The sequence below is a fragment of the Amia ocellicauda genome, chromosome 13 (assembly GCF_036373705.1).
Source record: "Amia ocellicauda isolate fAmiCal2 chromosome 13, fAmiCal2.hap1, whole genome shotgun sequence".
NCBI lineage: Eukaryota > Metazoa > Chordata > Actinopteri > Amiiformes > Amiidae > Amia > Amia ocellicauda.
The window spans coordinates 16,057-88,145 of record NC_089862.1 but is presented as its reverse complement, the minus strand read 5'-3'; the positions used below and the strand labels follow the sequence as shown (position 1 = coordinate 88,145).

The 72,089-nt window shown below is 43.2% G+C and overlaps 15 non-coding genes across 15 annotated transcripts; all 15 read left to right on the top strand.

Moving 5' to 3' along the window:
* Nucleotides 1-25,486: 25,486 nt before the first annotated feature.
* trnag-gcc (transfer RNA glycine (anticodon GCC)) lies at nt 25,487-25,557 on the top strand. The gene has a single exon. It is a non-coding gene; the product is annotated as a tRNA-Gly (tRNA).
* A 1,733-nt stretch (nt 25,558-27,290) lies between these two features.
* On the top strand, nt 27,291-27,361 carry trnag-gcc (transfer RNA glycine (anticodon GCC)). The gene has a single exon. It is a non-coding gene; the product is annotated as a tRNA-Gly (tRNA).
* A 938-nt stretch (nt 27,362-28,299) lies between these two features.
* Nucleotides 28,300-28,369, top strand: trnag-gcc (transfer RNA glycine (anticodon GCC)). Its single transcript has one exon. It is a non-coding gene; the product is annotated as a tRNA-Gly (tRNA).
* A 1,278-nt stretch (nt 28,370-29,647) lies between these two features.
* Nucleotides 29,648-29,718, top strand: trnag-gcc (transfer RNA glycine (anticodon GCC)). The gene has a single exon. It is a non-coding gene; the product is annotated as a tRNA-Gly (tRNA).
* A 1,733-nt stretch (nt 29,719-31,451) lies between these two features.
* trnag-gcc (transfer RNA glycine (anticodon GCC)) lies at nt 31,452-31,522 on the top strand. Its single transcript has one exon. It is a non-coding gene; the product is annotated as a tRNA-Gly (tRNA).
* A 938-nt stretch (nt 31,523-32,460) lies between these two features.
* Nucleotides 32,461-32,530, top strand: trnag-gcc (transfer RNA glycine (anticodon GCC)). Its single transcript has one exon. It is a non-coding gene; the product is annotated as a tRNA-Gly (tRNA).
* Nucleotides 32,531-34,557: 2,027 nt separating this feature from the next.
* On the top strand, nt 34,558-34,627 carry trnag-gcc (transfer RNA glycine (anticodon GCC)). The gene has a single exon. It is a non-coding gene; the product is annotated as a tRNA-Gly (tRNA).
* A 938-nt stretch (nt 34,628-35,565) lies between these two features.
* trnag-gcc (transfer RNA glycine (anticodon GCC)) lies at nt 35,566-35,636 on the top strand. Its single transcript has one exon. It is a non-coding gene; the product is annotated as a tRNA-Gly (tRNA).
* Nucleotides 35,637-37,875: 2,239 nt separating this feature from the next.
* trnag-gcc (transfer RNA glycine (anticodon GCC)) lies at nt 37,876-37,946 on the top strand. Its single transcript has one exon. It is a non-coding gene; the product is annotated as a tRNA-Gly (tRNA).
* A 5,072-nt stretch (nt 37,947-43,018) lies between these two features.
* On the top strand, nt 43,019-43,088 carry trnag-gcc (transfer RNA glycine (anticodon GCC)). The gene has a single exon. It is a non-coding gene; the product is annotated as a tRNA-Gly (tRNA).
* A 938-nt stretch (nt 43,089-44,026) lies between these two features.
* On the top strand, nt 44,027-44,097 carry trnag-gcc (transfer RNA glycine (anticodon GCC)). Its single transcript has one exon. It is a non-coding gene; the product is annotated as a tRNA-Gly (tRNA).
* Nucleotides 44,098-46,336: 2,239 nt separating this feature from the next.
* On the top strand, nt 46,337-46,407 carry trnag-gcc (transfer RNA glycine (anticodon GCC)). Its single transcript has one exon. It is a non-coding gene; the product is annotated as a tRNA-Gly (tRNA).
* Nucleotides 46,408-52,177: 5,770 nt separating this feature from the next.
* Nucleotides 52,178-52,247, top strand: trnag-gcc (transfer RNA glycine (anticodon GCC)). Its single transcript has one exon. It is a non-coding gene; the product is annotated as a tRNA-Gly (tRNA).
* Nucleotides 52,248-53,185: 938 nt separating this feature from the next.
* On the top strand, nt 53,186-53,256 carry trnag-gcc (transfer RNA glycine (anticodon GCC)). Its single transcript has one exon. It is a non-coding gene; the product is annotated as a tRNA-Gly (tRNA).
* A 6,099-nt stretch (nt 53,257-59,355) lies between these two features.
* trnag-gcc (transfer RNA glycine (anticodon GCC)) lies at nt 59,356-59,426 on the top strand. The gene has a single exon. It is a non-coding gene; the product is annotated as a tRNA-Gly (tRNA).
* Nucleotides 59,427-72,089: the final 12,663 nt, after the last annotated feature.

Sequence of the window (72,089 nt, the reverse complement as noted above, 5' to 3'; positions counted from 1 at the left end):
GTCTCAAGCAACAAATAGGGGCCCTGAAAGCTGCCTCTCGGTGGGCTGCAAAGCCGACACCTGACAGCATAAAGGAACAGCCGGAACCGGCCAATGCACGGAGTCGCACACCGTCTCCACATTTAGGCCCCGGGTTGCCTCGTCCTGATCGTACCCCTCTCTGTAGTCTTTCTCCACCCAGGGTAAGAAGCTCGTCGCACAGACGAACTTCCTCTCCCGAGAGTCCTGACCGAAATGTTAACATGCGCCAGTTGAGAGAACTGGCTAAAGATTGTGAAACCTTTAACCCAGCAGACAAGGAAGAAAATGTGGAAGCGTATATTAAGGACATTAAGTATGCTTTGCGTTTCTATCCTGAGGCTACGGAGAAGGAAAAGTTTCTCCTAATCCGCAAAACTACCTCTCGCCAAGTCCATTCTTGGATGGAGAGGCAAGGGTCCATGGTCTGCGATAGTTTTCAATGCTTGTGCAGAGCATTAATTAGGGACTATTCCAGGTTCATTGATCCAGTGGCAGCAGTGACTGCCGCACACCAGATCAATCAGGGTAAGCATGAGTCCCCCCGTGATTACTATGAAAAGCTTAGGAAAACCTATTTTGCGGGTCAAGATCGACCCGGGGCTGAGGAAGAGGTGAGCTTTAAAGGGTTGTTTGTTGCTAATTTGTTCCCAACGATTAAGGAAATGATCATATTACATGCAGACGCAACGTATATGAACATAGCTGAAATTCGTAAAATGGCACAGAAAGCTTGGGAAAGCAAGTACAATAGCGCTTCTGATCGTAAAGATTCAAGCACCCAAATACTTGCAAGGCGCTCTGAGAGCCCTATTTCTCCACTGGAGTTAGAGGGGACAGAGATTCAAAGAAGGAAAGAACCTCCCAAGGATGGAACCCATGACACCCAGGCTTACAATGAAAAAAAGAAAGAAAATCCTAAGTGGAGTAAGAGTAAAACAAGGTACAAGAAAAAGTATAAAGGAAAGAAAACTGCTCCTAGCCCAGTTGGGTTAACTCAGTCTCTGAGCAATGTTGCAGTTTCTGAGCTACTGCTACGCTTAGCTCTGCTCCCTTTGCCCCCTCTTCCCAAACTGGAAGTTAGTAGCTAGGGTAAAGGGCCGGACTCGCCACCTGAGGCATGACTAGATCTGGAACCACCCCCTGTCCCCGCCTCCATGTTTTTGATTAGATGTGAGGAACAGCAGGGGGGTTTCTCTGACACATCAGCCCACTGGGACCTCCCAGTGGGGGAAGTTGCCTGCAGGCAAGCTGAACCTTTGGTGATGTTACTGGGTGATCTGACACAGAGAGGCAGAGCCAAGCAAGTTTACATAGAAGTGACCATTGAGAATGTGTGGGAGTGTGAAGCCTTGTTGGACACTGGGGCTGAAATTTGTTTAATGTCTGCCACCACATTTGGCAACCTGAAACAAATTATGGAAACCTCAGACCAACGACTGAAAGTGGAAGCTTGTAGTGTGAACATTACAAGTTACACAGAGACTAAGGCACAGCTCACTCGAAAGGCATTGTTAGAGTTCACCTTTGGGAAGATTAAGTTGGTTCATCCAGTTTATATTTCCAAATTTGAAACAGAGAAGTTGATCATTGGTCAGGATCTATTGAACAGGTTGTGGGCTCAAGTTGAATCACCAAAGCAGGTGGAATTGAATGACAGATATGATACAGCCACTAAGGTACAACTTCCCAATGAGACCATTTTTGTGCATGTCCCTAAAGGGGGCACCAGCTTACCATGTAAGCCAACCATTCGAACCCAGGTCCCTACCAACTATTATAGATATAGTGAAGGTCAGGTGCCTGAATAACACTTGAATTCCCAGTTACCTCCCTCTGTTAATCAACTTCCACCTATTGGTTACCGTCAGTAACCATACTCAATCCTGAGTAATACTAATACCAATTGTTTTTTTGTTTTAATGTACTTGTGTTATAATATGTAACCTGTATATGTCCTAGTATAAAATTGTCAATTTGATTGGAATACATTCTGCTTAAATAATGAACTATTAGGTTGTTTTCTTAGATTTCTCGGGGTCATGAATGGTGAAGTCCACTGTTGAATTCTGTTACATAACTTTGAGATAAATGCTTAACGTAATATTTTGTCTTGAAAGGGATAACATCCTAGTCGACCTCAGTCCCATTCAAGAAAGGGGGTATGTAGCATTATGTTGGGTGTATTTGGATAAGAGCATTTGGGCTCTGAGCTGAAGCACTGATCTAAAGAAGACCTCTCCCCCGCCCAAAGTTATCAGATTTCCTTAGCTCATCAGCTTGGAACTGGTTTGCATCAAAGTGACAGTTTTGGGGAGGATGTCACAGAGAAGAGTCCAAATAGTTTGGAATTCTGCTATGAGATGTCTGGAGAAAGGGGCCTGTAGGTGATAAAAACTCTTTGAAGTGGACGAGAGCCGAAATCCCGACATAGAGCTACGAACCCGGGCCAACCGGCATTTCCAAAAGATGGCATGGATTGACATCAGTCATAAATCAAGCCCCCCTCCAATAGGACACTGGGGGATGAAACCGAAATCCAATCTCAAGAACTCAAGAACCAATCACCTATTGATCTGACAGACTATAAGGAACAGCGCACGGTCTCTCTCTCTCTCTCTCTCACCTGAACCAGAAACTCGCTGCCACAGCTCAACCTGTTGCTCTGTTGCCCGAACCGGAACCAGAAACCAACCAAGTCTTTGCCAGCAACAGAAGAGTTAAACTGGGAGAAGGAGATTGAGCCGTACGAAGAATTCTTTTAAAGGACTTTATTAAATAAAGAACTTTACAGACTGCGCTGCCCGCCTGTGCCCACCTGATCAGTGGAGTTTTACAGCTGGACAATTGACTAAGTCGACTGTATACGAAAGTGTCAGTCATTTAAATAGCTATTTGAGTCTTAAGAAACTTGACCCTTGGAACAAACAGGGCCCTGCTTTCCTCAAAGACTTTGTCTTCAAGTAACTACGGTGGAACCCTGCTTACAAAGAAGATTTTGTGCACAGCCTTGGAGCCTTCAAACCAGTGGAAAATCTGTTTGGAAAAGACTCTACATTCGCGAAACCCCAACTTCCAGGTGCATCGACTGAGTGGAAGTTCTTGGACAAAGCCGAACCGGACTGCCTTTGTTCCAACCACACGGACCTCGTGCCGTGTGCTGTTATCTGAGCCCGAAGCCTGAGAGGCCTCTCTGCGATGGAGTTCAGATAAGTTTAACAGTTTGGAGTTCATGATTCATGACATTTGAGAAATCAATTAGAAATTTTAATCTGTGATTTATAACTCTAGAATGTGTAATATCATTTAGTTTTCTTAAATATAAATGTGTGTTGCATTAAACTGTTTTGTTGATAATTTTAGAAATAAAATCTGTCAACGCCGAGAAATATCTTCTCATTCCTGTTTAACTGTTGAGTCTGAAATTGACACAAGTTATTAGACATTAGATTATTGGTGGCCCTGCCTATCCTTAATCATTGAATAATAATCAGTTAAGGGAAATTGTGGTAACAAATAATGATAGGATCCTACTCAGCACCTAAACGTAAATGAGACTGATATATATATAACGAGAAGTTACCTGACATAAATACTAACCTGGTTAGTTATTTAATGCCTGACTAATAATACTAACGAGAGATTCACCTTCGTCTTACTAACCGGTAATGTAGTCAATGTGTTTATAACCTTTTTTGTTTAAGGATTTGTGTTATCATATGTGATCCCATGGTCTTTGATTTGGTCACGGAAGTGATTTGTCTTTGATTTGTTGATCTAGAGTTGAATTTTAATCAGTTTTTCCGTTTTGTACAATTAGTGTCTGTCTCACTCACTCATCTACCTATAATGATTGGTACTTCAATCTACATCGTCCCATCCGGACGTTCCTGTTTCCCGCGCCTTAGTAATCCTGAGGTCTGGGTCTGATTGGTACTTTTTCCTCGTTCAACCACTTGAAACCCTTGTCACCTGAGCAATGGTCCTACAGTGGTAGAGTTCTTGCCTGACACGTGGGAGTCCTGGGATCGATTTTGGCCAATGCATTTTCCTCGTTCTGCATAGACGACGATGACTACATCGTCCCATCCGGACGTTCCTGATACCCGCGCCTTAGTAATCCCTAGGTCTGGGTCTCATCGGTATTAATTCCTCGTTCATCCACTTGAAACCCTTGTCACCTGAGCATTGGTCCTACAGTGGTAGAGATCTCAGCTGCCACTCGGGAGGTCGTTGTTTGATTCGCGGCCAATGGTTATCCCCGTTCAATATAGAAGAGGATGGCTATTATTGTAACAACCACACATTTTTGTCTATCTCTCTCTCTCACTCACTCACTCATCAATCTATAATGATTGGTACTTCTTTCTACATCATCCCATCTGGACGTTCCTGTTTCCCATGCCTTAGTTATCCCAAGGTCTGGGTCTGATTGGTACTTATGCCTCGTTCAACCACTTGAAACCCTTGTCACCTGAGCATTTGTGCTACAGTCAGAAATAATTCCTTCAGTGAGACTTAATGTTTACAAACATGAGTACAACTTTATAGGAAAAATGACATAACATCTAATGGCCGTTCATCCAATCGGAAGATACAGGTCCGGGTCCATTTACGATCTGTCCTCCCGTGAAGAGGTGATGGATACAAAAAGCAGATGTCCGTCTTTGATGTGCACTAGGAAGATGCCATCCCACGGTAGTCATTTACCTAGTGTCAATCGCTCATTAACAGAAACATTCCTGCCTATCTTGGGAAACGATTAAGTCATAAACAAATTCACAGCAGACATCTGTAGGCTATTTCAGCACTGTGTAATCTTTCATTACTGACAGGAGATTCTAACAAACCAACCTTGTTGACCCTTTACTTGTCCTGCTAAATCTAATCTGCTCAGTCTGTATACAAACTACTTCTAATGCTAGTATTAATATAAAACATTATATAATTATCACAAAACACTTTCTTCAACATCCTATACAGATTCTTCATTCCCTCCTTTTTGGCAATAGAGCGAAGCGAATAGAAGCCAAAATAATCGTGTTTGTCAGTTACAATAATTTCTTCCTCCTGAGGGGCAGGTGGTATAGTGCTGCGTTTTCAGCTCCCATCCATCTCAACCTGCCACCTACAAGGTGTGTATGTATGTACAGTTAGGTATTCAAATAATCAGGGGATAGGAATGTCTTTTTCTTTGCCTGGTCAGGCAAACAATTATATCATAACTATACCTTAATGAATATTGAGCTCTCTTATGGAATTTGCAGTGGCCACCTACAATTTCCTGGAGCTTTACTGTGTATCTCAAATTATATTTCATCCTGCCCCAGGTCATAAAGGTCAATCCCCAGTTACATAATACATACATTGTTTTGCTTCTAAAGGAATACAAAAGTCAGCAATAATGTTATTTTTACAAATTCAGTTATTCACATATATTTCTGTTGCATTTTAATTTATAAATATTGTACATTCCATACATCTCAAGAGAAGTGCAATGGACTTATTCTTACTTCATGACTCTTATTCTATTCATTTGAGTAATTTGACATCTCCACCAAAATTACATTATAAATTAACTACCAATACAAGAATATATGCTACTGCAGATGTCATTTGAGCTGTTTTCACAATGTATTGCAGATTCCTATAATCTGGACAACCTTTAATAGCAGTATTTTAACTTATTTCTCCATTAAGTCGAGCATCACTTCAGCATTGTGGACCTCAACATCGGTCTGTTCAAGATGCCGTGAGGATGTCTTTAAAGCCGCGCCCTCCGCCTACTGTGTCTCAAGGAGAACACCAGCGTCTTCTCCATATGCACCTCTACCACTACGGGTCAGACATCGGTTCCTTCAGGACACGATTCATAATGTGCATATCTGCCATGTGGAATAAATCAGTCATCTGAAGACACAATGTGTGGTTCGCACAACATCAGAGATCCTCCTTATAAAAGGCATCTCTATCACATGGACAGTAGTTGACATTCACACAATCTATAAGATTTCCAGTAAAGGGACAATTCAAAATAATAATCTTGATCCCAATTTATCACAGATTATTTCAGTACAGCACTCAGCTGTCGTCAGCAGCATCATATCTCCTGTGTTACTGAATCAATTTTACTTCCTAGTGTAAATACTCTTTTGTGTGGAGCTGTCAAACTTTCAAAACAATGTGCTTATCTCTTTGCTTTTATCTGACTTAAATATCTGAGACTATTTTAATAATAATTACAGCAGCTCTTTCAACAACATAGTTAATAGTTGTTAGCTAAATGATGGCTGTTATTAATCTTTTCCTCAATTCATTCTTTATAAATGAACCATCATTTGAAATTATTTCCATAGTTTCATTAGGAACAACTCCTATTATTCCTATTTTCATTATTATTATTTATTTCTCTAATATTTCCTTCCAACATTGCCAGTGTCTTAATTTGTATTTTACCCATTAATGGACATTCATTGTCTCCATATATAAATTTACTTCGAAAAAACCTTCATCTTTAAGAATAGATTATATAGTTCCTTTTATAATTCCATCCTTATTCTAATAAACCGTGTAATGACTGCTGTACACATCTTTGCATAAACATAATCATTATATTTCCCAACAGTCAGAACCAAATTGGCACTGCTCTAAAGCCAATTCTATCACCCAATAGACTTATGCAATAAAACTTTTTTTTTTTTTTTTTTTTTTTAACTAGAGCAAATATGTATTATTCGTTAATTTCAAAGCATTGGCTTTGTTATCACATACAATTTTTAGAACTAGTTTTTCACTCAATTCCCATATACAATAATACAATACACCATAGTAGCATTATTCAGTGTGTATCCACTTACATCACATTGAAACATCACATATCATTTCACACTTCAGTCACACATCCAAACAGCACAATTCTTTCAATCCAGTAGTCACTCTATTAAACTATGGAAAGGATAGTTAATGAAATGCCCATAGTCCCACCAGACTCTGTATCCTTCAATTGCCCTTAGATTTAAAAGAGGTTGGAGTTGTATGACTATTCATGTTTCTTTTCAATCTATTTCCATATTGTTTCTTCAGGCCTTTCTCCAACTTTTCCTGAAAGACACAATTATATTATTTTCAGCACCTGACATCAATCAGAAATGCATTGTTAATGCTCTGTCCGTCTATTCCTGGACATCGCCACCCTCCTGTTGTCAATTGGAATCAGCAGAGTTAGTTAGTTTATCACTTTCACAATATTATGGTAAGCATCGTATGCTTCCACCATCCCCCTCCCTCCTGTCCGTCCACACACACTGACATCAGTGGCCATGAGGACGGATTATGGGCCGCAGCACTTAGAGCGGAGGCCAGTGCGAGAGGGGAGACTATGCACTGATGTGTCATGGCATGTGGGTAGGGAACCTGTGGACTAAATGTGAGGGAAATTCATTGTTGCTGGTTCCTGTGAAGACAGATAATAGTAGTTATTTTCCTATTCATCTGTATCAACATCAGTATTAATATCATTATTATATTTCCCAGGACATTACTGTCGGTTGACAATGTTGCTTGGTTTGTAGTAGTACATCTGTATTTAGTTACAAGGCAGCTCTCTTATCTCTTTCAGTGGGGAGCTGACCTCACAGACACTTTCACTGCCCCAACCCCCCCCCTTTTTTTTTTTTTTTTTTTTGTTTGTTTGGGGGGGTGAATCCCTTCCTGATTAATAGGGTATTTCTGTTTGTGAAGCAGTATTTCCATTCAGTTTCAAGACTTTAGATTTTAAACTATATCTCATTCAATGATTTATTTATTTTACATTAAGTTATACTTTAAGTAACTTCCTTATTTTCCCTCATATTCCATTCAATCACCATCAAAACTCTTGTGCTGAAAGTGGCAGCACATTTCTTTCACACATACCAAACTCCCTTTTTACAGCTTCCCAAGCCTCATCAACTTTTAAACCCCTTGTCAACTTCCTCAAACCTTCATCAACATCGCTCAGACCCTCTGAAAACATCACTCTGTATCCTAACAGCTGTTCTTTCTCCTTTTCCTAATTTCTTACTAGACAATTCAAGTTATATTTATTGACATGTATTATTACTATTTATACACATATTTTGCTCCATTATTTGAGTTAATAAATTCAGATATTTTCCTAATAAAATATATTTTTAGAAAATAAGCATTTTAATTTATTTCAATAATGATTCCCAGATACCTCAGGAAAACTAATTTTCAAAACATTTGTTCAGTCAATGATTTCACCAATGAAGAGCCTGCTTGGGCACTAAGACTGTCCACCTGCGCGGCTCATATATGTCTTTATTTTGTCACTTCCTCCTATTGAAGTCCAATCTACACCGGTACAGGTTCAGAAGAACTGTTCCCAAAGCCAGATTGAACTGATCAATAGTTCATTTCTTACCTACACCTTGTATTTAGGGATCTTATATCTGGGGATTTCAAAAACTCTTCATTGTGGAACTCACAGCTACCAAATGACCACACCTTTAATTTCCTGGTGTATCTGGTTATCTATGTATTCATATCTTCACCAAATTTCTCAGATTCCCATTTCAAAAATTAGCTCTAATTCAATTTTCAACATTTCATTTTTTATTTCTGGTTCGTAAAACTCATTCTAATAGTATTTGTATGTTTTATTTTCTCCTTCAAAATTATGCAATACTAATTTTAGCTCACTTATTCAATGCTCATAATTTATATTTCTATAGTATCCTTAAAATTCTTACCCTTTGACTAATTCACTCATCTTAAATCCAAGGTCTAATTTTAACTTTTATTTCAGGTATTTTATGCAATGCACCAATAACCAAATATTTTCTAAAATAAGACTATAATATGTCACTATACTGCTTACATTCTCCTGCTATGGATTTTACATCAGGCTGTCACTCAGGGCTGCACCAGAGTGCTGCTCCTGTGGATTCCAGCCTTTAGTTTTCCTTTAATTTGACTTTACAGAATTTGTCCATAATATGATTTTTAACAAACAAATTCTTGTTCTTCTGAGTCTTAGAGGACACCGTTACTATTTATTTACTTTATTAGTATTATTAATCTATGTATTTAGTGTATATTTTGTATTACTTTAACATTATTCTTATAATAGAATGCATTATTAATTTCTTATTTCTGATGCTTTATGCACTCTGTATACAGTTAAATGTCAAAATCCTCATTAATCTGTTGTTAAAACATCAATAACTGCGTAATTGTAAAAATAATTCTGAAATTATTGGTTACTTCCCTTCTCAGTCTTATTCTGGACTATGCACAATATTAAAAATACAAAGCATACAAAACAGACATTTACCTTACATAACCTTCAGACTATTTTGTTTATATATATGTACATAAACACACAAAACACATACAGATTGAAATCCAAAGATAATTCAGATATTAGATTAGTGGTGTGTATTGTTGACCCTGCAGCATCTCAAACAGCCCTTAGCATTTATTTATTTATTTATTGTTATTATTAAAAATCAGATATAAAATAATCTTTGAATTACACTACTTTGGGGTTTTCTTGATCTATTATGATCAATTTCTTCTCTAAATTCTTATTATTCAGACAAAGAATTATAGAAACTTTGTCGGTTTTATCTTGTCTTTACCATTTTAAGTTTAACATTTTTAAACTTCTCTTATCATTTTAATTTTAACATTTTAAACTTGTAGGAATTCACATACAGACATGTATTTTAAAGCTACTCACCCATATTTTGGTCCCGGGAGTGGAGGCAAGTTCAGATCCTCATTCGTGACGCCAAGTTGTAGAACCGTCTCAGAAATAAGTGGAGAAGTCGCTGAGATGAAGCAAATAGAACTTTAATCGAGCCGGCTCGGAAGCCCCACGTCAGAAATAATTCCTTCAGTGAGACTTAATGTTTACAAACATGAGTACAACTTTATAGGAAAAATGACGTAACATCTTATGGCCGTTCATCTAATCGGAAGATACAGGACTGGGTCCGTTTACGATCTGTCCTCCAGTGAAGAGGTGATGGATACAAAAAGCAGATGTCCGTCTTTGATGTGCACTAGGAAGATGCCATCCCACGGTAGTCATTTACCTAGTGTCAATCGCTCATTAACAGAAACATTCCTGCCTATCTTGAGAAACGATTAAGTCATAAACAAATTCACAGCAGACATCTGTAGGCTATTTCAGCACTGTGTAATCTTTCATTACTGACAGGAGATTCTAACAAACCAACCTTGTTGACCCTTTACTTGTCCTGCTAAATCTAATCTGTTCAATCTGTATACAAACTACTACTAATGCTAGTATTAATATAAAACATTATATAATTATCACAAAACACTTTCTTCAACATCCTATACAGAGTCTTCACTGAGGTCTGGGTCTGATTGGTACTTATTCCTCCTTCTGCATAGAAGATGATGACTGCATCGTGCCATCCAGAGGTTCGACTGTGCCTCATTGGCTCGTGTTGGCTGCATCTTTCTTGTTTAATGGGTTAAAGTTCTGATTGGTAATTATTCCTCCTTCAGCCGGTTCAAACACTTGTCACCTGAGCATTGGTCCTACAGTGGTAGAGATCTCACCTGCCACTCGGGAGGTCGTTGCTTGATTCGCGGCCAATGGTTTTCCCCGTCCTATATAGAAGAGGATGGCTATTATTGCAACAACCAGACATTTGTGTCTGTCTCACTCACTCACTCATCTATCCAATTATCTTTAATGATTGGTACTTCTTTCCCATTCAACCACTTAAAACTACATCGTCCCATCCGGACGTTCCTGTAGCCCGTGCCTTAGTAATCCCGAGATCTAAGTCTCATAGGTACTTATTCCTCTGTAGCGTTATTTTGGGTGTATTTTGATAAGAGCATTTTGGGTCTGAGCTGAAGCACTGATCTAAAGAAGACCTCTCCCCCCCAAAGTTATCAGATTTCCTTAACTCATCAGCTTGGAACTGGTTTGCATCAAAGTGACAGTTTACAGGAGGATGTCACAGAGAAGAGGCCAAATAGTTTGGAATTCTGCTATGAGATGTCTGGAGAAAGGGGCCTGTAGGTGATCAAAACTCTTTGAAGTGGACGAGAGCCGAAATCCCGACATAGAGCTACGATCCCGGGCCAACCGGCATTTCCAAAAGATGGCATGGATTGACATCAGTCATAAATCAAGCCCCCCTCCAATAGGACACTGGGGGATGAAACCGAAATCCAATCTCAAGAACTCAAGAACCAATCACCTATTGATCTGACAGACTATAAGGAACAGCGCACGGTCTCTCTCTCTCTCTCTCTCACCTGAACCAGAAACTCGCTGCAACAGCTCAACATGTAGCTCTGTTGCCCGAACCGGAACCAGAAACCAACCAAGTCTTTGCCGGCAACAGAAGAGTTAAACTGGGAGAAGGAGATTGAGCCGTACGAAGAATTCTTTTAAAGGACTTTATTAAATAAAGAACTTTACAGACTGCGCTGCCCGCCTGTGCCCACCTGATCAGTGGAGTTTTACAGCTGGACAATTGACTAAGTCGACTGTATACGAAAGTGTCAGTCATTTAAATAGCTATTTGAGTCTTAAGAAACTTGACCCTTGGAACAAACACGGCCCTGCTTTCCTCAAAGACTTTGTCTTCAAGTAACTACGGTGGAACCCTGCTTACAAAGAAGATTTTGTGCACAACCTTGGAGCCTTCAAACCAGTGGAAAATCTGTTTGGAAAAGACTCTACATTCGCGAAACCCCAACTTCCAGGTGAGTAGATAGTAGTTTTTTTTGGGCGCGGCCTATTTTGTTATGACGTATGCCCTAAGCTTATTAATATTCCTACGTCATAATTGGGGGGGCGTGATTTTAGGTAGAGTTTTTTCCCTAATTATTCCTATGTCATATCCGTCAGAAAGTGTACACTCATAAAACCCTGAACAACAAATAACCCGTTGTTCTTGTTGGTCAACTGTAGAGTGTGAATGGGTCGGCTCTTCCTGTAGTGTTTGGGGGTCTTTTTTAAATATACATGTAATGGTTTAGTAAATCTAAACCGTTATAAGATCAACAAGTTCTGTTGTCTGTAATGGTCCCAGGTCCTAACAATGCCAGTTTTGAATAGTGTGTTTATCATATTCACACTGTCTCTGTCTCTGTCTGTCTCTCTCTCTCTCTCTCTCTCTCTCTCTCTCTCTCTCTCGCCCAATCATTTTATAATATCAACAAGTTCTGTTGTCTGTAATGGTCCCAGGTCCTAACAATGCATGTTTTGCATAGGGTACTTATGTTATCCACACTGTCTCTGGCTCTGTCTCTCCCCTCAAATTTAATTTAAAATAAAATTAAAAAAGAGTGTGTGTGTGTGTGGGTGTTTGTGTGTATAGGTTCATTGTTTTTGAAAAAAAAAAAAAAAAAGCTGTGGTTATTTTTTATCTCTCACATAATGTGTTCATTCGTTTTACTTAAATACATTCTAGGGTCTTAAAGCTCATAAGGGTTAGACTTAAGATAAGGATATGCTTTTAAGGTATTTTAGCGGTCTCAATCCCTGATGATAAGGAATCATTTAAAAAATAAAAATAACTGATCACTCAATGCTAAATAGATCACAACACTCAATGCTAAATCACTCACACCATGGGGGGTGGCCCTGTTGTGAACTCCTCTGATGTCCCAATGAACCTGGAACTATTACAAATGATAAATGATTTAAATAACCCCCAATTACCACCGATAGAAGGTGAATTAACAGACTTACTGGTGAACCGCTGTGGCGGTTACTGTAACGTCTGTTTCAATCCGCAATGTCGTAAGGGTTTGGCCCCTACCATCCGATGTAAAGATTGCTTAAGGATTTGTCTCTCAGCGTTCTGTTTTTCCGAGCATAAGGAACAGAGGGCCGCTGCTGAGGGGGTTAATAAACGGAGTTATTGTGATCAAACTAAATATTGCCCGCAGTGTTGCCTCCAGTACCGTTTTCATGAGGTTAAACCACACAAATGTCTGGAGCCGAGATGCAGGATCTGTAATGCTGATTTAACCCTGGGGTCCGAGCACCAGTGCTTTATTCAGCCGGTTAAAAAGGAGCCGCCGCACAACCGGTATGTCTTTTTTGATTTTGAATGTCGGCAAGAAAACGGGGTCTACGTTGCTAATTATATACACTGTATTGACATGTTGGATCGTGAGTGGTCAGCTAGCGGTGAGAGTTGTGTCAAGGATTTCTTTACGCGGTATCGCGGTCCAAAATACCTCAATTACACATTTATTGCCCACAATGCTAAGGGTTATGATTCTTACATTTTGATGAAGTATCTGGTGGAAAATGGGGTGACCTCAGGGTAGCAAGATCATGTGTTTCACTGACGAAGCTTTCAACCAACGTTACATACAGTGAGGGAAAAAAGTATTTGATCCCCTGCTGATTTTGTACGTTTGCCCACTGACAAAGAAATGATAAGTCTATAATTTTAATGGTAGGTGTATTTTAACAGTGAGAGATAGAATAATAACAAAAAAATCCAGAAAAACGCATTTCAAAAAGTTATAAATTAATTTGCATGTTAATGAGGGAAATAAGTATTTGATCCCCTATCAATCAGCAAGATTTCTGGCTCCCACTTGTCTTTTATACAGGTAACGAGCTGAGATTAGGAGCACTCTCTTAATGGGAGTGCTCCTAATCTCAGCTCGTTACCTGTATAAAAGACACCTGTCCACAGAAGCAATCAATCAATCAGATTCCAAACTCTCCACCATGGCCAAGACCAAAGAGCTGTCCAAGGATGTCAGGGACAAGATTGTAGACCTACACAAGGCTGGAATGGGCTACAAGACCATCGCCAAGCAGCTTGGTGAGAAGGTGACAACAGTTGGTGCGATTATTCACAAATGGAAGAAACACAAAATAACTGTCAGTCTCCCTCGGTCTGGGGCTCCATGCAAGCTCTCACCTCGTGGAGTTTCAATGATCACAAGAACGGTGAGGAATCAGCCCCGAACTACACGGGAGGATCTTGTTATTGATCTCAAGGCAGCTGGGACCATAGTCACCAAGAAAACAATTGGTAACACACTATGCCGTGAAGGACTGAAATCCTGCAGCGCCCGCAAGGTCCCCCTGCTCAAGAAAGCACATGTACAGGCCCGTCTGAAGTTTGCCAATGAACATCTGAATGATTCAGAGGAGAACTGGGTGAAAGTGTTGTTGGCAGATGAGACCAAAATCGAGCTCTTTGGCATCAACTCAACTCGCCGTGTTTGGAGGATGAGGAATGACCCCAAGAACACCATCCCCACCGTCAAACATGGAGGTGGAAACATAGTGCTTTGGGGGTGTTTTTCTGCTAAGGGGACAGGACAACTGCACTGCATCAATGGGATGATGGACGGGGCCATGTACCGTCAAATCTTGGTTGAGAACCTCCTTCCCTCAGCCAGGGCATTGAAAATGGGTCATGGATGGGTATTCCAGCATGACAATGACCCAAAACACACAGCCAAGGCAACAAAGGAGTGGCTCAAGAAGAAGCACATCAAGGTCCTGGAGTGGTCTAGCCAGTCTCCAGACCTTAATCCCATAGAAAATCTGTGGAGGGAGCTGAAGGTTCGAGTTGCCAAATGTCAGCCTCGAAACCTTAATGACTTGGAGAGGATCTGCAAAGAGGAGTGGGACAAAATCCCTCCTGAGATGTGTGCAAACCTGGTGGCCAACTACAAGAAACGTCTGACCTCTGTGATTGCCAACAAGGGTTTTGCCACCAAGTACTAAGTCGAAGGGGTCAAATACTTATTTCCCTCATTAACATGCAAATCAATTTATAACTTTTTTGAAATGCGTTTTTCTGGATTTTTTTGTTGTTATTCTGTCTCTCACTGTTAAAATACACCTACCATTAAAATTATAGACTGATCATTTCTTTGTCAGTGGGCAAACGTACAAAATCAGCAGTGGATTAAATACATTTTTTCCCTCACTGTAGACTCGTTAAATTTCCTCCCCATGAAATTGAGTGCTTTGCCTAAAGCTCTGGGTTTTGAGGCTCAGAAGAAAGGTTGGTTCTGCCATTTTTTTAATACTAAGGACACTCAAAATTATCGAGGGTCCTACCCGCCCGCCTCTTATTATGGGGTTGATACTATGATGTCTCATGAGAGGGAGGAATTCTTTAAATGGTACAATATGGTTAAGGGAGGTGTTTTTGATTTCAGAGAAGAGATGGCCGCTTATTGTAATAATGATGTGGTGATCCTTAAAGAAGCCTGTGTGCGTTTCCGCGCTGAGGTTATCAACACCTCGGGTCTCGACCCTTTGCAAAGTGTGACCATAGCGTCTCTCTGCATGAAAATATATCGGTCCAATTTCTTGCAGAAAAACACTATAGCGGTCACCACTTCTGACAACTATCGTGCTAGACAAAATAACTTTTCGACTGTCTCCATACAGTGGCTGGAATACCTGAGTGCCAGGGATAACATCTTTAACAGACATGCTTTAAATCAAGGGGAAGTCAAAATGGGGCCTTACTACTTAGACGGTTTTAGCGACGTGTCCGGGCGGCGTACCGCTTATGATTTTGCTGGTTGTATTTACCATGGCTGTCCTCAGTGCTTCGACCCAAACATCTTTAACCCCGTAACACAAAAACTCTGCGGTGATATGTACTATGATTTCCAGGAACGAATTGAAACTTTAAAAAACACCTATGGTTTGAACGTGCTGGTGATTTGGGAACACGAGTGGACGATCCTGAAGCAATAGGATGCGGGGGTACAACGGTTTATGTAAACCTTGGACTTTCCTGAACGTCTAGAGCCCCGGGATGCATTATTTGGGGGTCGTACCAACGCCCTCTGTTTACATTATGAGGTAAAGGAGGGTGAGAGAGTAGATTACTATGATTTCACCAGTCTGTACCCTTATGTCAACAAGACCAAAATGTACCCGGTGGGGCATCCAACCATTGTTTATCGTGACTTTCTCGAAATCGGACATTACTTTGGTTTGATCAAGGTCACCATGTACCCTCCTCGCGAGCTGTTCTTACCAGTGTTGCCTTACAGGTGTTCGGGAAAATTGATGTTCCCTCTGTGTAGAACGTGTGTGGAAACTGAAAATCAGACTACCTCTTGTCTGCACAGTGATGAAGAGAGAGCGCTGACGGGTGTCTAGTGTAGCATTGAGCTTGACAAGGCGGTGGAGAAAGGTTACAGAGTCGGTAAGGTGTATGAGGTTTGGCATTTTTCTGAAAAATCTGATACTCTTTTTGCTGATTACATTATGACCCATCTGAAAGGGAAACAGGAGGCATCGGGCTATGCCTCATGGTGTGTTGACGCCGCGGCCAAAGAGCGATACGTTCAGCAATATTTTGAAAAGGAAGGGATCCGTCTAGAGCCGGGGAACATAACTGTAAACCCCGCCAAGAGACAAATGTCCAAACTGATTTTAAACAGTCTGTGGGGTAAGTTTGGGGAAAGAAATAACCGTCTAAACACAACCTTGATTAAAACCCCTGAACAGTTTATAGAATTTATGTTTTCCAAACAACATGCTGTATCACACTTTCAATTCTTAAATGACCATGTGGCACAGGTCCAGTGGAGGGCCCCTAAAGATTTCCCCACCAAACAGGGGAACGTTAATGTTTTCATAGCGGTTTTTACCACGGCTTACGCCCGGCTTGAACTGTACAACTTAATGGATCAGTTGCAGGAACGCACGCTCTATCATGATACTGACTCTGTAATCTTTGTCACCAGGCCAGGGGATTGGGTCCCGCCCCTCGGGGACTACCTTGGGGAGTTAACGAGCGAACTAGATTCTCAGGACCACATAGTGGAGTTTGTTTCAGGGGGTCCTAAGACTTACGCATACAGAACGGCTGCGGGTAAGACCTGTATGAAAGTTAAGGGTTTCACTCTGAACCATTGTAACAACAAGCTCATTAACATCAAGTCTCTGACGACCCTGGTACAAAGTTTTGTAACCGAGAAAGACACGCCTCCTCTTGAGATTATGACTGCCGGAAATCAGATCTATCGCAATAAAAAGGGGTACACGTTGGAAAATAGATCACTAAACAAACGGTTCAGGGTGGTGTACAATAAAAGAGTGTTGAAGACTGATTATACCACTCTGCCTTATGGATATTAGCGGTGGTTTTGATAACAGACTTCAACACCCTTTCTCCTGTATTATAGCCGGTCCCTCCAATTCGGGTAAGAGCTATCTTATAAAGAACATCATAGAAGATGTGGACGCAACCGTGTCCCAAGCTCTTGACAACATAGTGTGGTGTTACTCTTGCTGGCAACCTCTCTATGATGATTTGGCTTCGAAAAAAAAAAATCTGAAATTTGTGCAAGGTCTCCCCGCCTCGTTGTGTGACGATGACTTGTTCCCGCCCGGTCAAACTAATCTAGTGATCCTTGATGACCTGATGGAGCATGCCGGTTACAACAGTGAAGTGGAAAAAGCTTTCACAAAGTACAATCATCATAGGAATTTAAGTATTATTTATTTAGTTCAAAATCTATTTTTTCAAGGTAAAAAAAGCCGCAATATTAATTTAAACGTCAATTATATAATTCTTTTTAAAAACCCCAGAGACAAACTACAGGTCACCATCTTGGCTCGTCAAATGTACCCTAACCAGACCAAGTTCTTTTTGGAGGCATTTGAGGATGCCACCAAAAAACCCTACGAGTACTTGATTGCGGACTTAAAAGCACAAACCCCAGAAGACTTTCGCCTCAGAACAGGTTTGTGCCTGCCCGATTGGCCGGCAGTGTATGTGCTAAAGAAAAGGAAATAAATAAGAATGTCTGTTCGGATTAAAAGAAATCTGCCGCTTTTGCAAATGTTATTTGAGGGGAGCCCGCACCATAGGAAAGCTGTGCTGGCAGGGGCCCCCTCGGATTTGATCGAGACCCTGTGTGAAATAGCTTTTAACATCTTACGCGGTAATATACCCCTAACCCCTTCTCAACATTCTAAACTCAAAAAACAAAAAGCGGTTATCAAGATCATCGCTAATAAGAAGTATTCTATTAAAAGAAAAAGAAAGAAGATTAATCAAACCGGGGCTTTATTGGCCCGCTGTTGAGCATAGCCGTGCCTTTCCTAACCAGTCTCCTAGCTTCCAGAGTGGGTTAATAATGGAATATGCTCAGAAAATGTTTTTGATCCCTCAGGAGCAGCTTGAGAAACTGAGAAAAAATGTTGTCGGGCCAGAGCCCAGAGCCCTGGAATGCTTTCCTACAGGCGATGGCCTGTCTGAACATGCGCCAATCAACAGTTCCTAACCAGGAAACGCGACAAAAAATCCGTCTGTGTAAAGAGGTGGAGACTGATCTGACTCCGATATCTCATTACTCTGACCGTGCTGAGCGACCATCCTCAGGATCTATCCATCGTTGGGAAGCTTATTAATCTCATGTTTTTATTTGTCCCCCCTGTAAATAATGACCCGACAAACAATTTTTTTTTTTTTTTTTTTTTTTTTCAAATGTTGTACATTTATTTATAACATAACCCCTGCTTTGTATAAGAATTGTGTTGAATAAAAAAAAACTAATGATTCAAAGGCTGTTTTCATTATTTTTTCACCTTAACACGCATGACATCTTTTAAAATCCTCACAAGAACACCCCCTCTGTATACATGGCTGGCTAGGGTCGTAATTCATTGTGTTATAAGGGGGGGTCCACAGTGTCCTGACAAACTCTGCCACTTTTTTATCATTTTGGCCTAAATCCTCACTGTACAAGGCCATAATATCGGGGTATGACCTTCCTTTAGATCTATGATATAAGAAAAACACACAGTGTTGACCACAAGTGAAGGTCTGAAGACTTTGTACTTGACGACCGCTGTAAATGGTTTCTTGACAGTTGTTGAGCAGAAAGTTATTGATCTTCCGAGGGAAAGGTCTGAAATCCGGGGGGTTTCCAGAGGAATAAAAAAATTCACCACGGTGGTCCTCCCTTAGATAAATAGCCAGCCAATGTTCTCCGGGCATATTTTTAGGGTGTGTGTTGATTATGTACATTGCAGGTAAATTCTTGATCTTAAATTTAGGCAGCTGGTCGCAGGCGTAGACTCCTTGAAACAGTTTCCGTGAGCCGGCCAGGGCATTCATGATGTGGTTGAGCTCTCTGGTGTTCATTATAATAATAATCATACAGAACGTTTCTCCACTGATTCACCTCAATAATGTTGTCAAACACAGCGTACACGACCATATTTACAGTGCGTGGTAGAGGCTGCTTGAAACCCATCTCCAAACGCATATTGCCCGTCTTCATCAGTGAAAAATGTTGTCCACACACTTCGTCAGGGGTCAGGTTGAAACCGTACAGGGTGTAACCGCTGCAGTATTCCCGGCGATCGATCAGCAGAAGTTGATCCTTGAGATGACGACCCATAGCCAGTACTAGACTGTAATATTCACGAACTGCATTGCCGTTTTCAAAGTCAGGTTGAAAAGGTCTGGATGGAACCTGCACACCATCGACGTACAACGCTATAAATTCCGCGTTATAATGTTTAAAGTTAAAGGGGTTCTTGTTGTAAACCCCGGTAAATGCATCATTATCCACGAGACCTATAATAACCTGTTTTGGGAGCTGTCCTAGAAACAGATTTTCCTGGTTCATCACCCATGTCCCTGCGGGGATACTGTGGACTTTCATATAGACTCTTTCGATCGGGTACTTGGCGTTTGCCGTCATTAACGCCTGCGCATGTCCTAGTTTAACCGCTGGGGAGACGGACACTTTTTTCACAAACAGCGAGGCCGATAATATGGTCAGTTTATATTTTTCAGTATCAGGGGTCATCAGACAAAAAGCACTTTTACTACGGATCATTTTAATTTTAATGTCTACCCCGTTGAGCATGAGTTTTTCTTGGAAAAATATGTCTGCATGGATATGCCCCATTAGCTCAAAGGTCCGCCCTTCTGTTGAAAAGACCGTTCTTTTTTGCAAACCCTTATTGAGTCCCTCTGGATCCTTGTCGTCCATAGCTTCCGGGGTGTCTTTGAAGAAAAGGCCGGGGCTGAACTGTTTGCTTAGGGTCTCCTCACTATAATTAAGGATACACTCCATCATGGCTCTATAGGGGTAAGTATTGCTGCTTTGACTAATGAGCCGATCTCCCAGGGTCACATCCACCTGTGAAAACATGGTGGCCACCGGGTAATTGATGACCCCAGCATTGGCCGTCTTCTCGATTGCATCGCCATCCTCATCAGTCACTTTACAGTTCATTAAAATAAATGTGTTATTCAAATCAATATAATCCTCGCCATTGCCGGCTATAAAAAACTCCAGAGGGGCCGTGTCTGAAATTGCGGAAAGAGGGGGAATCTCTACATATATGCTCTTATCTATACTCGTTTGAGTGTATGGAACTGTAAACAGATCCAGTTCTGATTTGACGCATTCTTCCGATAGACTGTGGACAAAAGACATGTTTAAAAGATGTATCCTGAGGCTCTATTTGTCTTTCTTTGAGACTTTCTTTTTGCAGGTTTTTTCTTGTGCTGCTTCCTTCTCCGAGTGTTTCCACGATATGTTGGAGAATGAGCGATTCTTCGTTTTTTGTTAGCCACGGATCTTCGTCGCCCTGGTGGACACATGCTGTTTCTTCTTTTACCCCTCCTCCTCGCCATTACCATGAGACCCAAACCCTCCTGATGCTCATGGCTAGCTGCCCGGTTCATAACATTGGTGAACACGTCACTAACAATGTTTTTAGCCGCTGATTTCAAGTGGGGTCTGGCTATAGCAAAGCCTCTCTTAAGCAGGGGTACAGCCATTCTAAAGAGACCACGAAAGAGCCCTCCTAGACCGGCACCATACATTGTGGGGGCTCCTACAAAACCGGGCAAGCCGTTCCCGGCTTGCTTCTTGTAATAATCCACATAGGCACTAGGATCTATATAACCCCTCGAGGTAACCATTTTAATAATGTACACACTGTTTCAGGGGTCGAAAATGTAGTTTGACAATAACTTTACCGAAGCGGAAGGGTACGTTGATATTCTGATCCGATTTTACTTCGATCATGATGTTGTCAAAGTTGGTCTTTGAGACTGGTACGTAGTGTGGCTTGTCATAAGTAATTGTGACCATGTCATTGCTTTTACCTTTAATAAGTACATTTCTCAAAAGGGGGACATAACTATCCCCGACCCTCTGGTGGGTTATGATATCCGTATACACATAAAGAGTGTAAAAGCCGCCCCTGATGTCAGCCGGGAAGGGGGCCACCACTTCTGAGAACCTGCTCTCTGTGTCAGAATAGAACCCTAATATACGCCCCAGTTGGCCACTGGTTTGAATGCTAATACCTGGTTTTGATACCTTGTACACTCTGTTTTTAATAGGGTTGTAATATAGCTTGATGTTGGGGGTGCCTTCTGAGAACTGTTTATGCATGTCATCTAATATTTTATCCACATTGTCATAATAACCTCCTTGTATCATGAATGTCCATTGACTCTTTTTAACATCATCAAAAATGGCGAAGGTGGCATCCTTATCTTGTAAAACAGCCCAAGTGTAAGGATACTGTATTTCCGCCAACCCCACTTCCCACGACCCCCTTAGATCTATAGATTTTCCAAATTGTACCGTGTAACTGGATATTTCATTTTTAGGATATATATCGAGAGAGGCGTTACTGGGTAGAGTCACGTAGAAGCCTCCTGATTCCATCTTGAGTATCGAAAGTAATGCCCCCAACACACCCGCGGGCATGTTGTTATAAGGATTGAATATCGCAAACCTGTTGTTCCGGGACCCAACTATTGAACTTTTCAGGCCATCCAAGCCATTTCACCAACACATATTTTTTCCGGTTCTGGGTTTTTTCAGCTAATATCTTTTCAACTCTGTATACACTGTCTTTACCCACAATAATTTTTTGTAACTCGGCTTCGTAAAACGTTCCTTCTATATCCTCCCCGTCATAGTCTTTTAACCGGTACACGGGGGGGTCTCTAGCCAACTGTTCGGTAACTGTAAAATATTGTTCATAACCTTTGGCAAAAGTACTCCTTAGCTTTGAAACGCGAACCACATCACCGATGTTGAACTTATAAGTAGTTTTTCCCTTCTTAATAAATGGTCCGTATAAATTTTTATAGACCTTAAAAGAATTACTTTGATCAACATCTATAGGCTTCATTTTAATACTGGTGTGATACCCTTGGTTGTAAGCATCGATAAAATCCTGAACTTTATCAAAATACTTGAACGTGTTGACCGCTGTAAAATATCTCCACATTTTGGTCTTTATGGTGCGGTTAAACCTCTCCACTACCGATGCCTTAAGCTCATTACCGGTGGTGAAATGATGTATTTTGTGTCTCTTCAGTAGATTCTGAAATTCTCTGTTGAGAAACTCTTTTCCTTTATCAGTCTGCAGTTTTTTAGGACATCGACCCTGGGACAATATATCCTCAAAGGCCCTTGTCACCGCCCGACCTCTTTTATTATGTAGAATGCGAGCCCAGGCATATTTTGATAACAGAATATTATGTAGAATTCTCGCCTGCCACGTGGGAGGCCCGGGTTTGATTCCCGGCCAATGCATTTTCCTCGTTCTGCAAAGAAGACAATGATTACATCGTCCCATCCGGATGTTACTGTAACCCGTGACTTAGTAATCCCGAGATCTAAGTTTCATCGGTACTTATTCCTCGTTCATCCACTTGAAACCCTTGTCACCTGAGCATTGGTCCGACAGTGGTAGAGATCTCACCTGCCACTCGGGAGGTTGTTGCTTGATTCGCGGCCAATGGTTATCCCCGATCTATATAGAAGAGGATGGCTATTATTGTAACAACCAGACATTTGTGTCTGTCTCTCTCTCTCACTAACTCACTCATCTATTTATAATGATTGCTACTTCTTTCTACTTCGTCCCATCTGGACGTTCCTGATACCCGCGCCTTAGTAATCCTGAGGTCTGGGTCTGATTGGTACTTATTCATCGTTCAACCATTTCAAACCCTTGTTACCTGACCATTTGTGCTACAGTGGTAGAGATCTCACCTTCCACTCGGGAGGTTGTTGCTTGATTCGTGGCCAATGGTTTTCCCCATTCTATGTAGAAGAGGATGGCTATTATTGTAAAACCAGACATTTGTGTCTGTCTCTCTCTTTCACTCACTCACTCACTCATCTATCTGTAATGATTGGTACTTCTTTCTACATCATCCCATCCGGACGTTCCTGTATCCAGCGCCTTAGTAATCCCGAGGTCTAGGTCTGATTGGTACTTATTCCTCGTTCATCCACTTGATACCCTTGTCACCTGAGCATTGGTCCTACAGTGGTAGAGATCTCAGCTGCCACGTGGGAATTCATTGCTTGATTCGCGGCCAATCGTTTTCCCCGTTCTATATAGAACAGGATGGCAAATAATTGCAACAACCAGACATTTGTGTCTGTCTCTCTCTCTCACTCACTCATCTATCTATAAAGATTGGTACCTCTTTCTACATCGTCCCATCCGGACGTTCCTGTTTCCCGTGCCTTAGTTATCCCGAGGTCTGGGTATGATTGGTACTTTTTCCTCCTTCTGCATAAACGACGATGACTGTATCGTGCCATCCAGAGGTTCGTCTGTGCCTCATTGGCTCGTGTTGGCTGCATCATTCATGTTTTATGGGTTAAAGTTCTGATTGGTACTTATTCCTCCTTCAGCCGGTTCAAACACTTGTCACCTGAGCATTGGTCCTACAGTGGTAGAGATCTCACCTGCCACTCGGGAGGTGTCTGCTTGATTCGTGGCCAATTTTTTTCTCCGTTCTATATAGAAGAGGATGGGAAATATTGTAACAACCAGACAATTGTCTCTCTCTCTCTTTCACTCACTCACTCATCTATCTATAATGATTGGTACTTCTTTCTACATCGTCCCATCCGGACGTTCCTGTTTCCCGTGCCGTAGTTATCCCGAGGTCTGGGTCTGAAAGGTACTTATTCATCGTTCAACCATTTCAAACCCTTGTTACCTGACCATTTGTGCTACAGTGGTAGAGATCTCACCTTCCACTCGGGAGGTTGTTGCTTGATTCGCGGCCAATGGTTTTCCCCATTCTATGTAGAAGAGGATGGCTATTATTGTAAAACCAGACATTTGTGTCTGTCTCTCTCTTTCACTCACTCACTCACTCATCTATCTATAATGATTGGTACTTCTTTGTACATCATCCCATCCGGACGTTCCTGTATCCCGCGCCTTAGTAATCCCGAGGTCTAGGTCTGATTGGTACTTATTCATCGTTCAACCATTTGAAACCTTTGTCACCTGACCATTGGTCCGACAGTGGTAGAGATCTCACCTGCCACTCGGGAGGTTGTTGCTTGATTCGCGGCCAATGGTTATCCCCGATCTATATAGAGGAGGATGGCTATTATTGTAACAACCAGACATTTGTGTCTGTCTCTCTCTCTCACTAACTCACTCATCTATTTATAATGATTGCTACTTCTTTCTACATCGTCCCATCTGGACGTTCCTGATACCCACGCCTTAGTAATCCTGAGTTCTGGGTCTGATTGGTACTTATTCATCGATCAACCATTTAAAACCCTTGTCACCTGACCATTGGTCCGACAGTGGTAGAGATCTCACCTGCCACTCGGGAGGTTGTTGCTTGATTCGCGGCCAATGGTTTTCCCCGATCTATATAGAAGAGGATGGCTATTATTGTAACAACCAGACATTTGTGTCTGTCTCTCTCTCTCACTAACTCACTCATCTATTTATAATGATTGCTACTTCTTTCTACTTCGTCCCATCTGGACATTCCTGATACCCGCGCCTTAGTAATCCTGAGGTCTGGGTCTGATTGGTACTTTTTCCTCCTTCTGCATAGACGACGATGACTGCATCGTGCCATCCAGAGGTTCGTCTGTGCCTCATTGGCTCGTGTTGGCTGCATCATTCATGTTTTATGGGTTAAAGTTCTGATTGGTACTTATTCCTCCTTCAGCCGGTTCAAACGCTTATCACCTGAGAATTGGTCCTATAGTGGTAGAGATCTCACCTGCCACTCGGGAGGTGTCTGCTTGATTCGCGGCCAATTTTTTTCTCCGTTCTATATAGAAGAGGTTAGCTATTATTGTAACAACCAGACATTTGTCTCTCTCTCTCTGTCACTTACTCACTCATCTATCTATAATGATTGTTACTTATTCCTTGTTCAACTACTCGAAACCCTTGTCACCTGAGCATTGGTCCTACAGACGTAGAGACCTCACCTGCCACTCGGGAGGCCTTTGCTTGATTCGCGGCCAATGGTTTTCCCCGTTCTATATAGTAGAGGATGGCAAATAATTGCAACAACCAGACATTTGTGTCTGTCTCACTTACTCACTCATCTATCCAATTATCTTTAATGATTGGTACTTCTTTCCCATTCAACCACTTAAGATTCTCATAACCTGAGCATTGGTTGTTCAGTGGTAGAATTCTCGCCTGCCACGCGGGAGGCCAGGGTTCGATTCCCGGCCAATGCATTTTCCTCGTTCTGCAAAGAAGACAATGATTATATCATACATCCGGACGTTACTGTAACCCGTGATTTTGTAATCCCGAGATCTAAGTCTCATCGGTACTTATTCCTCGTTCATCCACTTGAAACCCTTGTCACCTGAGCATTGGTCCGACAGTGATAGAGATCTCACCTTCCACTCGGGAGGTTGTTGCTTGATTCGCGGCCAATGGTTATCCTCGATCTATATAGAAGAGGATGGCTATTATTGTAACAACCAGACATTTGTGTCTGTCTCTCTCTCTCACTAACTCAGTCATCTATTAATAATGATTGGTACTTCTTTCTACTTCGTCCCATCTGGACGTTCCTGATACCCGTGCCTTAGTAATCCTGAGGTTTGGGTCTGATTGGTACTTATTCAACGTTCAACCATTTGAAACCCTTGTCACCTGACCATTGGTCCAACAGTGGTAGAGATCTCACCTTCTACTCGGGAGGTTGTTGCTTGATTCGCGGCCAATGGTTTTCCCCATTCTATGTAGAAGAGGATGGCTATTATTGTAACAACCAGACATTTGTGTCTGTCTCTCTCTCTCACTCACTCATCTATCTATAAAGATTGGTAACTCTTTCTACATCGTCCCATCCAGACGTTCCTGTTTCCCGTGCCTTAGTTATCCCGAGGTCTGGGTATGATTGGAACTTATTCCTCTTTCAACCATTTGAAACCCATGTCACCTGAGCATTGGTCCTACAGTGGTAGAGATCTCAGCTGCCACGCGGGAATTCATTGCTTGATTCGCAGCCAATGGTTTTCCCCGTTCTATATAGAACAGGATGGCAAATAATTGCAACAACCAGACATTTGTGTCTATCTCTCTCTCTCACTCACTCATCTATCTATAAAGATTGGTACCTCTTTCTACATCGTCCCATCCGGACGTTCCTGTTTCCCGTGCCTTAGTTATCCCGAGGTCTGGGTATGATTGGAACTTATTCCTCTTTCAACCATTTGAAACCCTTGTCACCTGATCATTGGTCCTACAGTGGTAAAGATCTCACCTGCCACTCGGAGGTGTCTGCTTGATTCGTGGCCAATTTTTTTCTCCGTTCTATATAGAAGAGGATGGGAATTATTGTAATAACCAGACATTTGTGTCTGTCTCTCTCTCTCACTAACTCACTCATCTATTTATACTGATTGGTACTTCTTTCTACTTCGTCCCATCTGGACGTTCCTGATACCCGCACCTTAGTAATCCTGAGGTCTGGGACTGATTGGTACTTATTCATCGTTCAACCATTTCAAACCCTTGTCACCTGAGCATTGGTCCTACAGTGGTAAAGATCTCACCTGCCACTCGGGAGGTGTCTGCTTGATTCGCGGCCAATTTTTTTCTCCGCTCTATATTGACGAGGTTAGCTATTATTGTAACAACCAGACATTTGTCTCTCTCTCTCTGTCACTCACTCACTCATCTATCTATAATGATTGTTACTTATTCCTTGTTCAACTACTCGAAACCCTTGTCACCTGAGCATTGGTCCTACAGACGTAGAGACCTCACCTGCCATTCGGGAGGCCTTTGCTTGAATCGCGGCCAATGGTTTTCCTCGATCTATATAGTAGAGGATGGCAAATAATTGCAACAACCAGACATTTGCGTCTGTCTCACTCACTCACTCATCTATTCTATTATCTATAATGATTAGTACTTCTTTCCCATTCAACCACTTAATATTTTCATAACCTGAGCATTGGTTGTTCAGTGGTAGAATTCTCGCCTGCCACGCGGGAGGCCCGGGTTCGATTCCCGGCCAATGCATTTCCCTCGTTCTGCAAAGAAGACAATGATTACATCGTCCCATCCGGACGTTATTGTAACCCGTGACTTAGTAATCCCGAGATCTAAGTCTCATCGGTTCTTATTCCTCGTTCATCCACTTGAAACCCTTGTCACCTGAGCATTGGTCCGACAGTGGTAGAGATCTCACCTTCCACTCGGAAGGTTGTTGCTTGATTCGCGGCCAATGGTTTTCCCCATTCTATGTAGAAGACTATGGCTATTATTTTAACAACCAGACATTTGTGTCTGTCTCTCTCTCTCACTCACTCATCTATCTATAAGATCGGTACCTCTTTCTGCATCGTCCCATCCAGACGTTCCTGTTTCCCGTGCCTTAGTTATCCCGAGGTCTGGGTATGATTGGAACTTATTCCTCTTTCAACCATTTGAAACCCTTGTCACCTGAGCATTGGTCCAACAGTGGTAGAGATCTCAGCTGCCACGCGGGAATTCATTGCTTCATTCGCGGCCAATCGTTTTCCCCGTTCTATATAGAACAGGATGGCAAATAATTGCAACAACCAGACATTTGTGTCTGTCTCTCTCTCTCACTCACTCATCTATCTATAAAGATTGGTACCTCTTTCTACATCGTCCCATCCGGACGTTCCTGTTTCCCGTGCCTTAGTTATCCCGAGGTCTGGGTATGATTGGAACTTATTCCTCTTTCAACCATTTGAAACCCTTGTCACCTGAGCATTGGTCCTACAGTGGTAGAGATCTCACCTTCCACTTGGGAGGTTGTTGCTTCATTCACGGCCAATCGTTTTCCCCGTTCTATATAGAACAGGATGGCAAATAATTGCAACAACCAGACATTTGTGTCTGTCTCTCTCACTCCCTCACTCATCTATCCTATTATCTATAATGATTAGTACTTCTTTCCCATTCAACCACTTAAGATTTTCATAACCTGAGCATTGGTTGTTCAGTGGTAGAATTCTCGCCTGCCACGCGGAGGCCCAGGTTCGATTCCCGGCCAATGCATTTTCCTCGTTCTGCGAAGAAGACAATGATTACATCGTCCCATCCGGACGTTACTGTAACCCGTGACTTAGTAATCCCGAAATCTAAGTCTCATCTGTACTTATTCCTCGTTCATCCACTTGAAACCCTTGTCACCTGAGCATTTGTGCTACAGTGGTAGAGATCTCACCTTCCACTCGGGAGGTTGTTGCTTGATTCGCGGCCAATGTTTATCCCCGATCTATATAGAAGAGGATGGCTATTATTGTAACAACCAGACATTTGTGTCTGTCTCTCTCTCTCACTAACTCACTCATCTATTTATAATGATTGCTACTTCTTTCTACATCGTCCCATCTGGACGTTCCTGATACCCACGCCTTAGTAATCCTGAGTTCTGGGTCTGATTGGTACTTATTCATCGATCAACCATTTAAAACCCTTGTCACCTGACCATTGGTCCGACAGTGGTAGAGATCTCACCTGCCACTCGGGAGGTTGTTGCTTGATTCGCGGCCAATGGTTTTCCCCGATCTATATAGAAGAGGATGGCTATTATTGTAACAACCAGACATTTGTGTCTGTCTCTCTCTCTCACTAACTCACTCATCTATTTATAATGATTGCTACTTCTTTCTACTTCGTCCCATCTGGACATTCCTGATACCCGCGCCTTAGTAATCCTGAGGTCTGGGTCTGATTGGTACTTTTTCCTCCTTCTGCATAGACGACGATGACTGCATCGTGCCATCCAGAGGTTCGTCTGTGCCTCATTGGCTCGTGTTGGCTGCATCATTCATGTTTTATGGGTTAAAGTTCTGATTGGTACTTATTCCTCCTTCAGCCGGTTCAAACGCTTATCACCTGAGAATTGGTCCTACAGTGGTAGAGATCTCACCTGCCACTCGGGAGGTGTCTGCTTGATTCGCGGCCAATTTTTTTCTCCGTTCTATATAGAAGAGGTTAGCTATTATTGTAACAACCAGACATTTGTCTCTCTCTCTCTGTCACTTACTCACTCATCTATCTATAATGATTGTTACTTATTCCTTGTTCAACTACTCGAAACCCTTGTCACCTGAGCATTGGTCCTACAGACGTAGAGACCTCACCTGCCACTCGGGAGGCCTTTGCTTGATTCGCGGCCAATGGTTTTCCCCGTTCTATATAGTAGAGGATGGCAAATAATTGCAACAACCAGACATTTGTGTCTGTCTCACTTACTCACTCATCTATCCAATTATCTTTAATGATTGGTACTTCTTTCCCATTCAACCACTTAAGATTCTCATAACCTGAGCATTGGTTGTTCAGTGGTAGAATTCTCGCCTGCCACGCGGGAGGCCAGGGTTCGATTCCCGGCCAATGCATTTTCCTCGTTCTGCAAAGAAGACAATGATTATATCATACATCCGGACGTTACTGTAACCCGTGATTTTGTAATCCCGAGATCTAAGTCTCATCGGTACTTATTCCTCGTTCATCCACTTGAAACCCTTGTCACCTGAGCATTGGTCCGACAGTGATAGAGATCTCACCTTCCACTCGGGAGGTTGTTGCTTGATTCGCGGCCAATGGTTATCCTCGATCTATATAGAAGAGGATGGCTATTATTGTAACAACCAGACATTTGTGTCTGTCTCTCTCTCTCACTAACTCAGTCATCTATTAATAATGATTGGTACTTCTTTCTACTTCGTCCCATCTGGACGTTCCTGATACCCGTGCCTTAGTAATCCTGAGGTTTGGGTCTGATTGGTACTTATTCAACGTTCAACCATTTGAAACCCTTGTCACCTGACCATTGGTCCAACAGTGGTAGAGATCTCACCTTCTACTCGGGAGGTTGTTGCTTGATTCGCGGCCAATGGTTTTCCCCATTCTATGTAGAAGAGGATGGCTATTATTGTAACAACCAGACATTTGTGTCTGTCTCTCTCTCTCACTCACTCATCTATCTATAAAGATTGGTAACTCTTTCTACATCGTCCCATCCAGACGTTCCTGTTTCCCGTGCCTTAGTTATCCCGAGGTCTGGGTATGATTGGAACTTATTCCTCTTTCAACCATTTGAAACCCATGTCACCTGAGCATTGGTCCTACAGTGGTAGAGATCTCAGCTGCCACGCGGGAATTCATTGCTTGATTCGCAGCCAATGGTTTTCCCCGTTCTATATAGAACAGGATGGCAAATAATTGCAACAACCAGACATTTGTGTCTATCTCTCTCTCTCACTCACTCATCTATCTATAAAGATTGGTACCTCTTTCTACATCGTCCCATCCGGACGTTCCTGTTTCCCGTGCCTTAGTTATCCCGAGGTCTGGGTATGATTGGAACTTATTCCTCTTTCAACCATTTGAAACCCTTGTCACCTGATCATTGGTCCTACAGTGGTAAAGATCTCACCTGCCACTCGGAGGTGTCTGCTTGATTCGTGGCCAATTTTTTTCTCCGTTCTATATAGAAGAGGATGGGAATTATTGTAATAACCAGACATTTGTGTCTGTCTCTCTCTCTCACTAACTCACTCATCTATTTATACTGATTGGTACTTCTTTCTACTTCGTCCCATCTGGACGTTCCTGATACCCGCACCTTAGTAATCCTGAGGTCTGGGACTGATTGGTACTTATTCATCGTTCAACCATTTCAAACCCTTGTCACCTGAGCATTGGTCCTACAGTGGTAAAGATCTCACCTGCCACTCGGGAGGTGTCTGCTTGATTCGCGGCCAATTTTTTTCTCCGCTCTATATTGACGAGGTTAGCTATTATTGTAACAACCAGACATTTGTCTCTCTCTCTCTGTCACTCACTCACTCATCTATCTATAATGATTGTTACTTATTCCTTGTTCAACTACTCGAAACCCTTGTCACCTGAGCATTGGTCCTACAGACGTAGAGACCTCACCTGCCATTCGGGAGGCCTTTGCTTGAATCGCGGCCAATGGTTTTCCTCGATCTATATAGTAGAGGATGGCAAATAATTGCAACAACCAGACATTTGCGTCTGTCTCACTCACTCACTCATCTATTCTATTATCTATAATGATTAGTACTTCTTTCCCATTCAACCACTTAATATTTTCATAACCTGAGCATTGGTTGTTCAGTGGTAGAATTCTCGCCTGCCGCGCGGGAGGCCCGGGTTCGATTCCCGGCCAATGCATTTCCCTCGTTCTGCAAAGAAGACAATGATTACATCGTCCCATCCGGACGTTATTGTAACCCGTGACTTAGTAATCCCGAGATCTAAGTCTCATCGGTTCTTATTCCTCGTTCATCCACTTGAAACCCTTGTCACCTGAGCATTGGTCCGACAGTGGTAGAGATCTCACCTTCCACTCGGAAGGTTGTTGCTTGATTCGCGGCCAATGGTTTTCCCCATTCTATGTAGAAGACTATGGCTATTATTTTAACAACCAGACATTTGTGTCTGTCTCTCTCTCTCACTCACTCATCTATCTATAAGATCGGTACCTCTTTCTACATCGTCCCATCCAGACGTTCCTGTTTCCCGTGCCTTAGTTATCCCAAGGTCTGGGTATGATTGGAACTTATTCCTCTTTCAACCATTTGAAACCCTTGTCACCTGAGCATTGGTCCAACAGTGGTAGAGATCTCAGCTGCCACGCGGGAATTCATTGCTTCATTCGCGGCCAATCGTTTTCCCCGTTCTATATAGAACAGGATGGCAAATAATTGCAACAACCAGACATTTGTGTCTGTCTCTCTCTCTCACTCACTCATCTATCTATAAAGATTGGTACCTCTTTCTACATCGTCCCATCCGGACGTTCCTGTTTCCCGTGCCTTAGTTATCCCGAGGTCTGGGTATGATTGGAACTTATTCCTCTTTCAACCATTTGAAACCCTTGTCACCTGAGCATTGGTCCTACAGTGGTAGAGATCTCACCTTCCACTTGGGAGGTTGTTGCTTCATTCGCGGCCAATCGTTTTCCCCGTTCTATATAGAACAGGATGGCAAATAATTGCAACAACCAGACATTTGTGTCTGTCTCTCTCACTCCCTCACTCATCTATCCTATTATCTATAATGATTAGTACTTCTTTCCCATTCAACCACTTAAGATTTTCATAACCTGAGCATTGGTTGTTCAGTGGTAGAATTCTCGCCTGCCACGCGGAGGCCCAGGTTCGATTCCCGGCCAATGCATTTTCCTCGTTCTGCGAAGAAGACAATGATTACATCGTCCCATCCGGACGTTACTGTAACCCGTGACTTAGTAATCCCGAAATCTAAGTCTCATCTGTACTTATTCCTCGTTCATCCACTTGAAACCCTTGTCACCTGAGCATTTGTGCTACAGTGGTAGAGATCTCACCTTCCACTCGGGAGGTTGTTGCTTGATTCGCGGCCAATGGTTATCCCCGATCTATATAGAAGAGGATGGCTATTATTGTAACAACCAGACATTTGTGTCTGTCTCTCTCTCTCACTAACTCACTCATCTATTTATAATGATTGGTACTTCTTTCTACTTCGTCCCATCTGGACGTTCCTGATACCCGCACCTTAGTAACCCTGAGGTCTGGGTCTGATTGGTACTTATTCATCGTTCAACCATTTCAAACCCTTGTCACCTGACCATTGGTCCGACAGTGGTAGAGATCTCACCTTACACTCGGGAGGTTGTTGCTTGATTCGCGGCCAATGGTTTTCCCCATTCTATGTAGAAGAGTATGGCTATTATTTTAACAAACAGACATTTGTGTCTGTCTCTCTCTCTCACTCACTCATCTATCTATAAAGATTGGTACCTCTTTCTACATCGTCCCATCCGGACGTTCCTGTTTCCCGTGCCTTAGTTATCCCGAGGTCTGGGTATGATTGGAACTTATTCCTCTTTCAACCATTTGAAACCCTTGTCACCTGAGCATTGGTCCTACAGTGGTAGAGATCTCACCTGCAACTCGGAGGTGTCTGCTTGATTCGTGGCCAATTTTTTTCTCCGTTCTATATAGAAGAGGATGGGAATTATTGTAACAACCAGACATTTGTGTCTGTCTCTCTCTCTCACTAACTCACTCATCTATTTATAATGATTGGTACTTCTTTCTACTTCGTCCCATCTGGACGTTCCTGATACCCGCGCCTTAGTAATCCTGAGGTCTGGGTCTGATTGGTACTTATTCCTCTTTCAACCATTTGAAACCCTTGTCACCTGAGCATTGGTCCTACAGTGGTAGAGATCTCACCTGCCACTCGGGAGGTGTCTGCTGGATTCGCGGCTTATATTTTCCCCCGTTCTATAAAGAAGAGGTTGGTTATTATTGTAACAACCAGACATTTGTGTCTCTCTCTCTGTCATTCACTCACTCATCTATCTATAATGATTGTTTTTTATTCCTTGTTCAACCACTTGGAACCCTTGTCACCTGAGCATTGGTCCTACAGACGTAGAGACCTCACCTGCCACTAGGGAGGCCTTTGCTTGATTCGCGGCCAATGGTTTTCCCCGTTCTATATAGAAGACGATGGCAAATAATTGCAACAACCAGACATTTGTGTCTGTCTCACTCACTCACTCATCTATCTATAAAGATTGGTACTTCTTTCTACTTCGTCCCATCTGGACGTTCCTGAAACCCGCGCCTTAGTAATCCCGAGGTCTGGGTCTGATTGGTACTTATTCATCGTTCAACCATTTGAAACCCTTGTCACCTGACCATTGGTCCGACAGTGGTAGAGATCTCACCTGCCACTCGGGAGGTTGTTGCTTGATTCGCGGCCAATGGTTATCCCCGATCTATATAGAAGAGGATGGCTATTATTGTAACAACCAGACATTTGTGTCTGTCTCTCTCTCTCACTAACTCACTCATCTATTTATAATGATTGGTACTTCTTTCTACTTCGTCCCATCTGGACGTTCCTGATGCCCGCGCCTTAGTAATCCTGAGGTCTGGGTCTGATTGTTACATATTCCTTGTTCAACCACTCGAAACCCTTGTCACCTGAGCATTGGTCCTACAGACGTAGAGATCTCAGTTGCCACGCGGGAATTCATTGCTTGATTCGCGGCCAATCGTTTTCCCCGTTCTATATAGAACAGGATGGCAAATAATTGCAACAACCAGACATTTGTGTCTGTCTCTCTCACTCACTCACTCATCTATCCTATTATCTATAATGATTAGTACTTCTTTCCCATTCAACCACTTAAGATTTTCATAACCTGAGCATTGGTTGTTCAGTGGTAGAATTCTCGCCTGCCACGCGGAGGCCCAGGTTCGATTCCCGGCCAATGCATTTTCCTCGTTCTGCGAAGAAGACAATGATTACATCGTCCCATCCGGTCGTTACTGTAACCCGTGACTTAGTAATCCCGAGGTCTAAGTCTCATCGGTACTTATTCCTAGTTCATCCACTTGAAACCCTTATCACCTGAGCATTTGTGCTACAGTGGTAGAGATCTCACCTTCCACTCGGGAGGTTGTTGCTTGATTCGCGGCCAATGGTTTTCCCCATTCTATGTAGAAGAGTATGGCTTTTATTTTAACAACCAGACATTTGTGTCTGTCTCTCTCTCTCACTCACTCATCTATCTATAAAGATTGGTACCTCTTTCGACATCGTCCCATCCGGACGTTCCTGTTTCCCGTGCCTTAGTTATCCCGAGGTCTGGGTATGATTGGAACTTATTCCTCTTTCAACCATTTGAAACCCTTGTCACCTGAGCATTGGTCCTACAGTGGTAGAGATCTCACCTGCCACTCGGAGGTGTCTGCTTGATTCGTGGCCAATTTTTTTCTCCGTTCTATATAGAAGAGGATGGGAATTATTGTAACAACCAGACATTTGTGTCTGTCTCTCTCTCTCACTAAGTCACTCATCTATTTATAATGATTGGTACTTCTTTCTACTTTGTCCTATCTGAACATTCCTGATACCCGCGCCTAAGTAATCCTGAGGTCTGGGTCTGATTGGTACTTATTCCTCGTTCATCCACTTGATACCCTTGTCACCTGAGCATTGGTCCTACAGTGGTAGAGATCTCACATGCCACATTCGGGAGGTGTCTGCTTGATTTGCGGCTCATTTTTTCCCCCGTTCTATAAAGAAGAGGTTGGTTATTATTGTAACAACCAGACATTTGTGTCTGTCTCACTCACTCACTCATCTATCCAATTATCTTTAATGATTGGTACATCTTTCCCATTCAACCACTTAAGATTTTCATAACCTGAGCATTGGTTGTTCAGTGGTAGAATTCTCGCCTGCCACTAGGGAGGCCTGGGTTCGATTCCCAGCCAATGCATTTTCCTCGTTCTGCGAAGAAGACAATGATTACATCGTCCCATCTAGACGTTACTGTAACCCGTGACTTAGTAATCCCGAGGTCTAAGTCTCATCGGTACTTATTCCTCGTTCATCCACTTGAAACCCTTGTCACCTGAGCATTTGTGCTACAGTGGCAGAGATCTCAACTTCCACTCGGGAGGTTGTTGCTTGATTCGCGGCCAATGTTTATCCCCGATCTATATAGAAGAGGATGGCTATTATTGTAACAACCAGACATTTGTGTCTGTCTCACTCACTCACTCATCTATCTATAAAGATTGGTACTTCTTTCTACTTCGTCCCATCTGGACGTTCCTGAAACCCGCGCCTTAGTAATCCCGAGGTCTGGGTCTGATTGGTACTTATTCATCGTTCAACCATTTGAAACCCTTGTCACCTGACCATTGGTCCGACAGTGGTAGGGATCTCACCTGCCACTCGGGAGGTTGTTGCTTGATTCGCGGCCAATGGTTATCCCCGATCTATATAGAAGAGGATGGCTATTATTGTAACAACCAGACATTTGTGTCTGTCTCTCTCTCTCACTAACTCACTCATCTATTTTAATGATTGGTACTTCTTTCTACTTCGTCCCATCTGGACGTTCCTGATACCCGCACCTTAGTATCCCTGAGGTCTGGGTCTGATTGGTACTTATTCATCGTTCAACCATTTCAAACCCTTGTCACCTGACCATTGGTCCGACAGTGGTAGAGATCTCACCTTCCACTCGGGAGGTTGTTGCTTGATTCGCGGCCAATGGTTTTCCCCATTCTATGTAGAAGAGTATGGCTATTATTTTAACAACCAGACATTTCTGTCTGTCTCTCTCTCTCACTCACTCATCTATCTATAAAGATTGGTACCTCTTTCTACATCGTCCCATCCGGACGTTCCTGTTTCCCGTGCCTTAGTTATCCCGAGGTCTGGGTATGATTGGAACTTATTCCTCTTTCAACCATTTGAAACCCTTGTCACCTGAGCATTGGTCCTACAGTGGTAGAGATCTCACCTGCCACTCGGAGGTGTCTGCTTGATTCGTGGCCAATTTTTTTCTCCGTTCTATAAAGAAGAGGTTGGTTATTATTGTAACAACCAGACATTTGTGTCTGTCTCTCTATCTCACTAACTCATTCATCTATTTATTATGATTGGTACTTCTTTCTTCTTCGTCCCATCTGGACGTTCCTGATACCCGCGCCTTAGTAATCCTGAGGTCTGGGTCTGATTGGTACTTATTCCTCGTTCATCCACTTGATACCCTTGTCACTTGAGCATTGGTCCGACAGTGGTAGAGATCTCACATGCCACTCGGGAGGTGTCTGCTTGATTCGCGGCTTATTTTTTCCCCCGTTCTATAAAGAAGAGGTTGGTTATTATTGTAACAACCAGACATTTGTGTCTCTCTCTCTGTCATTCACTCACTCATCTATCTATAATGATTGTTTTTTATTCCTTGTTCAACCACTTGGAACCCTTGTCACCTGAGCATTGGTCCTACAGACGTAGAGACCTCACCTGCCACTAGGGAGGCCTTTGCTTGATTCGCGGCCAATGGTTTTCCCCGTTCTATATAGAAGACGATGGCAAATAATTGCAACAACCAGACATTTGTGTCTGTCTCACTCACTCACTCATCTATCTATAAAGATTGGTACTTCTTTCTACATCGTCCCATCCGGACGTTCCTGTATCCCACGCCTTAGTAATCCCGAGGTCTGGGTCTGATTGGTACTTATTCCTCGTTCATCCACTTGATACCCTTGTCACCTGAGCATTGGTCCTACAGTGGTAGAGATCTCAGTTGCCACGCGGGAATTCATTGCTTGATTCGCGGCCAATGGTTTTCCCCGTTCTATATTGAAGACGATGGCAAATAATTGCAACAACCAGACATTTGTGTCTGTCTCTCTCACTCACTCACTCATCTATCCTATTATCTATAATGATTAGTACTTCTTTCCCATTCAACCACTTAAGATTTTCATAACCTGAGCATTTGTGCTTCAGTGGAAGAGATCTCACCTTCCACTTGGGAGGTTGTTGCTTGATTCGCGGCCAATCGTTTTCCCCGTTCTATATAGAACAGGATGGCAAATAATTGCAACAACCAGACATTTGTGTCTGTCTCTCTCACTCCCTCACTCATCTATCCTATTATCTATAATGATTGGTACTTCTTTCCCATTCAACCACTTAAGATTCTCATAACCTGAGCATTGGTTGTTCAGTGGTAGAATTCTCGCCTGCCACGCGGGAGGCCAGGGTTCGATTCCCGGCCAATGCATTTTCCTCGTTCTGCGAAGAAGACAATGATTACATCGTCCCATCCGGACGTTACTGTAACCCGTGACTTAGTAATCCCGAAATCTAAGTCTCATCGGTACTTATTCCTCGTTCATCCACTTGAAACCCTTGTCACCTGAGCATTTGTGCTACAGTGGTAGAGATCTCACCTTCCACTCGGGAGGTTGTTGCTTGATTCGCGGCCAATGGTTATCCCCGATCTATATAGAAGAGGATGGCTATTATTGTAACAACCAGACATTTGTGTCTGTCTCTCTCTCTCACTAACTCACTCATCTATTTATAATGATTGGTACTTCTTTCTACTTCGTCCCATCTGGACGTTCCTGATACCCGCACCTTAGTAACCCTGAGGTCTGGGTCTGATTGGTACTTATTCATCGTTCAACCATTTCAAACCCTTGTCACCTGACCATTGGTCCGACAGTGGTAGAGATCTCACCTTACACTCGGGAGGTTGTTGCTTGATTCGCGGCCAATGGTTTTCCCCATTCTATGTAGAAGAGTATGGCTATTATTTTAACAAACAGACATTTGTGTCTGTCTCTCTCTCTCACTCACTCATCTATCTATAAAGATTGGTACCTCTTTCTACATCGTCCCATCCGGACGTTCCTGTTTCCCGTGCCTTAGTTATCCCGAGGTCTGGGTATGATTGGAACTTATTCCTCTTTCAACCATTTGAAACCCTTGTCACCTGAGCATTGGTCCTACAGTGGTAGAGATCTCACCTGCAACTCGGAGGTGTCTGCTTGATTCGTGGCCAATTTTTTTCTCCGTTCTATATAGAAGAGGATGGGAATTATTGTAACAACCAGACATTTGTGTCTGTCTCTCTCTCTCACTAACTCACTCATCTATTTATAATGATTGGTACTTCTTTCTACTTCGTCCCATCTGGACGTTCCTGATACCCGCGCCTTAGTAATCCTGAGGTCTGGGTCTGATTGGTACTTATTCCTCTTTCAACCATTTGAAACCCTTGTCACCTGAGCATTGGTCCTACAGTGGTAGAGATCTCACCTGCCACTCGGGAGGTGTCTGCTTGATTCGCGGCTTATATTTTCCCCCGTTCTATAAAGAAGAGGTTGGTTATTATTGTAACAACCAGACATTTGTGTCTCTCTCTCTGTCATTCACTCACTCATCTATCTATAATGATTGTTTTTTATTCCTTGTTCAACCACTTGGAACCCTTGTCACCTGAGCATTGGTCCTACAGACGTAGAGACCTCACCTGCCACTAGGGAGGCCTTTGCTTGATTCGCGGCCAGTGGTTTTCCCCGTTCTATATAGAAGACGATGGCTATTATTGTAACAACCAGACATTTGTGTCTGTCTCTCTCTTTCACTCACTCACTCATCTATCTATAATGATTGGTACTTCCTTCTACATCGTCCCATCCGGACGTTCCTGTATCCCACGCCTTACTAATCCCGAGGTCTGGGTCTGATTGGTACTTATTCATCGTTCAACCATTTGAAACCCTTGTCACCTGAGCATTTGTGCTACAGTGGTAGAGATCTCACATTCCACTCGGGAGGTTGTTGCTTGATTCGCGGCCAATGGTTATCCCCGATCTATATAGAAGAGGATGGCTATTATTGTAACAACCAGACATTTGTGTCTGTCTCTCTCTCTCACTAACTCACTCATCTATATATAAACATTGGTACCTCTTTCTACATCGTCCCATCCGGACGTTCCTGTTTCCCGTGCCTTAGTTATCCCGAGGTCTGGGTATGATTGGAACTTATTCCTCTTTCAACCATTTGAAACCCTTGTCACCTGAGCATTGGTCCTACAGTGGTAGAGATCTCACCTGCAACTCGGAGGTGTCTGCTTGATTCGTGGCCAATTTTTTTCTCCGTTCTATATAGAAGAGGATGGGAATTATTGTAACAACCAGACATTTGTGTCTGTCTCTCTCTCTCACTAACTCACTCATCTATTTTAATGATTGGTACTTCTTTCTACTTCCTCCCATCTGGACGTTCCTGATACCCGCACCTTAGTATCCCTGAGGTCTGGGTCTGATTGGTACTTATTCATCGTTCAACCATTTCAAACCCTTGTCACCTGACCATTGGTCCGACAGTGGTAGAGATCTCACCTTCCACTCGGGAGGTTGTTGCTTGATTCGCGGCCAATGGTTTTCCCCATTCTATGTAGAAGAGTATGGCTATTATTTTAACAACCAGACATTTTTGTCTGTCTCTCTCTCTCACTCACTCATCTATCTATAAAGATTGGTACCTCTTTCTACATCGTCCCATCCGGACGTTCCTGTTTCCCGTGCCTTAGTTATCCCGAGGTCTGGGTATGATTGGAACTTATTCCTCTTTCAACCATTTGAAACCCTTGTCACCTGAGCATTGGTCCTACAGTGGTAGAGATCTCACCTGCCACTCGGAGGTGTCTGCTTGATTCGTGGCCAATTTTTTTCTCCGTTCTAAAAAGAAGAGGTTGGTTATTATTGTAACAACCAGACATTTGTGTCTGTCTCTCTATCTCACTAACTCATTCATCTATTTATTATGATTGGTACTTCTTTCTTCTTCGTCCCATCTGGACGTTCCTGATACCCGCGCCTTAGTAATCCTGAGGTCTGGGTCTGATTGGTACTTATTCCTCGTTCATACACTTGATACCCTTGTCACTTGAGCATTGGTCCTACAGTGGTAGAGATCTCACCTGCCACTCGGGAGGTGTCTGCTTGATTCGCGGCTTATATTTTCCCCCGTTCTATAAAGAAGAGGTTGGTTATTATTGTAACAACCAGACATTTGTGTCTCTCTCTCTGTCATTCACTCACTCATCTATCTAAAATGATTGTTTTTTATTCCTTGTTCAACCACTTGGAACCCTTGTCACCTGAGCATTGGTCCTACAGACGTAGAGACCTCACCTGCCACTAGGGAGGCCTTTGCTTGATTCGCGGCCAATGGTTTTCCCCGTTCTATATAGAAGACGATGGCAAATAATTGCAACAACCAGACATTTGTGTCTGTCTCACTCACTCACTCATCTATCTATAAAGATTGGTACTTCTTTCTACTTCGTCCCATCTGGACGTTCCTGAAACCCGCGCCTTAGTAATCCCGAGGTCTGGGTCTGATTGGTACTTATTCATCGTTCAACCATTTGAAACCCTTGTCACCTGACCATTGGTCCGACAGTGGTAGGGATCTCACCTGCCACTCGGGAGGTTGTTGCTTGATTCGCGGCCAATGGTTATCCCCGATCTATATAGAAGAGGATGGCTATTATTGTAACAACCAGACATTTGTGTCTGTCTCTCTCTCTCACTAACTCACTCATCTATTTTAATGATTGGTACTTCTTTCTACTTCGTCCCATCTGGACGTTCCTGATACCCGCACCTTAGTAACCCTGAGGTCTGGGTCTGATTGGTACTTATTCATCGTTCAACCATTTCAAACCCTTGTCACCTGACCATTGGTCCGACAGTGGTAGAGATCTCACCTTACACTCGGGAGGTTGTTGCTTGATTCGCGGCCAATGGTTTTCCCCATTCTATGTAGAAGAGTATGGCTATTATTTTAACAAACAGACATTTGTGTCTGTCTCTCTCTCTCACTCACTCATCTATCTATAAAGATTGGTACCTCTTTCTACATCGTCCCATCCGGACGTTCCTGTTTCCCGTGCCTTAGTTATCCCGAGGTCTGGGTATGATTGGAACTTATTCCTCTTTCAACCATTTGAAACCCTTGTCACCTGAGCATTGGTCCTACAGTGGTAGAGATCTCACCTGCAACTCGGAGGTGTCTGCTTGATTCGTGGCCAATTTTTTTCTCCGTTCTATATAGAAGAGGATGGGAATTATTGTAACAACCAGACATTTGTGTCTGTCTCTCTCTCTCACTAACTCACTCATCTATTTATAATGATTGGTACTTCTTTCTACTTCGTCCCATCTGGACGTTCCTGATACCCGCGCCTTAGTAATCCTGAGGTCTGGGTCTGATTGGTACTTATTCCTCTTTCAACCATTTGAAACCCTTGTCACCTGAGCATTGGTCCTACAGTGGTAGAGATCTCACCTGCCACTCGGGAGGTGTCTGCTGGATTCGCGGCTTATATTTTCCCCCGTTCTATAAAGAAGAGGTTGGTTATTATTGTAACAACCAGACATTTGTGTCTCTCTCTCTGTCATTCACTCACTCATCTATCTATAATGATTGTTTTTTATTCCTTGTTCAACCACTTGGAACCCTTGTCACCTGAGCATTGGTCCTACAGACGTAGAGACCTCACCTGCCACTAGGGAGGCCTTTGCTTGATTCGCGGCCAATGGTTTTCCCCGTTCTATATAGAAGACGATGGCAAATAATTGCAACAACCAGACATTTGTGTCTGTCTCACTCACTCACTCATCTATCTATAAAGATTGGTACTTCTTTCTACTTCGTCCCATCTGGACGTTCCTGAAACCCGCGCCTTAGTAATCCCGAGGTCTGGGTCTGATTGGTACTTATTCATCGTTCAACCATTTGAAACCCTTGTCACCTGACCATTGGTCCGACAGTGGTAGAGATCTCACCTGCCACTCGGGAGGTTGTTGCTTGATTCGCGGCCAATGGTTATCCCCGATCTATATAGAAGAGGATGGCTATTATTGTAACAACCAGACATTTGTGTCTGTCTCTCTCTCTCACTAACTCACTCATCTATTTATAATGATTGGTACTTCTTTCTACTTCGTCCCATCTGGACGTTCCTGATGCCCGCGCCTTAGTAATCCTGAGGTCTGGGTCTGATTGTTACATATTCCTTGTTCAACCACTCGAAACCCTTGTCACCTGAGCATTGGTCCTACAGACGTAGAGATCTCAGTTGCCACGCGGGAATTCATTGCTTGATTCGCGGCCAATCGTTTTCCCCGTTCTATATAGAACAGGATGGCAAATAATTGCAACAACCAGACATTTGTGTCTGTCTCTCTCACTCACTCACTCATCTATCCTATTATCTATAATGATTAGTACTTCTTTCCCATTCAACCACTTAAGATTTTCATAACCTGAGCATTGGTTGTTCAGTGGTAGAATTCTCGCCTGCCACGCGGAGGCCCAGGTTCGATTCCCGGCCAATGCATTTTCCTCGTTCTGCGAAGAAGACAATGATTACATCGTCCCATCCGGTCGTTACTGTAACCCGTGACTTAGTAATCCCGAGGTCTAAGTCTCATCGGTACTTATTCCTAGTTCATCCACTTGAAACCCTTATCACCTGAGCATTTGTGCTACAGTGGTAGAGATCTCACCTTCCACTCGGGAGGTTGTTGCTTGATTCGCGGCCAATGGTTTTCCCCATTCTATGTAGAAGAGTATGGCTTTTATTTTAACAACCAGACATTTGTGTCTGTCTCTCTCTCTCACTCACTCATCTATCTATAAAGATTGGTACCTCTTTCGACATCGTCCCATCCGGACGTTCCTGTTTCCCGTGCCTTAGTTATCCCGAGGTCTGGGTATGATTGGAACTTATTCCTCTTTCAACCATTTGAAACCCTTGTCACCTGAGCATTGGTCCTACAGTGGTAGAGATCTCACCTGCCACTCGGAGGTGTCTGCTTGATTCGTGGCCAATTTTTTTCTCCGTTCTATATAGAAGAGGATGGGAATTATTGTAACAACCAGACATTTGTGTCTGTCTCTCTCTCTCACTAAGTCACTCATCTATTTATAATGATTGGTACTTCTTTCTACTTTGTCCTATCTGAACATTCCTGATACCCGCGCCTAAGTAATCCTGAGGTCTGGGTCTGATTGGTACTTATTCCTCGTTCATCCACTTGATACCCTTGTCACCTGAGCATTGGTCCTACAGTGGTAGAGATCTCACATGCCACATTCGGGAGGTGTCTGCTTGATTTGCGGCTCATTTTTTCCCCCGTTCTATAAAGAAGAGGTTGGTTATTATTGTAACAACCAGACATTTGTGTCTGTCTCACTCACTCACTCATCTATCCAATTATCTTTAATGATTGGTACATCTTTCCCATTCAACCACTTAAGATTTTCATAACCTGAGCATTGGTTGTTCAGTGGTAGAATTCTCGCCTGCCACTAGGGAGGCCTGGGTTCGATTCCCAGCCAATGCATTTTCCTCGTTCTGCGAAGAAGACAATGATTACATCGTCCCATCTAGACGTTACTGTAACCCGTGACTTAGTAATCCCGAGGTCTAAGTCTCATCGGTACTTATTCCTCGTTCATCCACTTGAAACCCTTGTCACCTGAGCATTTGTGCTACAGTGGCAGAGATCTCAACTTCCACTCGGGAGGTTGTTGCTTGATTCGCGGCCAATGTTTATCCCCGATCTATATAGAAGAGGATGGCTATTATTGTAACAACCAGACATTTGTGTCTGTCTCACTCACTCACTCATCTATCTATAAAGATTGGTACTTCTTTCTACTTCGTCCCATCTGGACGTTCCTGAAACCCGCGCCTTAGTAATCCCGAGGTCTGGGTCTGATTGGTACTTATTCATCGTTCAACCATTTGAAACCCTTGTCACCTGACCATTGGTCCGACAGTGGTAGGGATCTCACCTGCCACTCGGGAGGTTGTTGCTTGATTCGCGGCCAATGGTTATCCCCGATCTATATAGAAGAGGATGGCTATTATTGTAACAACCAGACATTTGTGTCTGTCTCTCTCTCTCACTAACTCACTCATCTATTTTAATGATTGGTACTTCTTTCTACTTCGTCCCATCTGGACGTTCCTGATACCCGCACCTTAGTATCCCTGAGGTCTGGGTCTGATTGGTACTTATTCATCGTTCAACCATTTCAAACCCTTGTCACCTGACCATTGGTCCGACAGTGGTAGAGATCTCACCTTCCACTCGGGAGGTTGTTGCTTGATTCGCGGCCAATGGTTTTCCCCATTCTATGTAGAAGAGTATGGCTATTATTTTAACAACCAGACATTTCTGTCTGTCTCTCTCTCTCACTCACTCATCTATCTATAAAGATTGGTACCTCTTTCTACATCGTCCCATCCGGACGTTCCTGTTTCCCGTGCCTTAGTTATCCCGAGGTCTGGGTATGATTGGAACTTATTCCTCTTTCAACCATTTGAAACCCTTGTCACCTGAGCATTGGTCCTACAGTGGTAGAGATCTCACCTGCCACTCGGAGGTGTCTGCTTGATTCGTGGCCAATTTTTTTCTCCGTTCTATAAAGAAGAGGTTGGTTATTATTGTAACAACCAGACATTTGTGTCTGTCTCTCTATCTCACTAACTCATTCATCTATTTATTATGATTGGTACTTCTTTCTTCTTCGTCCCATCTGGACGTTCCTGATACCCGCGCCTTAGTAATCCTGAGGTCTGGGTCTGATTGGTACTTATTCCTCGTTCATCCACTTGATACCCTTGTCACTTGAGCATTGGTCCGACAGTGGTAGAGATCTCACATGCCACTCGGGAGGTGTCTGCTTGATTCGCGGCTTATTTTTTCCCCCGTTCTATAAAGAAGAGGTTGGTTATTATTGTAACAACCAGACATTTGTGTCTCTCTCTCTGTCATTCACTCACTCATCTATCTATAATGATTGTTTTTTATTCCTTGTTCAACCACTTGGAACCCTTGTCACCTGAGCATTGGTCCTACAGACGTAGAGACCTCACCTGCCACTAGGGAGGCCTTTGCTTGATTCGCGGCCAATGGTTTTCCCCGTTCTATATAGAAGACGATGGCAAATAATTGCAACAACCAGACATTTGTGTCTGTCTCACTCACTCACTCATCTATCTATAAAGATTGGTACTTCTTTCTACATCGTCCCATCCGGACGTTCCTGTATCCCACGCCTTAGTAATCCCGAGGTCTGGGTCTGATTGGTACTTATTCCTCGTTCATCCACTTGATACCCTTGTCACCTGAGCATTGGTCCTACAGTGGTAGAGATCTCAGTTGCCACGCGGGAATTCATTGCTTGATTCGCGGCCAATGGTTTTCCCCGTTCTATATTGAAGACGATGGCAAATAATTGCAACAACCAGACATTTGTGTCTGTCTCTCTCACTCACTCACTCATCTATCCTATTATCTATAATGATTAGTACTTCTTTCCCATTCAACCACTTAAGATTTTCATAACCTGAGCATTTGTGCTTCAGTGGAAGAGATCTCACCTTCCACTTGGGAGGTTGTTGCTTGATTCGCGGCCAATCGTTTTCCCCGTTCTATATAGAACAGGATGGCAAATAATTGCAACAACCAGACATTTGTGTCTGTCTCTCTCACTCCCTCACTCATCTATCCTATTATCTATAATGATTGGTACTTCTTTCCCATTCAACCACTTAAGATTCTCATAACCTGAGCATTGGTTGTTCAGTGGTAGAATTCTCGCCTGCCACGCGGGAGGCCAGGGTTCGATTCCCGGCCAATGCATTTTCCTCGTTCTGCGAAGAAGACAATGATTACATCGTCCCATCCGGACGTTACTGTAACCCGTGACTTAGTAATCCCGAAATCTAAGTCTCATCGGTACTTATTCCTCGTTCATCCACTTGAAACCCTTGTCACCTGAGCATTTGTGCTACAGTGGTAGAGATCTCACCTTCCACTCGGGAGGTTGTTGCTTGATTCGCGGCCAATGGTTATCCCCGATCTATATAGAAGAGGATGGCTATTATTGTAACAACCAGACATTTGTGTCTGTCTCTCTCTCTCACTAACTCACTCATCTATTTATAATGATTGGTACTTCTTTCTACTTCGTCCCATCTGGACGTTCCTGATACCCGCACCTTAGTAACCCTGAGGTCTGGGTCTGATTGGTACTTATTCATCGTTCAACCATTTCAAACCCTTGTCACCTGACCATTGGTCCGACAGTGGTAGAGATCTCACCTTACACTCGGGAGGTTGTTGCTTGATTCGCGGCCAATGGTTTTCCCCATTCTATGTAGAAGAGTATGGCTATTATTTTAACAAACAGACATTTGTGTCTGTCTCTCTCTCTCACTCACTCATCTATCTATAAAGATTGGTACCTCTTTCTACATCGTCCCATCCGGACGTTCCTGTTTCCCGTGCCTTAGTTATCCCGAGGTCTGGGTATGATTGGAACTTATTCCTCTTTCAACCATTTGAAACCCTTGTCACCTGAGCATTGGTCCTACAGTGGTAGAGATCTCACCTGCAACTCGGAGGTGTCTGCTTGATTCGTGGCCAATTTTTTTCTCCGTTCTATATAGAAGAGGATGGGAATTATTGTAACAACCAGACATTTGTGTCTGTCTCTCTCTCTCACTAACTCACTCATCTATTTATAATGATTGGTACTTCTTTCTACTTCGTCCCATCTGGACGTTCCTGATACCCGCGCCTTAGTAATCCTGAGGTCTGGGTCTGATTGGTACTTATTCCTCTTTCAACCATTTGAAACCCTTGTCACCTGAGCATTGGTCCTACAGTGGTAGAGATCTCACCTGCCACTCGGGAGGTGTCTGCTTGATTCGCGGCTTATATTTTCCCCCGTTCTATAAAGAAGAGGTTGGTTATTATTGTAACAACCAGACATTTGTGTCTCTCTCTCTGTCATTCACTCACTCATCTATCTATAATGATTGTTTTTTATTCCTTGTTCAACCACTTGGAACCCTTGTCACCTGAGCATTGGTCCTACAGACGTAGAGACCTCACCTGCCACTAGGGAGGCCTTTGCTTGATTCGCGGCCAATGGTTTTCCCCGTTCTATATAGAAGACGATGGCTATTATTGTAACAACCAGACATTTGTGTCTGTCTCTCTCTTTCACTCACTCACTCATCTATCTATAATGATTGGTACTTCCTTCTACATCGTCCCATCCGGACGTTCCTGTATCCCACGCCTTACTAATCCCGAGGTCTGGGTCTGATTGGTACTTATTCATCGTTCAACCATTTGAAACCCTTGTCACCTGAGCATTTGTGCTACAGTGGTAGAGATCTCACATTCCACTCGGGAGGTTGTTGCTTGATTCGCGGCCAATGGTTATCCCCGATCTATATAGAAGAGGATGGCTATTATTGTAACAACCAGACATTTGTGTCTGTCTCTCTCTCTCACTAACTCACTCATCTATATATAAACATTGGTACCTCTTTCTACATCGTCCCATCCGGACGTTCCTGTTTCCCGTGCCTTAGTTATCCCGAGGTCTGGGTATGATTGGAACTTATTCCTCTTTCAACCATTTGAAACCCTTGTCACCTGAGCATTGGTCCTACAGTGGTAGAGATCTCACCTGCAACTCGGAGGTGTCTGCTTGATTCGTGGCCAATTTTTTTCTCCGTTCTATATAGAAGAGGATGGGAATTATTGTAACAACCAGACATTTGTGTCTGTCTCTCTCTCTCACTAACTCACTCATCTATTTTAATGATTGGTACTTCTTTCTACTTCCTCCCATCTGGACGTTCCTGATACCCGCACCTTAGTATCCCTGAGGTCTGGGTCTGATTGGTACTTATTCATCGTTCAACCATTTCAAACCCTTGTCACCTGACCATTGGTCCGACAGTGGTAGAGATCTCACCTTCCACTCGGGAGGTTGTTGCTTGATTCGCGGCCAATGGTTTTCCCCATTCTATGTAGAAGAGTATGGCTATTATTTTAACAACCAGACATTTTTGTCTGTCTCTCTCTCTCACTCACTCATCTATCTATAAAGATTGGTACCTCTTTCTACATCGTCCCATTCGGACGTTCCTGTTTCCCGTGCCTTAGTTATCCCGAGGTCTGGGTATGATTGGAACTTATTCCTCTTTCAACCATTTGAAACCCTTGTCACCTGAGCATTGGTCCTACAGTGGTAGAGATCTCACCTGCCACTCGGAGGTGTCTGCTTGATTCGTGGCCAATTTTTTTCTCCGTTCTAAAAAGAAGAGGTTGGTTATTATTGTAACAACCAGACATTTGTGTCTGTCTCTCTATCTCACTAACTCATTCATCTATTTATTATGATTGGTACTTCTTTCTTCTTCGTCCCATCTGGACGTTCCTGATACCCGCGCCTTAGTAATCCTGAGGTCTGGGTCTGATTGGTACTTATTCCTCGTTCATACACTTGAAACCCTTGTCACTTGAGCATTGGTCCTACAGTGGTAGAGATCTCACCTGCCACTCGGGAGGTGTCTGCTTGATTCGCGGCTTATATTTTCCCCCGTTCTATAAAGAAGAGGTTGGTTATTATTGTAACAACCAGACATTTGTGTCTCTCTCTCTGTCATTCACTCACTCATCTATCTATAATGATTGTTTTTTATTCCTTGTTCAACCACTTGGAACCCTTGTCACCTGAGCATTGGTCCTACAGACGTAGAGACCTCACCTGCCACTAGGGAGGCCTTTGCTTGATTCGCGGCCAATGGTTTTCCCCGTTCTATATAGAAGACGATGGCAAATAATTGCAACAACCAGACATTTGTGTCTGTCTCACTCACTCACTCATCTATCTATAAAGATTGGTACTTCTTTCTACTTCGTCCCATCTGGACGTTCCTGAAACCCGCGCCTTAGTAATCCCGAGGTCTGGGTCTGATTGGTACTTATTCATCGTTCAACCATTTGAAACCCTTGTCACCTGACCATTGGTCCGACAGTGGTAGGGATCTCACCTGCCACTCGGGAGGTTGTTGCTTGATTCGCGGCCAATGGTTATCCCCGATCTATATAGAAGAGGATGGCTATTATTGTAACAACCAGACATTTGTGTCTGTCTCTCTCTCTCACTAACTCACTCATCTATTTTAATGATTGGTACTTCTTTCTACTTCGTCCCATCTGGACGTTCCTGATACCCGCACCTTAGTATCCCTGAGGTCTGGGTCTGATTGGTACTTATTCATCGTTCAACCATTTCAAACCCTTGTCACCTGACCATTGGTCCGACAGTGGTAGAGATCTCACCTTCCACTCGGGAGGTTGTTGCTTGATTCGCGGCCAATGGTTTTCCCCATTCTATGTAGAAGAGTATGGCTATTATTTTAACAACCAGACATTTTTGTCTGTCTCTCTCTCTCACTCACTCATCTATCTATAAAGATTGGTACCTCTTTCTACATCGTCCCATCCGGACGTTCCTGTTTCCCGTGCCTTAGTTATCCCGAGGTCTGGGTATGATTGGAACTTATTCCTCTTTCAACCATTTGAAACCCTTGTCACCTGAGCATTGGTCCTACAGTGGTAGAGATCTCACCTGCCACTCGGAGGTGTCTGCTTGATTCGTGGCCAATTTTTTTCTCCGTTCTATAAAGAAGAGGTTGGTTATTATTGTAACAACCAGACATTTGTGTCTGTCTCTCTATCTCACTAACTCATTCATCTATTTATTATGATTGGTACTTCTTTCTTCTTCGTCCCATCTGGACGTTCCTGATACCCGCGCCTTAGTAATCCTGAGGTCTGGGTCTGATTGGTACTTATTCCTCGTTCATCCACTTGATACCCTTGTCACTTGAGCATTGGTCCGACAGTGGTAGAGATCTCACATGCAACTCGGGAGGTGTCTGCTTGATTCGCGGCTTATTTTTTCCCCCGTTCTATAAAGAAGAGGTTGGTTATTATTGTAACAACCAGACATTTGTGTCTCTCTCTCTGTCATTCACTCACTCATCTATCTATAATGATTGTTTTTTATTCCTTGTTCAACCACTTGGAACCCTTGTCACCTGAGCATTGGTCCTACAGACGTAGAGACCTCACCTGCCACTAGGGAGACCTTTGCTTGATTCGCGGCCAATGGTTTTCCCCGTTCTATATAGAAGACGATGGCAAATAATTGCAACAACCAGACATTTGTGTCTGTCTCACTCACTCACTCATCTATCTATAAAGATTGGTACTTCTTTCTACATCGTCCCATCCGGACGTTCCTGTATCCCACGCCTTAGTAATCCCGAGGTCTGGGTCTGATTGGTACTTATTCCTCGTTCATCCACTTGATACCCTTGTCACCTGAGCATTGGTCCTACAGTGGTAGAGATCTCAGTTGCCACGCGGGAATTCATTGCTTGATTCGCGGCCAATGGTTTTCCCCGTTCTATATTGAAGACGATGGCAAATAATTGCAACAACCAGACATTTGTGTCTGTCTCTCTCACTCACTCACTCATCTATCCTATTATCTATAATGATTAGTACTTCTTTCCCATTCAACCACTTAAGATTTTCATAACCTGAGCATTTGTGCTTCAGTGGAAGAAATCTCACCTTCCACTTGGGAGGTTGTTGCTTGATTCGCGGCCAATCGTTTTCCCCGTTCTATATAGAACAGGATGGCAAATAATTGCAACAACCAGACATTTGTGTCTGTCTCTCTCACTCCCTCACTCATCTATCCTATTATCTATAATGATTGGTACTTCTTTCCCATTCAACCACTTAAGATTCTCATAACCTGAGCATTGGTTGTTCAGTGGTAGAATTCTCGCCTGCCACGCGGGAGGTTGTTGCTTGATTCGTGGCCAATTTTTTTCTCCGTTCTATATAGAAGAGGATGGGAATTAGATTAGAATTAGATGGGAATCCGTTCTATATAGAAGAGGTTGGCTATTATTGTAACAACCAGACATTTGTCTCTCTATCTCTGTCACTCACTCACTCATCTATCTATAATGATTGTTACATATTCCTTGTTCAACCACTTGGAACCCTTGTCACCTGAGCATTGGTCCTACAGACGTAGAGACCTCACCTGCCACTAGGGAGGCCTTTGCTTGATTCGCGGCCAATGGTTTTCCCCGTTCTATATAGAAGACGATGGCAAATAATTGCAACAACCAGACATTTGTGTCTGTCTCACTCACTCACTCATCTATCTATAAAGATTGGTACTTCTTTCTACATCGTCCCATCCGGACGTTCCTGTATCCCACGCCTTAGTAATCCCGAGGTCTGGGTCTGATTAGTACTTATTCCTCGTTCATACACTTGATACCCTTGTCACCTGAGCATTGGTCCTACAGACGTAGAGATCTCAGTTGCCACGCGGGAATTCATTGCTTGATTCGCGGCCAATCGTTTTCCCCGTTCTATATAGAACAGGATGGCAAATAATTGCAACAACCAGACATTTGTGTCTGTCTCTCTCACTCACTCACTCATCTATCCTATTATCTATAATGATTAGTACTTCTTTCCCATTCAACCACTTAAGATTTTCATAACCTGAGCATTGGTTGTTCAGTGGTAGAATTCTCGCCTGCCACGCGGAGGCCCAGGTTCGATTCCCGGCCAATGCATTTTCCTCGTTCTGCGAAGAAGACAATGATTACATCGTCCCATCCGGTCGTTACTGTAACCCGTGACTTAGTAATCCCGAGGTCTAAGTCTCATCGGTACTTATTCCTCGTTCATCCACTTGAAACCCTTGTCACCTGAGCATTTGTGCTACAGTGGCAGAGATCTCACCTTCCACTCGGGAGGTTGTTGCTTGATTCGCGGCCAATGGTTTTCCCCATTCTATGTAGAAGAGTATGGCTTTTATTTTAACAACCAAACATTTGTGTCTGTCTCTCTCTCTCACTCACTCCTCTATCTATAAAGATTGGTACCTCTTTCGACATCGTCCCATCCGGACGTTCCTGTTTCCCGTGCCTTAGTTATCCCGAGGTCTGGGTATGATTGGAACTTATTCCTCTTTCAACCATTTGAAACCCTTGTCACCTGAGCATTGGTCCTACAGTGGTAGAGATCTCACCTGCCACTCGGAGGTGTCTACTTGATTCTTGGCCAATTTTTTTCTCCGTTCTATATAGAAGAGGATGGGAATTATTGTAACAACCAGACATTTGTGTCTGTCTCTCTCTCTCACTAAGTCACTCATCTATTTATAATGATTGGTACTTCTTTCTACTTCATCCTATCTGAACATTCCTGATACCCGCGCCTTAGTAATCCTGAGGTCTGGGTCTGATTGGTACTTATTCCTCGTTCATCCACTTGATACCCTTGTCACCTGAGCATTGGTCCTACAGTGGTAGAGATCTCACATGCCACATTCGGGAGGTGTCTGCTTGATTTGCGGCTCATTTCTTCCCCCGTTCTATAAAGAAGAGGTTGTTTATTATTGTAACAACCAGACATTTGTGTCTGTCTCACTCACTCACTCATCTATCCAATTATCTTTAATGATTGGTACATCTTTCCCATTCAACCACTTAAGATTTTCATAACGTGAGCATTGGTTGTTCAGTGGTAGAATTCTCGCCTGCCACGCGGGAGGCCCGGGTTCGATTCCCAGCCAATGCATTTTCCTCGTTCTGCGAAGAAGACAATGATAACATCGTCCCATCTGGACGTTACTGTAACCCGTGATTTAGTAATCCCGAGGTCTAAGTCTCATCGGTACTTATTCCTCGTTCATCCACTTGAAACCCTTGTCACCTGACCATTGGTCCGACAGTGGTAGGGATCTCACTTGCCACTCGGGAGGTTGTTGCTTGATTCGCGGCCAATGGTTATCCCCGATCTATATAGAAGAGGATGGCTATTATTGTAACAACCAGACATTTGTGTCTGTCTCTTTCTCTCACTAACTCACTCATCTATTTTAATGATTGGTACTTCTTTCTACTTCGTCCCATCTGGACGTTCCTGATACCCGCACCTTAGTAACCCTGAGGTCTGGGTCTGATTGGTACTTATTCATCGTTCAACCATTTCAAACCCTTGTCACCTGACCATTGGTCCGACAGTGGTAGAGATCTCACCTTCCACTCGGGAGGTTGTTGCTTGATTCGCGGCCAATGGTTTTCCCCATTCTATGTAGAAGAGTATGGCTATTATTTTAACAACCAGACATTTTTGTCTGTCTCTCTCTCTCACTCACTCATCTATCTATAAAGATTGGTACCTCTTTCTACATCGTCCCATCCGGACGTTCCTGTTTCCCGTGCCTTAGTTATCCCGAGGTCTGGGTATGATTGGAACTTATTCCTCTTTCAACCATTTGAAACCCTTGTCACCTGAGCATTGGTCCTACAGTGGTAGAGATCTCACCTGCCACTCGGAGGTGTCTGCTTGATTCGTGGCCAATTTTTTTCTCCGTTCTATAAAGAAGAGGTTGGTTATTATTGTAACAACCAGACATTTGTGTCTGTCTCTCTATCTCACTAACTCATTCATCTATTTATTATGATTGGTACTTCTTTCTTCTTCGTCCCATCTGGACGTTCCTGATACCCGCGCCTTAGTAATCCTGAGGTCTGGGTCTGATTGGTACTTATTCCTCATTCATCCACTTGATACCCTTGTCACTTGAGCATTGGTCCGACAGTGGTAGAGATCTCACATGCCACTCGGGAGGTGTCTGCTTGATTCGCGGCTTATTTTTTCCCCCGTTCTATAAAGAAGAGGTTGGTTATTATTGTAACAACCAGACATTTGTGTCTCTCTCTCTGTCATTCACTCACTCATCTATCTATAATGATTGTTTTTTATTCCTTGTTCAACCACTTGGAACCCTTGTCACCTGAGCATTGGTCCTACAGACGTAGAGACCTCACCTGCCACTAGGGAGGCCTTTGCTTGATTCGCGGCCAATGGTTTTCCCCGTTCTATATAGAAGACGATGGCAAATAATTGCAACAACCAGACATTTGTGTCTGTCTCACTCACTCACTCATCTATCTATAAAGATTGGTACTTCTTTCTACATCGTCCCATCCGGACGTTCCTGTATCCCACGCCTTAGTAATCCCGAGGTCTGGGTCTGATTGGTACTTATTCCTCGTTCATCCACTTGATACCCTTGTCACCTGAGCATTGGTCCTACAGTGGTAGAGATCTCAGTTGCCACGCGGGAATTCATTGCTTGATTCGCGGCCAATGGTTTTCCCCGTTCTATATTGAAGACGATGGCAAATAATTGCAACAACCAGACATTTGTGTCTGTCTCTCTCACTCACTCACTCATCTATCCTATTATCTATAATGATTAGTACTTCTTTCCCATTCAACCACTTAAGATTTTCATAACCTGAGCATTGGTTGTTCAGTGGTAGAATTCTCGCCTGCCACGCGGAGGCCCAGGTTCGATTCCCGGCCAATGAATTCTCCTCGTTCTGCGAAGAAGACAATGATTACATCGTCCCATCCGGACGTTACTGTATCCCGTGACTTAGTAATCCCGAGGTCTAAGTCTCATCGGTACTTATTCCTCGTTCATCCACTTTAAACCCTTGTCACCTGAGCATTTGTGCTACAGTGGTAGAGATCTCACCTTCCACTCGGGAGGTTGTTGCTTGATTCACGGCCAATGGTTTTCCCCATTCTATGTAGAGGAGTATGGCTATTATTTTAACAACCAGACATTTGTGTCTGTCTCTCTCTCTCACTCACTCATCTATCTATAAAGATTGGTACCTCTTTCTACATCGTCCCATCCGGACGTTCCTGTTTCCCGTGCCTTAGTTATCCCGAGGTCTGGGTATGATTGGAACTTATTCCTCTTTCAACCATTTGAAACCCTTGTCACCAGAGCATTGGTCCTACAGTGGTAGAGATCTCACCTGCCACTCGGAGGTGTCTGCTTGATTCGTGACCAATTTTTTTCTCCGTTCTATATAGAAGTGGATGGGAATTATTGTAACAACCAGACATTTGTGTCTGTTTCTCTCTTTTACTAACTCACTCATCTATTTATACTGATTGGTACTTCTTTCTACTTCGTCCCATCTGGACGTTCCTGTTTCCCGTGCCTTAGTTATCCCGAGGTTTGGGTATGATTGGAACTTATTCCTCGTTCATCCACTTGATACCCTTGTCACCTGAGCATTGTTCCTACAGTGGTAGAGATCTCACCTGCCACTCGGGAGGTGTCTGCTTGATTCGCGGCCAATTTTTTTCCCCGTTCTATATAGTAGAGGATGGCAAATAATTGAAACAACCAGACATTTGTGTCTGTCTCACTCACTCACTCATCTATCCAATTATCTTTAATGATTGTTACTTCTTTCCCATTCAACCACTTAAGATTTTCATAACCTGAGCATTGGTTGTTCAGTGGTAGAATTCTCGCCATTCACTTGAGAGGCCCGGGTTTGATTCTTGGCCAATGCATTTTCCTCGTTCTGCAAAGACGACGTAGACTGCATCGTCCCATCCGGACGTTACTGTAACCCGTGTCTTAGTAATCCCGCGATCTAAGTCTCATCGGCACTTATTCCTCGTTCATCCACTTGATACCCTTGTCACCTGACCATTCGTCCGACAGTGGTAGAGATCTCACCTGCCACTCGGGAGATTGTTGCTTCATTCGCGGCCAATGGTTTACCCTTTTCAATATAGAAGAGGATGGCTTTTATTGTAACAACCAGACATTTGTGTCCGTCTCTCTCTCTCACTAACTCACTCATCTTTTTATTATGATTGGAACTTCTTTCTACTTCGTCCCATCCGGACGTTCCTGATACCCGCGCCTTAGTAATCCTGAGGTCTTGGGTCTGATTGGTACTTTTTCCTCTTTCTGCATAGATGATGATGACTGCATCGTGCCCTCCAGAGGTTCGTCTGTGCCTCATTGGCTCGTGTTGGCTGCATCATTCATGTTTTATGGGTTAAAGTTCTGATTGGTACTTATTCCTCCTTCAGCCGGTTCAAACACTTGTCACCTGAGCATTGGTCCTACAGTGGTAGAGACCTCACCTGCCACTTGGGAGGCCTTTGCTTGATTCGCGGCCAATGGTTTTCCCCGTTCTATATAGTAGAGGATGGCAAATAATTGAAACAACCAGACATTTGTGTCTGTCTCTCTCTTTCACTCACTCACTCACTCATCTATCTATAATGATTGGTTCTTCTTTCTACATCGTCCCATCCGGACGTTCCTGTTTCCCGAGCCTTAGTAATCCCGAGGTCTTGGTCTGATTGGTACTTATTCCTCGTTCAACCACTTGAACGTTCAACCACTTGTGCTACAGTGGTAGAGATCTCACCTGCCACTCGGGAATTCGTTGCTTGATTCGCGGCCAATGGTTTACCCTTTTCAATATAGAAAATAACGGCTATTATTGTAACAACCAGACATTTGTGTCTGTCTCTCTCTCTCACTAACTCACTCATCTATTTATAATGATTGGTACTTCTTTCTACTTCGTCCCATCCGGACGTTCCTGATACCCGCGCCTTAGTAATCCTGAGGTCTGGGTCTGATTGGTACTTTTTCCTCTTTCTGCATAGACGACGATGACTGCATCGTGCCATCCAGAGGTTCGTCTGTGCCTCATTGGCTCGTGTTGGCTGCATCATTCATGTTTTATGGGTTAAAGTTCTGATTGGTACTTATTTCTCCTTCAGCCGGTTCAAACACTTGTCACCTGAGTATTGGTCCTACAGTGGTAGAGATCTCACCTGCCACTCGGGAGGTATCTGCTTGATTCGCGGCCAATTTTTTTCTCCGTTCTATATAGAAGAGGTTGGCTATTATTGTAACAACCAGACATTTGTCTCTCTTTCTCTGTCACTCACTCACTCATCTATCTATAATGATTGTTACATATTCCTCGTTCATCCACTTGAAACCCTTGTCACCTGAGCATTTGTGCTACAGTGGTAGAGATCTCTCCTTCCACTCGGGAGGTTGTTGCTTGATTCGCGGCCAATGGTTTTCCCCATTCTATGTAGAAGAGGATGGCTATTATTGTAAAACCAGACATTTGTGTCTGTCTCTCTCTTTCACTCACTCACTCACTCATCTATCTATAATGATTGATACTTCTTTCTACATCGTCCCATCCGGACGTTCCTGTATCCCACGCCTCAGTAATCCCGAGGTCTGGGTCTGATTGGTACTTATTCATCGTTCAACCATTTGAAACCCTTGTCACCTGACCATTGGTCCGACAGTGGTAGAGATCTCACCTGCCACTCGGGAGGTTGTTGCTTGATTCGCGGCCAATGGTTATCCCCGATCTATATAGAAGAGGATGGCTATTATTGTAACAACCAGACATTTGTGTCTGTCTCTCTCACTAACTCACTCATCTATTTATAATGATTGGTACTTCTTTCTACTTCGACCCATCTGGACGTTCCTGATGCCCGCGCCTTAGTAATCCTGAGGTCTGGGTCTGATTGGTACTTATTCCTCGTTCATCCACTTGATACCCTTGTCACCTGAGCATTGGTCCTACAGTGGTAGAGATCTCAGTTGCCACGCAGGAATTCATTGCTTGATTCGCGGCCAATCGTTTTCCCCGTTCTATATAGAACAGGATGGCAAATAATTGCAACAACCAGACATTTGTGTCTGTCTCTCTCACTCACTCACTCATCTATCCTATTATCTATAATGATTAGTACTTCTTTCCCATTCAACCACTTAAGATTTTCATAACCTGTGCATTGGTTGTTCAGTGGTAGAATTCTCGCCTGCCACGCGGAGGCCCAGGTTCGATTCCCTGCCAATGCATTTTCCTCGTTCTGCGAAGAAGACAATGATTACATCGTCCCATCCGGACGTTACTGTAACCCGTGACTTAGTAATCCCGAGGTCTAAGTCTTATCGGTACTTATTCATCGTTCAACCATTTCAAACCCTTGTCACCTGAGCATTTGTGCTACAGTGGTAGAGATCTCACCTTCCACTCGGGAGGTTGTTGCTTGATTCGCGGCCAATGGTTTTCCCCATTCTATGTAGAAGAGTATGGCTTTTATTTTAACAACCAAACATTTGTGTCTGTCTCTCTCTCTCACTCACTCCTCTATCTATAAAGATTGGTACCTCTTTCGACATCGTCCCATCCGGACGTTCCTGTTTCCCGTGCCTTAGTTATCCCGAGGTCTGGGTATGATTGGAACTTATTCCTCTTTCAACCATTTGAAACCCTTGTCACCTGAGCATTGGTCCTACAGTGGTAGAGATCTCACCTGCCACTCGGAGGTGTCTGCTTGATTCTTGGCCAATTTTTTTCTCCGTTCTATATAGAAGAGGATGGGAATTATTGTAACAACCAGACATTTGTGTCTGTCTCTCTCTCTCACTAAGTCACTCATCTATTTATAATGATTGGTACTTCTTTCTACTTCATCCTATCTGAACATTCCTGATACCCGCGCCTTAGTAATCCTGAGGTCTGGGTCTGATTGGTACTTATTCCTCGTTCATCCACTTGATACCCTTGTCACCTGAGCATTGGTCCTACAGTGGTAGAGATCTCACATGCCACATTCGGGAGGTGTCTGCTTGATTTGCGGCTCATTTCTTCCCCCGTTCTATAAAGAAGAGGTTGTTTATTATTGTAACAACCAGACATTTGTGTCTGTCTCACTCACTCACTCATCTATCCAATTATCTTTAATGATTGGTACATCTTTCCCATTCAACCACTTAAGATTTTCATAACGTGAGCATTGGTTGTTCAGTGGTAGAATTCTCGCCTGCCACGCGGGAGGCCCGGGTTCGATTCCCAGCCAATGCATTTTCCTCGTTCTGCGAAGAAGACAATGATAACATCGTCCCATCTGGACGTTACTGTAACCCGTGATTTAGTAATCCCGAGGTCTAAGTCTCATCGGTACTTATTCCTCGTTCATCCACTTGAAACCCTTGTCACCTGACCATTGGTCCGACAGTGGTAGGGATCTCACTTGCCACTCGGGAGGTTGTTGCTTGATTCGCGGCCAATGGTTATCCCCGATCTATATAGAAGAGGATGGCTATTATTGTAACAACCAGACATTTGTGTCTGTCTCTTTCTCTCACTAACTCACTCATCTATTTTAATGATTGGTACTTCTTTCTACTTCGTCCCATCTGGACGTTCCTGATACCCGCACCTTAGTAACCCTGAGGTCTGGGTCTGATTGGTACTTATTCATCGTTCAACCATTTCAAACCCTTGTCACCTGACCATTGGTCCGACAGTGGTAGAGATCTCACCTTCCACTCGGGAGGTTGTTGCTTGATTCGCGGCCAATGGTTTTCCCCATTCTATGTAGAAGAGTATGGCTATTATTTTAACAACCAGACATTTTTGTCTGTCTCTCTCTCTCACTCACTCATCTATCTATAAAGATTGGTACCTCTTTCTACATCGTCCCATCCGGACGTTCCTGTTTCCCGTGCCTTAGTTATCCCGAGGTCTGGGTATGATTGGAACTTATTCCTCTTTCAACCATTTGAAACCCTTGTCACCTGAGCATTGGTCCTACAGTGGTAGAGATCTCACCTGCCACTCGGAGGTGTCTGCTTGATTCGTGGCCAATTTTTTTCTCCGTTCTATAAAGAAGAGGTTGGTTATTATTGTAACAACCAGACATTTGTGTCTGTCTCTCTATCTCACTAACTCATTCATCTATTTATTATGATTGGTACTTCTTTCTTCTTCGTCCCATCTGGACGTTCCTGATACCCGCGCCTTAGTAATCCTGAGGTCTGGGTCTGATTGGTACTTATTCCTCATTCATCCACTTGATACCCTTGTCACTTGAGCATTGGTCCGACAGTGGTAGAGATCTCACATGCCACTCGGGAGGTGTCTGCTTGATTCGCGGCTTATTTTTTCCCCCGTTCTATAAAGAAGAGGTTGGTTATTATTGTAACAACCAGACATTTGTGTCTCTCTCTCTGTCATTCACTCACTCATCTATCTATAATGATTGTTTTTTATTCCTTGTTCAACCACTTGGAACCCTTGTCACCTGAGCATTGGTCCTACAGACGTAGAGACCTCACCTGCCACTAGGGAGGCCTTTGCTTGATTCGCGGCCAATGGTTTTCCCCGTTCTATATAGAAGACGATGGCAAATAATTGCAACAACCAGACATTTGTGTCTGTCTCACTCACTCACTCATCTATCTATAAAGATTGGTACTTCTTTCTACATCGTCCCATCCGGACGTTCCTGTATCCCACGCCTTAGTAATCCCGAGGTCTGGGTCTGATTGGTACTTATTCCTCGTTCATCCACTTGATACCCTTGTCACCTGAGCATTGGTCCTACAGTGGTAGAGATCTCAGTTGCCACGCGGGAATTCATTGCTTGATTCGCGGCCAATGGTTTTCCCCGTTCTATATTGAAGACGATGGCAAATAATTGCAACAACCAGACATTTGTGTCTGTCTCTCTCACTCACTCACTCATCTATCCTATTATCTATAATGATTAGTACTTCTTTCCCATTCAACCACTTAAGATTTTCATAACCTGAGCATTGGTTGTTCAGTGGTAGAATTCTCGCCTGCCACGCGGAGGCCCAGGTTCGATTCCCGGCCAATGAATTCTCCTCGTTCTGCGAAGAAGACAATGATTACATCGTCCCATCCGGACGTTACTGTATCCCGTGACTTAGTAATCCCGAGGTCTAAGTCTCATCGGTACTTATTCCTCGTTCATCCACTTTAAACCCTTGTCACCTGAGCATTTGTGCTACAGTGGTAGAGATCTCACCTTCCACTCGGGAGGTTGTTGCTTGATTCACGGCCAATGGTTTTCCCCATTCTATGTAGAAGAGTATGGCTATTATTTTAACAACCAGACATTTGTGTCTGTCTCTCTCTCTCACTCACTCATCTATCTATAAAGATTGGTACCTCTTTCTACATCGTCCCATCCGGACGTTCCTGTTTCCCGTGCCTTAGTTATCCCGAGGTCTGGGTATGATTGGAACTTATTCCTCTTTCAACCATTTGAAACCCTTGTCACCAGAGCATTGGTCCTACAGTGGTAGAGATCTCACCTGCCACTCGGAGGTGTCTGCTTGATTCGTGACCAATTTTTTTCTCCGTTCTATATAGAAGTGGATGGGAATTATTGTAACAACCAGACATTTGTGTCTGTTTCTCTCTTTTACTAACTCACTCATCTATTTATACTGATTGGTACTTCTTTCTACTTCGTCCCATCTGGACGTTCCTGTTTCCCGTGCCTTAGTTATCCCGAGGTTTGGGTATGATTGGAACTTATTCCTCGTTCATCCACTTGATACCCTTGTCACCTGAGCATTGTTCCTACAGTGGTAGAGATCTCACCTGCCACTCGGGAGGTGTCTGCTTGATTCGCGGCCAATTTTTTTCCCCGTTCTATATAGTAGAGGATGGCAAATAATTGAAACAACCAGACATTTGTGTCTGTCTCACTCACTCACTCATCTATCCAATTATCTTTAATGATTGTTACTTCTTTCCCATTCAACCACTTAAGATTTTCATAACCTGAGCATTGGTTGTTCAGTGGTAGAATTCTCGCCATTCACTTGAGAGGCCCGGGTTTGATTCTTGGCCAATGCATTTTCCTCGTTCTGCAAAGACGACGTAGACTGCATCGTCCCATCCGGACGTTACTGTAACCCGTGTCTTAGTAATCCCGCGATCTAAGTCTCATCGGCACTTATTCCTCGTTCATCCACTTGATACCCTTGTCACCTGACCATTCGTCCGACAGTGGTAGAGATCTCACCTGCCACTCGGGAGATTGTTGCTTCATTCGCGGCCAATGGTTTACCCTTTTCAATATAGAAGAGGATGGCTTTTATTGTAACAACCAGACATTTGTGTCCGTCTCTCTCTCTCACTAACTCACTCATCTTTTTATTATGATTGGAACTTCTTTCTACTTCGTCCCATCCGGACGTTCCTGATACCCGCGCCTTAGTAATCCTGAGGTCTTGGGTCTGATTGGTACTTTTTCCTCTTTCTGCATAGATGATGATGACTGCATCGTGCCCTCCAGAGGTTCGTCTGTGCCTCATTGGCTCGTGTTGGCTGCATCATTCATGTTTTATGGGTTAAAGTTCTGATTGGTACTTATTCCTCCTTCAGCCGGTTCAAACACTTGTCACCTGAGCATTGGTCCTACAGTGGTAGAGACCTCACCTGCCACTTGGGAGGCCTTTGCTTGATTCGCGGCCAATGGTTTTCCCCGTTCTATATAGTAGAGGATGGCAAATAATTGAAACAACCAGACATTTGTGTCTGTCTCTCTCTTTCACTCACTCACTCACTCATCTATCTATAATGATTGGTTCTTCTTTCTACATCGTCCCATCCGGACGTTCCTGTTTCCCGAGCCTTAGTAATCCCGAGGTCTTGGTCTGATTGGTACTTATTCCTCGTTCAACCACTTGAACGTTCAACCACTTGTGCTACAGTGGTAGAGATCTCACCTGCCACTCGGGAATTCGTTGCTTGATTCGCGGCCAATGGTTTACCCTTTTCAATATAGAAAATAACGGCTATTATTGTAACAACCAGACATTTGTGTCTGTCTCTCTCTCTCACTAACTCACTCATCTATTTATAATGATTGGTACTTCTTTCTACTTCGTCCCATCCGGACGTTCCTGATACCCGCGCCTTAGTAATCCTGAGGTCTGGGTCTGATTGGTACTTTTTCCTCTTTCTGCATAGACGACGATGACTGCATCGTGCCATCCAGAGGTTCGTCTGTGCCTCATTGGCTCGTGTTGGCTGCATCATTCATGTTTTATGGGTTAAAGTTCTGATTGGTACTTATTTCTCCTTCAGCCGGTTCAAACACTTGTCACCTGAGTATTGGTCCTACAGTGGTAGAGATCTCACCTGCCACTCGGGAGGTATCTGCTTGATTCGCGGCCAATTTTTTTCTCCGTTCTATATAGAAGAGGTTGGCTATTATTGTAACAACCAGACATTTGTCTCTCTTTCTCTGTCACTCACTCACTCATCTATCTATAATGATTGTTACATATTCCTCGTTCATCCACTTGAAACCCTTGTCACCTGAGCATTTGTGCTACAGTGGTAGAGATCTCTCCTTCCACTCGGGAGGTTGTTGCTTGATTCGCGGCCAATGGTTTTCCCCATTCTATGTAGAAGAGGATGGCTATTATTGTAAAACCAGACATTTGTGTCTGTCTCTCTCTTTCACTCACTCACTCACTCATCTATCTATAATGATTGATACTTCTTTCTACATCGTCCCATCCGGACGTTCCTGTATCCCACGCCTCAGTAATCCCGAGGTCTGGGTCTGATTGGTACTTATTCATCGTTCAACCATTTGAAACCCTTGTCACCTGACCATTGGTCCGACAGTGGTAGAGATCTCACCTGCCACTCGGGAGGTTGTTGCTTGATTCGCGGCCAATGGTTATCCCCGATCTATATAGAAGAGGATGGCTATTATTGTAACAACCAGACATTTGTGTCTGTCTCTCTCACTAACTCACTCATCTATTTATAATGATTGGTACTTCTTTCTACTTCGTCCCATCTGGACGTTCCTGATGCCCGCGCCTTAGTAATCCTGAGGTCTGGGTCTGATTGGTACTTATTCCTCGTTCATCCACTTGATACCCTTGTCACCTGAGCATTGGTCCTACAGTGGTAGAGATCTCAGTTGCCACGCAGGAATTCATTGCTTGATTCGCGGCCAATCGTTTTCCCCGTTCTATATAGAACAGGATGGCAAATAATTGCAACAACCAGACATTTGTGTCTGTCTCTCTCACTCACTCACTCATCTATCCTATTATCTATAATGATTAGTACTTCTTTCCCATTCAACCACTTAAGATTTTCATAACCTGTGCATTGGTTGTTCAGTGGTAGAATTCTCGCCTGCCACGCGGAGGCCCAGGTTCGATTCCCTGCCAATGCATTTTCCTCGTTCTGCGAAGAAGACAATGATTACATCGTCCCATCCGGACGTTACTGTAACCCGTGACTTAGTAATCCCGAGGTCTAAGTCTTATCGGTACTTATTCATCGTTCAACCATTTCAAACCCTTGTCACCTGAGCATTTGTGCTACAGTGGTAGAGATTTCACCTTCCACTCGGGAGGTTGTTGCTTGTTTCGCGGCCAATGGTTTTCCCCATTCTATGTAGAAGAGTATGGCTATTATTTTAACAACCAGACATTTGTGTCTGTCTCTCTCTCTCACTCACTCATCTATCTATAAAGATTGGTACCTCTTTCTACATCGTCCCATCCGGACGTTCCTGTTTCCCGTGCCTTAGTTATCCCGAGGTCTGGGTATGATTGGAACTTATTCCTCTTTCAACCATTTGAAACCCTTGTTACCTGAGCATTGGTCCTACAGTGGTAGAGATCTCACCTGCCACTCGGAGGTGTCTGCTTGATTCGTGGCCAATTCTTTTCTCCGTTCTTTATATAAGAGGATGGGAATCATTGTAACAACCAGACATTTGTGTCTGTCTCTCTCTCTCACTAACTCACTCATCTATTTATAATGATTGGTACTTCCTTCTACTTCGTCCCATCTGGACGTTCCTCATACCCGCGCCTTAGTAATCCTGAGGTCTGGGTCTGATTGGTACTTATTCCTCGTTCATCCACTTGATACCCTTGTCACCTGAGCATTGGTCCTACATTGGTAGAGATCTCAGCTGCCACGCGGGAATTCATTGCGTGATTCGCGGCCAATCGTTTTCCCCGTTCTATATAGAACAGGATGGCAAATAATTGCAACAACCAGACATTTGTGTCTGTCTCACTCACTCACTCATCTATCCAATTATCTTTAATGATTGGTACTTCTTTCCCATTCAACCACTTAAAACTACATCGTCCCATCCGGACGTTCCTGTAGCCCGTGCCTTAGTAATCCCGAGATCTCATAGTACTTATGAAGTCTCATAGGTACTTATTCCTCTGTAGCGTTACTTTGGGTGTATTTTGATAAGAGATAAGGAGATAAGGCTCTGAGCTGAAGCACTGTTCTAAAGAATAGCTCTCCCCCCCCCCCCAAAGTTATCAGATTTCCTTAGCTCATCAGCTTGGAACTGGTTTGCATCAAAGTGACAGTTTTGGGGAGGATGGCACCGAGAAGAGGCCAAATAGTTTGGAATTCTGCTATGAGATGTCTGGAGAAAGGGGCTTGTAGGTGATAAAAACTCTTTGAAGTGGACGAGAGCCGAAATCCCGACATAGAGCTACGAACCCGGGCCAACTGGCATTTCCAAAACATGGCATGGATTGACATCAGTCATAAATCAAGCTCCCCTCCAATAGGACACTGGGGGATGAAACCGAAATCCAATCTCAAGAACTCAAGAACCAATCACCTATTGATCTGACAGACTATAAGGAACAGCGCACGGTCTCTCTCTCTCTCTCTCTCTCACCTGAACCAGAAACTCGCTGCCACAGCTCAACCTGTAGCTCTGTTGCCCGAACCGGAACCAGAAACCAACCAAGTCTTTGCCGGCAACAGAAGAGTTAAACTGGGAGAAGGAGATTGAGCCATACGAAGAATTCTTTTAAAGGACTTTATTAAATAAAGAACTTTACAGACTGCGCATGGCCGCCTGTGCTCACCTGATCAGTGGAGTTTAACAGCTGGACAATTGACTGTATACGAAAGTGTCAATCATTTAAATAGCTATTTAAGTCTTAAGAAACTTGACCCTTGGAACAAACAGGGCCCTGCTTTCCTCAAAGACTTTGTCTTCAAGTAACTTCAGTGGAACCCTGCTTACAAAGAAGATTTTGTGCACAACCTTGGAGCCTTCAAACCAGTGGAAAATCTGTTTGGAAAAGACTCTACATTCGCGAAACCCCAACTTCCAGGTGCATCGACTGAGTTTAATTAGTTTTTCCCTTTTGTATAATTAGTGTAGTGCTACATTTAGTCTTTGTTTTCAATAAATTTGACAATTTATATCTTTGGAATTGGTGTCTGCGTCCAATTATTACAGAAATTGAGTTCTACAAGATTCCAGGATTCGTTATAAGGTGATACTATAAATTCACTTCTTTAATTTAAATTTATAAGTGTACCTTACGCTACATAATTGGTGCCCCGTGTGAGGAATCTTAGACTGAAAAGAACTAATTTCTGTAATAGTTATTGGATAGCTTTGTCCAGAAATCCAGATTCCAAAGTTTTGAAACAAGAAAACTTCTGTAGGCACGATACACTGTTTGTTCTCTAGAGGACGCTCTACAACTGCCCACGTGGTATGTGTATGGTTTCCAAAGTCACAAAAGGTTAAGTCTGTTTTAGTTGTGATAAATTGTTGATATCCTAAGCATTGGCATTAGTGTCATTAGGTGATTAATCGAGTACTGTTCGGTTGGGTTGTTACTGAATAGCCAAAACAATGATTACCCAAATGTCCCCATGTGAAGCATTGATTGTAAAGGTACCAGGAACAGAGATTCCTGAATTCCTTGGACGCCTATGCAGTTTGGACTTTGAAGTAGAGTTACGTCGAACTCAGTTGTTAACCGACACTACGACGCAACTCGAAAAAGAGTCGATAGAGGTGGTGAAAGTTATGGCTAGCTTAGCACTTGCGAGCTCAAGGTTAGTGAACTGGAGCATAAGCAAGTTTGAAAAACTGAAAAAGCTAGGAGAAAAGTATGCTAAAGCGAAAGAAGAAAGAGCCAAATGGCATGGAATGGTTTTAGAATTTGAAGGAAAGCTAGATACTTGTGGAAAACAAGTCATTGTGTTGAATGCTGAAAAAGAGGACTTAATTGAACAGAGAGAGCAATTAGGAAATGATTTAAGACAATGTCAAGTTGAATTGGAAACAACTCTGATCCAAGTAAAAGGTCTGCAAAATAACAGATGTAAAGCGGTTGAAAATGAAAGGATAGTTTTGAAGGACCGGGATGTTTTGGAAATGCGTCTTAGCAAAACAGTCAGGGAGAAAGATTTGGGCACTGTAAAAATGGAGATACTCGAAGGCGAGGTCATACATTTAAAAAGGGACAGTGAAGAAATGAGGAGAGTAAATCAGGTGCTTAGGGGAGAACTCAAATCAACTGAAGTTGAAAATGAGCGTCTCAAGCAACAAATAGGGGCCCTGAAAGCTGCCTCTCGGTGGGCTGCAAATCCGACACCTGACAGCGTAAAGGAACAGCCGGAACCGGCCAATGCACGGAGTCGCACACCGTCTCCACATTTAGGCCCCGGGTTGCCTCGTCCTGATCGTACCCCTCCCTGTAGTCTTTCTCCACCCAGGGTAAGAAGCTCGTCGCACAGACGAACTTCCTCTCCCGAGAGTCCTGACCGAAAGGTTAACATGCGCCAGTTGAGAGAACTGGCTAAAGATTGTGAAACCTTTAACCCAGCAGACAAGTAAGGAAATGTGGAAGCGTATATTAAGGACATTAAGTATGCTTTGCGTTTCTATCCTGAGGCTACGGAGAAGGAAAAGGTTCTCCTAATCCGCAAAACTACCTCTCGCCAAGTCCATTCTTGGATGGAGAGGCAAGGGTCCATGGTCTGCGATAGTTTTCAACGCTTGTGCAGAGCATTAATTAGGGACTATTCCAGGTTCATTGATCCAGTGGCAGCAGTGACTGCCGCACACCAGATCAAACAGGGTAAGCATGAGTCCCCCCGTGATTACTATGAAAAGCTTAGGAAAACCTATTTTGCGGGTCAAGATCGACCCGGGGCTGAGGAAGAGGTGAGCTTTAAAGGGTTGTTTGTTGCTAATTTGTTCCCAACGATTAAGGAAATGATAATATTACATGCAGACACAACGTATATGAACATAGCTGAAATTCGTAAAATGGCACAGAAAAAAGAAAGAAAATCCTAAGTGGAGTAAGAGTAAAACAAGGTACAAGAAAAAGTATAAAGGAAAGAAATCTGCTCCTAGCCCAGTTGGGTTAACTCAGTCTCTGAGCAATGTTGCAGTTTCTGAGCTACTGCTACGCTTAGCTCTGCTCCCTTTGCCCCCTCTTCCCAAACTTGAAGTTAGTAGCCAGGGTAAAGGGCCGGACTCGCCACCTGAGGCATGACTAGCTCTGGAACCACCCACTGTCCACGCCTCCGTGTTTTTGATTAGATGTGAGGAACAGCAGGGGGGTTTCTCTGACACATCAGCCCACTGGGACCTCCCAGTGGGGGAAGATGCCTGCATGCAAGCTGAACCTTTGTTGATGTTACTGGGTGATCTGACACAGAGAGGCAGAGCCAAGCAAGTTTACATAGAAGTGACCATTGAGAATGTGTGGGAGTGTGAAGCCTTGTTGGACACTGGGGCTGAAATTTGTTTAAAGTCTGCCACCACATTTGGCAACCTGAAACAAATTATGGAAACCTCAGACCAACGACTGAAAGTGGAAGCTTGTAGTGTGAACATTACAAGTTACACAGAGACTAAGGCACAGCTCACTCGAAAGGCGTTGTTAGAGTTCACCTTTGGAAGATTAAGTTGGTTCATCCAGTTTATATTTCCAAATTTGAAACAGAGAAGTTGATCATTGGTCAGGATCTATTGAACAGGTTGTGGGCTCAAGTTGAATCACCAAAGCAGGTGGAATTGAATGACAGATATGATACAGCCACCAAGGTACAACTTCCCAATGAGACAATTTTTGTGCATGTCCCTAAAGGGGGCACCAGCTTACCATGTAAGCCAACCATACGAACCCAGGTCCCTACCAACTATTATAGATATAGTGAAGGTCAGGTGCCTGAATAACACTTGAATTCCCAGTTACCTCCCTCTGTTAATCAACTTCCACCTATTGGTTACCGTCAGTAACCATACTCAATCCTGAGTAATACTAATACCAATTGTTTTTTTGTTTTAATGTACTTGTGTTATAATATGTAACCTGTATATGTGCTAGTATAGGATTGTCAATTTGATTGGAATACATTCTGCTTAAATAATGAACTATTAGTTTGTTTTCTTTGATTTCTCTGGGTCATGAATGGTGAAGTCCACTGTTGAATTCTGTTACATAACTTTGAGATAAATGCTTAACGTCTTATTTTGTCTTGAAGGGGATAACATCCTAGTCGACCTCAGTCCCATTCAAGAAAGGGGGTATGTAGCGTACTGTTGGGTGTATTTGGATGAGAGCATTTGGGCTCTGAGCTGAAGCAATGATCTATAGAAGACCTCCCCCCCCCCCAAAGTTATTAGATTTCCTTAGCTCATCAGCTTGGAACTGGTTTGCATCAAAGTGACAGTTTTGGGGAGGATGGCACAGAGAAGAGGCCAAATAGTTTGGAATTCTGCTATGAGATGTCTGGAGAAAGGGGCCTGTAGGTGATCAAAACTCTTTGAAGTGGACGAGAGCCGAAATCCCGACATAGAGCTACGAACCCGGGCCAACCGGCATTTCCAAAAGATGGCATTGATTGACATCAGTCATAAATCAAGCCCCCCTCCAATAGGACACTGGGGGATGAAACCGAAATCCAATCTCAAGAACTCAAGAACCAATCACCTATTGATCTGACAGACTATAAGGAACAGCGCACGGTCTCTCTCTCTCTCTCTCACCTGAACCAGAAACTCGCTGCCACAGCTCAACCTGTCGCTGTTTTGCCCTAACCGGAACCAGAAACCAACCAAGTCTTTGCCGGCAACAGAAGAGTTCAACTGGGAGAAGGAGATTGAGCCGTACGAAGAATTCTTTTAAAGGACTTTATTAAATAATGAACTTTACAGACTGCGCTGCCCGCCTGTGCCCACCTGATCAGTGGAGTTTTACAGCTGGACAATTGACTAAGTCGACTGTATACGAAAGTGTCAGTCATTTAAATAGCTATTTGAGTCTTAAGAAACTTGACCCTTGGAACAAACAGGGCCCTGCTTTCCTCAAAGACTTTGTCTTCAAGTAACTACGGTGGAACGCTGCTTACAAAGAAGATTTTGTGCACAGCCTTGGAGCCTTCAAACCAGTGGAAAATCTGTTTGGAAAAGACGCTACATTCGCGAAACCCCAACTTCCAGGTGAGTAGATAGTAGGTTTTTTGGGCGCGGCCTATTTTGTTATGAAGTATGCCCTAAGCCTATTAATATTCCTACGTCATAATTGGGGGGCGTGATTTTAGGTAGAGTTATTTCCTTAATTATTCCTATGTCATATCCGTCAGAAAGTGTACACCCATAAAACCCTGAACAACAAGGCCGCCCATAACCCGTTGTTCTTGTTGTTCTTGTTGGTCAACTGTAGAGTGTGAATGGGTCGGCTCTTCCTGTAGTGTTTGGGGGTCTTTTTTAAATATACATGTAATGGTTTAGTAAATCTAAACCGTTATAAGATCAACAAGTTCTGTTGTCTGTAATGGTCCCAGGTCCTAAAAATGCCAGTTTTGAATAGTGCGTTTTTCATATTCACACTGTCTCTGTCTCTGTCTGTCTCTCTCTCTCTCTCTCGCCCAATCATTTTATAAGATCAACAAGTTCTGTTGTCTGTAATGGTCCCAGGTCCTAACAATGCCTGTTTTGCATAGGGTACTTATGTTATCCACACTGTATCTGGCTCTTTCTCTCCCCTCAAATTTAATTAAAAATAAAATTAAAAAAGAGTGTGTGTGTGTGTGGGTGTTTGTGTGTATAGGTTAATTGTTTTTGTAAAAAAAAAAAAAAAAAAAAAAGCTGTGGTTATATTTTATCTCTCACATAATGTGTTCATTCGTTTTACTTAAATACATTCTAGGGTCTTAAAGCTCATAAGAGTTAGACTTAAGATAAGGATATGCTTTTAAGGTATTTTAGCGGTCTCAATCCCTGATGATAAGGAATCGTATAAAAAATAAAAACAACTGATCACTCAATGCTAAATAGATCACAACACTCAAGGCTAAATCACTCACACCATGGGGGGCGGGGGTGGGCTCAGACAACAGTAGGTATGGCGTGTGGTATCAAAACATTCAGAATACTTTTAACCTATATAATTTATAAGCTTTGTAAAATAAACCCAAATATCTCTTTTGCGGGGATAAACGCTGTTCTGAGTAGTTTGTGGCTTGTTTAATACCAAACAAAGCATCGCTATTAAAAAAAAAAAAAAATCACTGTAAAAGCGCTAGTTATTTTAGATCTTTATAGTTATTTTCTTGGCTCAGGTTGTTTTTTAGCGCTTATAAAGGCCTGAAATATTCTTAGTGGTTGTTGACTATAGGTCTAGATGCTTAAAAATGTTTTTTTGAGAGACCAAAACGTTCTAATTAAAGTTTGGAGTAGAGAGGAGAGAGATCGTCTCCATCTTGGTTTGTATTTGAAATTTGATGCAGTGTCATTTTATTGGTTGGTTTTGATATGTTAATTGGTAACAGGGCGGCACAAAGGCCAGACCAGAACAATGCCTTACAAGCAGATCCGGCATGTGGCCATCAGTATAAGTATGAAGGTCTGGTCTTCAGCTCGACAGA